Genomic DNA, 71,235 nt, shown 5'->3' with positions numbered 1-71,235 from the left:
GGTTTTATATTCTTACTATTCTTTGTATAGCTGTGGTAAAGTGTCATTGGTGTCTCATTCTTCATGTTGCCCTTTCACCTGCTGCCTTCACCCTTCCCCTTCCAAGCCTGCATCCCAGCACCACGCTCACCCAGAACTGTTGCAGGCAGCCAGCAGTAACTGCTTTCTCCCAAGTTTGGAAACTCCTATAGTAGCCCAATAGACTGCAGTGCTGCTGTGTCACAAACATGGTGGCTCTCCAAAGTTCAAACACTTTTAAAAAGTTGTTTATTAAAGGGAATGACTCGGGCCCGGCGCGGTGGCGCAAGTGGTTAAAGGTCCTCGCCTTGCACGCCCGGGATCCCATATGGGCGCCGGTTCTAATCCCAGCAGCCCCGCTTCCCTTCCAGCTCCCTGCCTGTGGCCTGGGAAAGCAGTCGAGGACGGCCCAAAGCTTTGGGAACCTGCACCCGCGTGGGAGACCCGGAAGAGGCTCCTGGCTTCGGATCGGCATAGCATCGGCCCGTTGCGCTCACTTGGGGAGTGAACCATCGGATGGAAGATCTTCCTCTCTGTCTTTCCTCTCTGTATATCTGCCTTTCCAATGAAAAAATAATAAAAATAAATCTTTAAAGGGAATGACTCTAAAAGCTTCTAAACTCTCCTCTTTTGTTGTTTTTAATATAAAGTCATGTTTCAGAAAATGATTTTTTTGTCATAGTGCTCTAATTGACAATCTTTTTCTCGAGTATGTTCTCTCTTCACAGTACTATTATTACCGGTACGGGTTAGATTTCCGGTGCCTGAGGTATCCTGGCATCATTTCGGCAGATTCCCAACCTGGAGGGGGCACAACTGGTAAGTGTAGCTTTTCTGATTCTTTTGTGCATTCTTACTGCTAACAGAAGTCTCTGCGGGGAGTGAAGCTGCCAGTGGAGTCCTACACGCCCTCCATATGTGTATCTGAAAAACACTCTGAACCCTGTTGACAAACAATCACGGGCAGCACTCATCAGCCCTTTGTCAGTGCTGGAATAAGACACAAGGTTGCCCAGCAAATCCTTTACTCCTGGGACAGAAGGGTCTCTCGCCTCCCCTAAGCAGCAGCAATATGTTCTTAGAATATCCTTTTGGTAACCTTTGGTTTTTAATTGGAAAGGAAGGGAGAGAAAGAGACAGATCCCTCATCTCCTGGCTTATCGCCCACGATGGCCAGGACTGGGCTGGGCCAAACCAGGGACGCAGGATCTCAGTCTGGGTCTCCCTGTGAGTGGCAGAGACCGAAGTGCTTGGTGCATCACCTGTCTCCTGCCAGGGCCTGCATTCAGTGGAAGCTAGAACCAGGAGCAGAGCTGGAAGGTGTAGGGTCTCAGCCAGTGGCTTAACCACCAGGCCTAACGTCCACCCCGAGGCTTTGCTTCTTAACAGGAGGAAGAGGTGACTTAAGGCGCACTCCACAAGTGCTCATTACATATTTAAATGGAACCCAACTTACGATTTGGGGCTTCAACATGCATTACATTCAGTAAGTCCCACATTAAGGATTTTTCTCCTCTCAGAAATCCTGAGACACAAGATGTTCAATAAGATCTGAGGATGTTTTGGAGAGGGCTTTGGCTTTTCCTTTCTAAAAGCTCTGGCCTTAATAAGATGCTTCCTCAAACGTGGCCTGGGGACGCCTGGGCATCCTGAAGACCCTTGCAAGGGGTCCCGGAGGTTAAAACCATTTTCATGTCAGTATTGAGCTGCTGTTTGCCTGTTCCCTCCTGCATTTACGAGGGGCTGAGCGCAGACGGGAGGCTCCAGCTGTCTTCTATTCAGCCAGGCGCTAGAGTGTCTCAAAATGCAAAATCAGCCCTTCTCAGTAAAAAGTTTTTTTGTTTGGGAAACAGATTCCTTCCCACATAAGACATCATATATATTAATATGCAATACAGAGGTTTACTGTTCTTTTAAAATGTAGTATTTCAAAGGCAGTGCTGTGGCTTAGCGGGTTAAGCTGCTGTCTACAGTACTATCATCCTATATGAGTGCTGGTTCAAGACCAGGCTGCTCTGCTTTCGATCCAGCTTCCTGCTAATGTGCCTGGGAAAGCAGCAAAGCATGGCTCAAGTGCTTGAGCCCCTGCGCTCATGTGGGAGACCCAGAGGAAGTTCCTGGCTCTTGGTTTTGGATCAGCTCAATTCAGAGCCATTGAGACCCTTTGGGGAGTGAATCAGTGTATGGAAGATATCTATCCTTATCCCCTGTCTTTATAACTGCCTTTCAAAGCAACAAAATAAATCTGAAAAAAAATAAATATTTCAAAATGATGCTCAGTGACCACTATGTAACACAGTATTACTACAAACACCATAGTCACTTTGGCTTAAGAAACTTCCATGTATAGGAGTCTAAAGAGGTTTTGAGTTGAACACACATGGGAACCATTGGCTCCACCTGAAAGGCTCACTCACCACTCTAGGAAAGCCCACAGACACCAGGGTTCTTTTCCAGACTATGCTGTGCAGATTTTCCATGATGCCACCAAGAACGGCAAGTTCGAGTGCAACCTGAAAGCCAGCACACGGCTGCCCATGATGTATATTGATGACTGCCTGCGGGCCACGCTGGAGGTCATGGAGGCGCCCGCAGAGTCGCTTTCCATGAGGACCTACAACGTCAATGCCATGAGCTTCACCCCAGAGGAGCTGGCCCAGGAGCTCCTCAAGCATGTGCCAGAATTCCAGATCACCTACAACGTGGATCCAGTTCGCCAGGCCATAGGTCAGTGCACATCCCGGCCAGCATTTTCAAAGCAAAAATGCAGCTTCTGCCAGCACTGTGAGGTCAGGAGGGCACATACCTTGGAAGGGATGACGAGAGCACAGCTTACTTCCAAGGGTCCTGGGAGAAGCCAGTGTTGCGTCAGAACCAGCACGTGCTTTGATTTGGGGAATGGATGCCATTCCATTCCAGGCAAACAGCCTGCCAGCATCTCACTGCTCGGATAGTTTACCCAGAAGGCCAGGAGCAGTGGAGACAAGTTGATAGAGTATCCGGAGGTTTTTAGATACCATACTGGTGCCACTTGGTAGCCCAGAGCCTGGTTTTGAGTGTAAGATTCTGTCCTTACAAAATTATGGTATTTTAATATGTAAAATTCACAGTGCCTGAAGGTAGAGGTGCGGAATAAACCGTCTGGAGCAGGTGACTGTGTGTGCGTACCTAGCTGTTCCTGCAAGACTTAGACAAAACGTCCTATTTTGTATATGATAGACCTTCTAGAAAATGCTGTAGACCTTTTTGGCCAATTGGAGCTCAGCTAACTTGAGTTGCTCTTGCATTTCTTGTCCTAGCGGATAGTTGGCCAATGAACTTCGACGATAGCAATGCGCGGAAGGACTGGGGCTGGAAGCACGATTTCGACCTCCCGGAGCTGGTGACTACAATGTTAAACTTCCATGGTGCTGACAGCAGACTTGCCCACGCCAACTGATGGGAAACCAGTGGGAGGAGCTGCTGGGCATCCCGGATCCCAAGGAACCCGTGTTATCTGCACTTGAAGGACTAATTGCACTCAGTCTGGCAGCTCATATTGAACTGCCACATGGAGTTAGCTTGAAACATTTTCGAAGTGTTACAGCTTTGTGGTTAGGACTTCTTAGTCATTGCTCTTTGCTTAAACTTGTCCAAACACTTGGAATGAAGAATGGAGTGGTGACAGCTTCTATTTCATTCATGAATATGAAGTAAATATATTTAAGAACACGGAAGTGTGTGTGATTTCTATTTAATTAAATACAATTTAAATATCATTCCTAAGACTGTTATTCTGTTGATTAGAGACCAAAGATTACTTTGCACTTTACTGGGCCTGATGTGATAGCGTAGTGGTTAAAGTCCTCACCTTGCATGCCCAGGATCCCAATGGTCGCCGGTTCTATTCCTGGCAGCCCTGTTTCCCATCCAGCTCCCTGCTTGTGGCCTGGGAAAGCAGAGAAGGACAGCCCAAGGCTGTGGGACCTTGCACCCACATGGGAGACCCAGAAGCTCCTGGATCCTGGCTATGAACCGGCTCAGCTCCAGTCGTTGCAGTCATTTGGGGAGTGACCCATCAGATGGAAGAGCTTCCTCTCTGTCTCTCCTCCTCTCTGTATATCTCACTTCCCAATTAAAAAAAAAAAAAGTGAAAAAATGCACCTTACTATTGGATCAAAAAGCTCCTGGTTTCTGGAGGCAGGTTGGTTCAGCTCCGGCCATTGTGGCCATTTGGCCATTTGAGAAGTGAACCAGTGAATGGGAAATATTTCTGTCTCTCCTCTCTATGTAAAAACTGCCTTTCAATTACAAATCTTAAAAAAAAAAAAACAATTTGGCCTGCTTGGAAGACTTACAAATAACAGAATTAATGAGTCTATTAATAGCTTTTCACCCATTTAATGTAGTGAAGCTTACATTTGCAATCTTTGATTTTATTTTCTAAAGCCAAACAGCTAGTAACGAATTATTTTGTCTTTACAGCTTTGAGATGTAGTTTACTGATCATAAAATTCAACCATTTAGTCTTTCACACATGAAGGAAACCTCACAGAAGCCCTCTCTACCCCAGGCAGCTACCAGTCAACTTTCTGTCTCCTAAATGCAATGTGGTCCTTTGTGAGTGGCTTCTGGAAGCAGTCTTCGCCTACAGTATGTGTTGGATAATCCCAGGAATCAATGCTGTTGGCCTTTTTCCTACCAGCCCCCAATGGATGTTAGCACTGCATATGGCTGTTTGACGCTAGTGCTTCCATAAAAGTCATTTTCGAGTTACTGGCAATATTTAGGACTCTACAGAATTGTATCTCAAATGCGATGTTCGTATAAAGAATACTTAGGTGACAAATACTGCTTTAGATCAAGTGTAAATGCAATATTTTCTGTGGGTACATTTATTTGAAGCCCCTATAAGTTTTTTCCTCTTGAGCTTTTAAAAGATAACTTTAAAGTTATTTTTTCAAGCTCTTCCTTTATACTTTATTTTTTTCTTATTTTTTTATTATTTATACTTTAAATCTTCATTTTTTAAAACATTTTTTATTGGAAACTCAGATATACAGAGAAGGAGAGAAAGAGAGGAAGATCTGTTCACTGAATCACTCCCCACGTGGCCTTAAATGGCCAGAGCTGCACCAATCAGGAGCCAGGAGCCTCCTGATCTCCCACGTGGGTGCAGGGTTCCAAGGCTTTGGGCCATCCTCTAGTGCTTTCTGGATGGGTAGTGGGGCCGCCAGGACACAAACTGGTATCTATATGGGATCCCAGCATGTGTACGGCGAGGACTTTAGCCACTAGGCTATTGTGCAGGGCCCAAAATCTTTTTCATTTTTAAGATTAGCTATTTTTATTTATTTGAAGGGCACATGTGAAAGAAAGATCTTCCATCACTTGGTTCATTCCTCTATGTACTTAACAGCCAGGACTGGCCAGATCAAAGGCAGAAGCTCAAAGGAACTCCTCTGGGTTTCCCACTTCAGTGGCAATTGCCCAAGCACTTGAGTCATCACTAACTACATTCCAGGATACATTCACAGGAACCAGGGTGAGAGGTGGAGTAGCCAGGATTCAAACCAGGCATTTGAGTATGGGATGCCGGCAAATTAACCCTTGAACCTGTCCCTAGATTAAAATAAATTTTTTAAATTTTGTATTTAATATTGTGTACCTAGTTGAGAGGGATAGACTCCCATGTGAGCCTCCAATTAGGGCGGAGAGAGTTGAGGAATGAAGGAAGATGGGCAGGACTAATTAAGTTCTTTTTATTCTGCTGCTTTCTTTGGTGGGGAAGGGAGAACTATTCCTTGCTGTCAAATTACATCAGCACCCTTGGCTGGGGGAGGTTATTTGATGACACTTTAGAGACTCCAATGTGGTGAAGAGTGTTCCAAGGATGTTACTTGAGTAGACTGATACTGCTGAGGCATCACTGGCCTTGTTGTACCAGGGTTGAGAGAAGTCTGTCCAAGGTCAAGATCAACCTCAGTGTGTATCCATAGACACTGTCTTGTATCCCACCTGGCTCTCGTGCATACCCATAGGTGCAAAGGCTTATCTCAGCCTGACCCACCCCCAGACTGAGTCCACATGCACGCCATGGGTACTGCTCTCTTGCCCAGCCTGGTTTATCCTCAGTCCTGGATCTCCTCACCAGTAGGGGCTGCAGCCCAGCAGAAGAGTGCCTATAGTTCTTCTACAAGGCCTGCTGCCAGCCCTGGATCTTGAACCTACTTGTGATCCACCCTAACATGACTTGTACCCAGTCCACGCACTTGCCAGTAGTGCTGCAGCCTAGCCCAGGGCGCCCACACCTATTTTAACTCATTTGGGCCAGCAGGTATGGCAGCCTAACCCTGCCTGTCCCATCTCCAGACCCAGCTCAAATGCCAGCTAATGGATGCTGCATTCCTGCTCTAACTGGCCTGCCCCCAGTTCTAGCTCTCATGCTCACCAGTAAAAGCAATGACCCAGTAGGGCACTCCCTGAGATTCCCCCACCAGGCCTGCCCTCGGCCCAGTAGGAGATGGCCTGCCCCTAGTCTCAGTATTTGCCAACAGGTGCTGCAGCCTGGTTCAGCCCAGCCCCCTGCAGTCCTAGCTCTTGCTGGCAGGTACAACAGCCAAGCGCAGTCTGACCTACACCCAGATCTAGTCCTCATGTGAACTTGTGGGTGTTGCAGTCCACCCCAGCTTGGCCTGCACCCCATCCTGGCTCCTGCTTATGCCAGTGTGTGCTGTTGGGCTGGTCTCACCTGGCCTGCTCCCAAACCCAGCCCACATGTATGCTGATGTGTGCTACAGCCAAGCCTGGCTTGTCACTATGTTTTTTTTTTTTTAATGGAGAAGTAATTTATTTAATCACCCTACTATGTAATATAATCTCAGAACTTATTATTCCTATTTAACTGTAACAGTATGCATTAATCAACATTTGCCCTTTCTCTAAATGCCCTTCCCTCCCAGGCTCCTGGTAACTGCCATTACACTTTTCAATTCTATGAGATCACCTTTTTGAAAAATACTCTACACGTGAGCAAAAATGTGAAAGAGAAGTATCTCTTTCTGAGCTTAGCTTATTGTGTGTAACACAATGCTTGCTGGTTCCATTCATGCCATTGAGAATGACAAGATTCTTTGTCATGGATGAGTGTATGAGAATCACATTTTGATCAGTGGACAGACACTCAGGTTGTTTCCATTTTCTGGCTGTTGGAAATAGTGCTGCAATACACATGGCAGTAAGATGTCTCTTCCATGGACTGATGTCATTTCCCTTGGATAAGTATCCAGGAATGGGATTGCTGGATCATCTGATAGCTCTAGTTTTAGTATTTTGGGATACCTCCATACTGTTCCCTCATGATGGGAACTAATCTACATTACCACCAATAGTGTATCGTGGTTTCCTTCTTTCCACTTCCTCACCAATACTCTTTTTTTTTTTAAGATGTATTTTCATTTGAAAGAGTTATAGATAGGGAGAGATACCCAGAAAGAGATATCTTTCAATCTGTTGGTTGAATCCCTAAATGGCCAGAGACGAACCTGTATGTAGTCAGTAGCTTCTTACAAGTCTCCCATGTGGGTGTATGGGCCCGAGGACTTGGACCTTCTTCCGCTGCCTCCCCAAGCAGGAAGCTGGACTAGACATGGAGCAGCCTGGATCCGAACTGGCTCCCACATGGAATGCCTGTGCTGCAGGTGGAGGCTTAGCATGCTGTGCCATGACACTGGCTTCCCTCACCAATACTTGTTATCATTTGTGTTTTTGATAATAGCTAATTAAACTAAAGTGAGATGATATCTCCTTGTAGTTTTGATTTGCATTTCTCTGATCATTAGCAATGTTGAGTATTTTTTCAAAAACTAGTAGAGCATTTGTATGTTTTCCCTTAAGAAATGTCTATTTGGATATACTGCCCACTTTTTAATTAGATTGCTATTGTTATTATTTTGGTACTGAGATGTGTGAATTCTTTGTATATTTTGGTTGACAATCACTTGTCAGATGTATAGTTCACAATATCTCTTCCCATTCTGCAGGCTGTCTCTTCCCTCTGTTGTTTCCTTTGCTTGTTTCTTTAATTTGACAAGATCCCATTTGTATATTCTGATTTCTGTTTCCTGTACTTTGGGGATCTAATTTAAAAATCCCTTCCCATTTAAATGTCTCACTAAGAAATTATTGGATTTTTTAATTATTGGCAAAGTTGTGGTGCATAAAATCAGCACACAAAAGTCAATGGCATTTGTATACACAAACAAGGTCATGGCAGAGAAGGAATTTGTAAGCTCAGTCCCATTAATAAGTCACAAAATAATTTAAGTATCTTGGGATAAATTTGGCCAAGGATTTTCATGAAAGGTTTTTATAATAAAAACTATGAATTATTAAAGAAAGAAATTGAAGTCAAAAAATGGAAAAAGAATCCATGTTCATGAATTGGAAGAATTAATATAATCAAGGTGTCCATACTACCCAAAGCAATTTATAGAGTCAAGGTTATCCCAGTCAAAATACCAAAGACATTCTCAGATTTAGAAAAAAAAAAAGACCCTAAAATTCATATGGAATCACAAGAGAATCTTAACATCTAAAGCAATTTTAACAAAAATAAAGGTAGAGCCATCACAATACCAAATTTCAGGACATATTACGGGGCAGTTTTAGTCACAGCCTGATATTGCCACAAGAATAGACGTGTGGTCCAATGAAACAGATTAGAGACCCTAGAAATTAACCCATGTGTTTACAATCAACTAATCTTTGACAACCAAGCTAAAATCAACCCCTGCAGAAAGGACAGCCTCTTCAACAAATGGTGTTGGAAAACTGGGTCTCTGCACGAATAAATTTCAAACAAAACCTCTGCCTCACACCATATAAAAAAAACCAATTCACAGTGTATCAAGGATCTAAATCTAAAATTTGCAACCATCAATTACTAGAAGAAAACACAGGCAAACACCAAAAAATATTGGCCTAGGCACAGACTTCTTGGATAGGAACTTAGAAACATGGGCAATAAGGGCAAATGTAAACAAATGAGATTACATCAGCCAAGAAGCTTCCATACAACACAGAATACAACATAAAGAAGCAACTGCCAGAGTGGGAGGAAATACTTGTAAACTCTACATCTGAAAAAGGCTTAATGTTCACAATATATAAGGAACTCAAGAAACTCAACAACAACAAACCGATATATTAATCCTGTTAGTACACGGGTGAAGGAAGAGCAGTGCTATGCGACAGTAAGTTCCACACCACCTGCAGTTGAGGGATTCCCATGTGTGCCAGTGCGAGTCCCTGCTTCTCCACTCACTGACCATCGTGGTCATCTGGGGAGTAAACCAGAAGATGATCTGTCTTTCCCTTTCAAGTAATTCTGTCTTTCAAATAAAACACAATTGAAATGGGCTAAGGAGATAAACTTATATTTTCAAAGAATGAAATACAAACAGCTAACAGATGCATTGAAAAATGATCAGAATCACTTGCCATTTGTGAAATACTTTCACCATATCTTGATTAGAATAGCTAACATTCAAAAATCAAAAACTAACACATGTTGGTAAACATCTGGGGGGCCGGTGGGAAAGATCCTGACTCCACTGCTGGTGAGAATGTAAATTAGCATAACATTATGGAAGACAGCACGGAGATTCCTCAGAAATTTAAAAATAGATTTATCACATGACCCAGCCATTCACTCCCAAGAATTTACTTAAGGAAATGAAATCAGTATATGAAGTGGTTATTGTGCCCCCATGTTTAGAGCAGCTCAAACTCACAGTATTTAAGATATGGAATTAACCCAGATGTCCACTGGATAAAATAGTTGTGATATACACACACACACACACATATATATATATACACACATATGTATGTACATTATACATACATATATCACAACTATTTTATAAATTAGATCGTATACTATTTTTTATATATTAGATCATATACAATGAAATACTACTTAGCCATAAAAATGAATGAAATCCTGTCTTTCACAACAAAATGAATGCAACTGGAGACTAGTAGCAAAATAAGCCAGTCCTCAAAGGCAAATATTATGTTTTCCCTGGTTTGTAGTAAGTAGAAAAACCATTGTTGCTCAAGAAAATCAACAAGAGATATAAACAGTAATTAGACCTCAAAATGTCAACTTCACTCATATATATTACGTTTTTTGTACTCTGCTTATTACCATGAATGGGAGCAAGAATGGGAAGGCAGGTAGATTGGGAAGTGTCATTATGCTTTTCAAACTGTATATATGGAATCTATAAAATACGTTCCCTTATATAAATTAAAAATGCTTGAAAATAAAGAATATATTTTAAATATAGACAAATGGGTTAAATACAAATGGATTGACACACACAAAATAAACTTAGAACTAAAAATGAAATTCAGCAAAGTTTCAGGACACAAGATTTATATAAAGAACTCAATTTTTGAATACTAGCAATAAATAATTCAAAACTGAAATTTACATTTGCAAAATCATTTCAACAGATGATGAGAAGGCATTTGACAAAATTCAACAACCTGTCTTTATTAAAAAAAAAAAAAACCTTCAATACTTTAATAAGAGAGAGGAGCCCCCTTGAACAAACACCAGCTAACATCACACTCAGTGGTGAAACACTGACTCTTCCTTCCCCAAATGGAAAACAAGACAAGGATACCCACTCGTGGCTACTATTCCCTTTCCCTGGAGGCTCTACCTAGTGAAGTCCTGTGAGATAAGGAGAAGGAGAGTTTCTATTGCCTTTATTACTAGACACTCTGATTGACTGCGTAGAAATTATATAGAATGTACAAAAGCAGCCACAGGATTAGCTACTGATTTTACACAAGAACCACTGAATGGCTTTGTTGATGACTCTGCTCCTAAGTTTCCCTTTTTAAATAAATGCTTAGCACAAAACAGCCTGGTAAGTCTGGTTTCTCTCTGAAACACCGCATACGTTTTAAGGTCCCCATTTTAAAGATTTATTTTTATTATTTTTTCATTGGAAAGGCGGATATACAGAGAGGAGAGACAGAGAGGAAGATCTTCCGTCCGATGATTCACTCCCCAAGTGAGCGCAACGGGCCGATACTATGCCGATCCGAAGCCAGGAGCCTCTTCCGGGTCTCCCACGCGGGTGCAGGCTCCCAAAGCTTTGGGCTGTCCTCGACTGCTTTCCCAGGCCACAGGCAGGGAGCTGGAAGGGAAGCGGGGCTGCCGGGAAGGTCCCCATTTTAAATGCCCCACATTTCCTTTCCGATCTAGGATCCTGCCCCATTTCTTCCCACATGCTCCCTCATGTGATGTTGCAGTACATATGTTGCCAAAGCGAGCATTGTATTGTGTGGAAATCATGCTGACCAATTTGCGCTTCCCCACACTGTGCCTGCTGTTTTGCTTCAGAACTTCTTTGTTCTCTCCTTTTCCTTATTAAGCATTTTTAAAATTTCTCTCACTCTTTCTTTTGAAATGCAAAGAGGGAGAGAAACAGAATAAATCTTTAGTTTACTGGTTCATTTCTCAAGTGCTGCAACAACTGGGGCTGGGCCAGCCAAATCTAGGAGCCTAGAACTCACTCTGGCTCTTCCACGTGGGTGGCAGCATCTAAGTACTTGAGCCATCACCTGCTGACTGTCATTAGCAGGAAGCTGGATTAGAGTAGAGCTGGAATTTGAACCCCGGCACCTTGGCTTGGGGTGGGGCTTCTTAACCACTATGCCAATGGGGGCGCCTCTCTCTCTTCCCCCAAATGCCTTTTTTTTTTCATTGCCATTCCTATTTCTATGAGTCTCCATGTGGCCTTTCATAAATGCTTCATTGGCTTGCCAAATAATTAATTTATCCACTTACTTTTTTATTCATGCCTGTGGGTGGACACAGCTCATTCCATCTTTCCAATCTGCTTCTCCTGCTTCCATGTTATCACACGACTGGGATGTCGGGATGGGATTACCAAGACCTTGATCTAATTCTCAGGTGGATCTCAGAATGGGAAAAGAGCGTGGTCGCAACTTTCTCCTTTGCTCATTTGGCAAGCATCTCTTCTGAGTGCTGGGGATCTGGTCTGATAAAGGATAGTGCTTCCCCCGAGAGACTAAGAGTCCAGAGGGCAGACATAGAAAAACTTTAAAAGGCTGTTACAATGTACTGTGATGGGTGCTTTAAAAAATTATATTTGCAGATATCTCCAACTTGGCTTGCCCCAAATGAATGACAGGAAGATTTGCGAAAGAAACTCAAAGGAAAAAGGATAATCAGCATATACTTTCAGATTATCTGTGACTGTCACAGTCTTGTTTTTGAGCTAGTTTACAATTCTGTGGGTTGACTAAAAATTACGCAGATAATTTCCATCCATAGAAATGCACATAGATTTTGGTTGGCGGAGATACAGTCAATTCTCTCCTACCAAAAGACAGTTTTACATCTGTCAGCAAATTTATTTTGGCATTCCTCATTGCATATGTGCGTGGGTGATCTTTTAATTCATTTAAAGGCAATTATAACACCTTACTGATTCTCTCACTAACTCAGGAGTTAAATAGAGCCTTTCTTTATATGTATTAAAGTTACAATATTAAATATATTTTTATTGGTTTTGGAGGTCACGGCCTGAAATGCCGAGTGTTTTCACAGGACAGGGTGAACTTGTACCAGTCAGAACAATCAGCCCAACCTGGCTTTTCCCTGATCTAGCTCACATGAGGCCCACAGGTGTTATAACGCTGCCTGATTCTGTCTGCCCCATCCCAACCTAAAAATAGGCTTTAAACCTATTTTTATTACATGAGAAATGATGACCTTTCTGTTTTGTTTTTGGTGTCCATTTTTAGTTTAACTCAATGAATTCTGTGTCTTGCTCTTTAGCTTTTTATATAAGTCAAGGTCAACTCATGACTCTGGCATTTCTGCAATTCTCCATTTTTTTTACCTCTAGCTAAAGTTGCAGGAGCAAAACCATGAGCCCCTCAAGTGTGCTACTGCCCGAGGGGCTGTGTGTCTAGGGACAGTGTTGATGTTGCTGCTTTTGAACCTGAGGCTGATGTTACTTAATTAGTGCATAATGCCTAGATACCTACACATCTAAGTATTATGAGATGCAGCAACATTGGTTACTAGACCTAGTCTTGAGTTTGTACGGTGTTGCTTCTTAGTTGTGTACTCAGGCTACCCATTGGGCTCGTATGAATTACTGTGTTTGTTTTTGCACCTTCAGAATGCCTAAAGATGATTTGTGAACACAGAATACTGAGTCAGGAACTTGCCATTCTGCTAAAGGGATTGTCTAAGACATCCAAGTTCACTTAGCAGAGACATTTGGGTTAAAGTTATGAAAATGAGTACATTTGTTATACTATACAATAAGCATCAGTGGGGCTGGTTAGCCCCATGCTAATGGCCTGGGAAAGCAGCAGAAGATGTCCCTTGCACGTCGATCCCTACAGCCATGTGGGAGGCCCGGATAATGCTCCTGGATCCTGGCTTTGGCCTGGCTCAGCTTTGGCTGTTACAGCCATTTGGGAAATGAAGATTGATCTCTCTCTGTAACTTTTCCTTTTAAGCAAATATACATAAACAAATATTTAAAAGAAAGAAGCAATAATGATCGAGAAATAAATCACCCTCTGGACTGTAAGCTCTTCTGCTGGCTGAGTGTGTTCAGCTCTGCTTGAAACACATGCTCATGATAGAACAAAGTGCCAGGAGAAGCAACCTGTCACATGAATAGTGTTTAGAATGCTGTTTATTGGGTCCAGTATAATAGCTCAACTTGCTAATCCTCTACGTCCAAGCACTAGAATTCCATATGGGCACTAGTTCAGGTCCCAGGTATTCCACTTCTCATCCAGCTCCTCGCTTCTGGCCTGGGAAAGCAACAGAGCATGGCCCAAAGCCTGGGGAATCCTGCACCCACCCAGAAGACCCAGAAGCAGCTCCTGGTTCCTGGTTCTTGGCTTTGGATCAGCTCATTTCCAGCCATTGCAGCCACCTGGGGACTGAACCAGCAGACTGTCTCTCCTTCTCTCTGTAAATCTAACTTTTCATTAATAAATAAATATACCCTTTTTTTAAAAAAAAAATCCTGTATGTTTTAGTGGATTGTTGTGAGAAAAGCAGTGTGTGTTGGTAAAACCACTGCACTGCGCCTGGAGCAAAACAGATACATTTGACTATGAACACATTCGAAATCTGAATGGCTGGGCTGGCTCCCAGACCTCCCCAGAGAGCCAGGATCCAAGACCTACCTTTCATTCTTGCCTCTCAAGCAATCTGATACAGCCAGGATGAAATCCACTTGGGGCCCAGGAGGGCTAGCTCTGTCTTGGGCCAGGTGCCATAGAGACTGTGGGCATTTTGTTCTATCCCACCTTGGTAACAGGTTGCTTGGCTCCCATCCCTGCAGCCATCAGCCCTGTGGAATCAAGTTGATAGGGTTACTAGCTCACCAAGGGCTTTGATCTTTGGCAATGTACAGATACTCTGTCCACTGCCTGCAGCTGCTGACTTGTACTTAAGGCTACAGGAACCATGATATCAGGATCCTTCAGGGAGCCTGGAAAAGCCTGTTCCAACCTCCTATAGCAACCAGTATGCTGCAGGACCTGGGCTAAAGATGTGAGGTGGGAGGTGGGGAGGGGGGACGGATCTGATGCATAGGGAAGGGTGGGACTTAGGAACACCTGTCTCATCTCCATCCAGGGTGTGTGAACTGGGAGTAGCTAGGACAGGGAGAGTCTCCAGAGTGAGCCAGAGAATGAGATAAACTCTCACATAGCTAACCTAACCAAGGGATAGCATTCCATCACCTTTGTCATATTCTTTAACTGAGAGGTAAGTTTTTATCTATATGCAAGGGGAAAGAATTCTATGAGAAAGAAGCAACAGGGAGCAGAGAGTTAAGGTCTGTCCAACACAACAGCCAAGTCTGACAGCTGTCCAAACCCACAAGGTCACACACAACTTATCACATCTTTTAAAAAAATCACTTACTAAAGGGCAGGCATGTAGTACAGTGGGATAATCTGCTGCCCAGGGTGCTCACATCCACACTGAGGAGCCTAGAACTGAGTCTGTCCTTGTTTCTACTCAACCTTCTTGCTAACATCTTTCCTGTCTGGCAACAGATGATGATGGCTCAATTATTTGGGTCCCTGCTACTCACATAGGAAACCCTGAAGGATTTCTTGGCTCCTGGCTTGGGACTGGCTTGGGCCAGTCCCGGCTGTTGAGTCACTTGGAGATAGAACAAGCAGATGGAAGATCTCCATCTCTCACTATCTGTCCCTCTGCCTTTCAGATAAATAAACATTAAAAATTATTTACTAAGACTCACAGAGAAAAGGGAGTGAGGAGAGACTTCCATGTCACCCCTAAAGCCTTTCTGGAATGACTGTGGCTTCTTTCTGGAAACTTCTCTGGCCAGGTGATAGTCAAAATCAGAAAATGCTTAGCTTATGCCTGCCTCCACTGTTTGGGAATCTTACATTCTTTCTTCATTCCATTAGCTACCTCTGAGGTCATGCTGCCTATCTCTCCTCTGTTTTCCTGCAGCTAACACTTTTTCCAGTGCCTACTTCCCTTCCTCCAGGGAGTTACTCATGCCACCCTCCAAGTATTTTTTCCAACCTCTTTAAGAGTTACTTATTTATTTAAGAAACAGACTGACATCAAGAAACAGAGAGAGAAAGAGATCTTCCTTCTGCTGGGTCACTCCCCAAATGGCCCCAACAGCTGGGACTGTGTTAGGCCAAAACCGGGAGCCTGAAACTCCACCTGGACCTCTGACAAGGGCCTAAGCATTTGGGCCATCTTCTACTGCTTTCCTTGGCACATTAGCAAGCAGCTGGATCAGACACAGAGCAGCCAGGACCTGAACCAGAGCTCCGATATAGGATGTTAGTGTCATAGGCCAGGTTTCACCTGTCACATCACGGTGCTCGCCCCACCTTTCCTGACTTCTTATCCCATCTGTTCATCACTCAGGTCTCAGAGAGATCCAAAACCCTCACATCTCTGCATACTAGTTATCACATTTTTTAAAGAAGAAAAGGTGTCCTGTCCATTTCTCGTTGCTCTAACAGAACACCTAAGATTAGGTGAGTTTTTGAGGTTGACATGCGGGTTTCCTAACTCCACAGAACTCGAGTCAAGATGGCTGAGCCCAAAGTCACATCCTGGAAGTTGGAGAGTGCAACAGCCTTTGGAAGCAAATGCCAGAGGTTCAACCTTAGGGGTCCAAGCGTGCCACCCAGCCATCTTGCTCCCACCTTCTGCATGGGCCTGAGAGCCAGGCAGTTCTCTCCAGGCCCAGCTCTGTTTGTGCCAGAGAAAAACAAGACAGGTGTGTGCTGCACTGGAGCAGTTCCAGGCCTCTCTTAGCTTATCAGTTGCTCTGTCCTTGGGCTGGGCTCAGGTCTTGGGAGCTCACAGGGTGCTGGAGTCAACCTGGACTCAGTCCTGTGAAGCTAGGACAGTAAACACTGGTTATCACCAAGGTGGACAAGTGACAGGCCCCTTGGCCTTTGCTTCCCTTACCTTCTCTCCCCATAAGGACCTGTAATGGTTATTTGGGACCATGGGTCCAAGGGCAAAAATCGCTCCCCAGCCTCCAGCTCTCCGAGATCTGTTAGGACCCACTGTTCTTTAAAGCTGGGTCCCATGGGCTTCTCTTCTCACCACTGTCCAGGCTCCTGTGTTCCTGAAAACCATAGACACACGTGGGATCGCTCCCCGTTGGGGAGGCAGCTTTGGACAAACAGCCCTGGGCTGTGGCAGAGCCTGGTTGCCGTGGTGGAGGAGGCAGGGATGAGCATTTGCAGGGTGTAGGTTGCACAGAAATCACAAGAGGCTCCCAGCCTTTGGAAAGGGCTTGAAGACAGGGAGCACGGCCAAGAGGACACAGCCTCGGCCGCTGGGAACATGCCAGAGGCACCAGTCCTGAGTTGCTGCGGCACTCCAAGCTGGAGAGGGAGCTCTGGAAAACACTTCATGCTGTGTGGGCAACGTAGCATGCTGGGATTTGCGGCAAAACCGTACCTGTAAGACTTGCAGACTTGGAAGACTTCTCCTACCTTCGCATTCTTTCTGAAGCAAATTTCTTAAGAGCCGGAGAAGGAGGTCGCCTAGATTGTTCGTGGTGAAACAGCCCAAATAACTAGGCTACAATGAGTGGCACCTGCTCAACCTGGGTAAAGGCAGGTGCTGTACATGTGACCCAGCTTCTCAGAGTCAGATCTCCATAGGCAGAGTCCCCAGGAGAGAGGCAAGCAGGTCCCCACCCTCTGGTCTGTAAGTGACCCCCTCCCTGTCCAGTCTGCTGCTCTAATAACTCAGTACACACACGTGCTAGTAAACAGAATTCGTGAAAAGGTACTCCCTGCCCCGCAGCAGCTGCAGCCCTGGCCCAGGTGTGGCACATGGAAAGAAAGAAGGTAGAGGGGCTTCCTCTATCACCTCTTTACATCTCCAGGAAAGTCTTAGGGCCTCAAGCCCCAGGGATGGCAGGATGGGGGCAGCACCCACAGGCAAAGGGCCCTCCAGGAAGGCAGCGGTGGGGAATATGGCAGTCAGGTGGCCCTCCTTCCTCAATCAGAGGAGCCTGTGAACAGCTGATTCACATCTATATGCTCCCTGAGCCTTCCCTTGCTGGGCTGCCCAACGTGGGGTCCCTGGTTGGCAACACTGGCCTTGGGCTTGCGGGCCATGCAGCCTCTCAGACCCTGCTTGGGACTGGCTGGCTCAGAATTAGCCAGATGCCCCGGCGATGTGTGGTACACATAGAACTCAGACAAACACTACCCTACCAGACCCTGTGGGTGATATTTAGAAAAAGCAGTCTTGTAGGAGAGAGGTGGCCTCGAGAGCCATGTGGGCCTGGTCTCAGAGTCTGACCCCACCACTCCCCCTCAGTGACCCCAGTCAGCCTCACCGAGCCTCAGTTTTCTCACCTGCAAAATGAGGACCACTAGGGTACTGGCGTAATAGGGTTGGGGAAGAAGTAAACGGGTAGATGTGGCAAGTGGTTGATGAGATGTCTTCTGGAGCCTCCTGCCTCTAACATTCTGCTCCAGGGTGCTGCTGAGGAACAGCTGTTTCTCGATGCCTCCAGGTAGCTGTAATGCAGGCTCAGGTGATGCTGCTTCCTCTCCATCATCCAGCTTGCTGCCTGGGACGAGACTAGCTTTTCTGCTCAGGGGCTGGCTCAGCCACGGACAGGACCAGACCGGATGGGATGGGATGGGATGGGACAAGATGGGAAAGGAAAGACTAAACTAGCAAGTATCCAGCCCCTGACATCCTCTCCTACAAGTTTGATGATTTTCAGATTCTTCTAAGGAAATCGTGTTGTGTGCCATACACATAGCAAATGCCTAAAATAAAAACACACCAGTTGTCAAGGAATGATGAGACACAATCCTGGGAAGCTACCAGCTCACTCCAGAACCGCAACCTGTCAGCTCCCCTAAGCGTCTGTGGAGCACCCATCCACTCCTCTCAGGGAGGCAGTGTGCATGTTTCACTTGCTTGAACGTTGACCCCTGTATACAAAGGAGACACAGCAGGTTCTTGAGCCCTTCCAGGGTCACGGGGCAGGTGAGCAGGAGGGGAGAATGCTGTCATGCAGAGCTGTCTGGGCAGGGCAACGCTGAGTGGGGAGGACTGGCGGGCCAGGCCCCAGGATGGTAAGCAAGGAACCAGGGACCACACCCTCAGGAACTCTGCTGAGTAGGGAAGGATGGGGAGAGATGCAGAGTAATCACTCTGCGTGGAGAGGGAGTGTCCCCCAGGTGTGCCTCCCTGCCTCTCCCGGAGCTCACTGAGTGGCCAGAGGCCCAGCTAAGGCTCAGAAGAGGGTGCTGTTGCCTCCTCTTGTTGGACCATGAGATTTGCAGACAGAGCAAATCTGAGAGTTCCCAGGGTTAGAGGGCCCAATGAAAGAGCACTCCAAAAGGCATGGATGGTCCAGGGGAGGACAGAACCAGCTCCAGGTGGGGCAAGGCTCCAACCTAAGCAGGTTTGCAAAAACAGATCCCTGGTCAATGACAGGTCAAGGTAACTGCAGGTAGAAAGAGGAGGTCACTGGGCCCGGCGGCGTGGCCTAGCAGCCCGGGATCCCATATGGGCGCCAGTTCTAATCCAGGCAGCTCCACTTCCCATCCAGCTCCCTGCTTGTGGCCTGGGAAAGCAGTCCAGGATGACCCAAAGCTTTGGGACCCTGCACCCGTGTGGGAGACCTGGAAGAAATTTCTGGTTCCTGGCTTCGGATCGGCATAGTATCAGCCGTTGCACTCACTTGGGGAGTGAATCATCGTATGGAAGATCTTCCTCTCTATCTTTCTCCTCTCTGTATATCTGACTTTCCAATAAATAAATAAATCTAAAAAAAAAAAAAAGAAGAGGAGGTCACGGGATCGCGACCCTTTCCATTAGCAGCTGGGTCCTTGGGAGACCTGTTTACACCGAAATAATAAAGGTCATGGTAACAAGTGTTACATCCGCCCTCCACCTGCCCTGTTCCCACCTCCCTGGGTAAACTTATAGTTTCTTACGCATGTCTCCACGGCTTTAAAAATACATCTCTAAGCAAATACCAGGTTCATGCTCCCCTCTCTGCTTTCACACAATAACTTGCTGTCCACATGGTTTTGCACTGTTGTTTTTTTGGTCCCCATTTTTAAATTGTCATAAAATACAGGTAACATTTACCATTGTAACCATGCTTAAGTGCACTCTTGAGTTGTACATTCATGTCATTGTACAACCACCACTGTGTCCATCTACAGAGCTGTTTATCATATGAAAGTGAAGCTCATTAACAACCAGTAACAATTCAGGATGCCTTCCTTCCCCAGCTCCCGGGCTACATTCTGTCTTTAGGAATTTGACTATCCCAGATGCCACATGTAAGTGTGGCAGACAGTATTTGTCTTTGTGTGACTGGTCTGTTTCACTTAGCATGACGTCCTTATGGTTCATCCACATTGTAGCATCCTTCCTTTTTAAGGCTGAATCATGTTCCATTGTATGTATAGACCAAATTTTCCTCACCTGGTTATACATCTCTGGACAAGTGGGTCGTTACCACGATACAACTATTGGGAACAATGGTACTGTTGTGTGTGTGTGTGTGTGTGTGTGAGAGAGAGACAGAGACAGAGACAGAGACAGGGTGGAGAAAAAGAGAAGGAAAGAGAGAAAGAAAAGGAGAGAGCAACTGAGCACGCACTTGCCAGCCAACTCTTTGGGGGAACATATGCATCTTGCTTTGTTAACTTAACCAATATATCTTGGAGATCTTTCCAGTCAAGAAGTAGACTAATTTCATACATGAAAAAACTGGATCCCAGAGAGGGAAAGGGACTTGTCTATGTTCCGTACTTGCTAGCACCAGAATTGCGCCTCTGGACAGGTGTCTTACTCCCAGGCTAGCAAGACTACCAAGACAAAACTACTTTTTCCCAGCATTCTTTCATTCTTACTAAACTTAATACTAGCTCTCAAAGGGACTAAAATGGGAATTCTAAGAATAAACGAGGGGCCAGCATGGTGGCTTATCAGGCTAATCCTCCTCCCGTAGCACCAGCATCCCATATGAATGCCAGTTCAAGTTCCAGCTGCTCCACTTCTGATCCAGCTTCCTGCATCTGGCTTGGAAAAACAGCAGAGAATGGCTCAAGTCCTTGGGTCCCTGCACCCACATGGGATACCTGGAAGAAGCTCTAGGCTCTTGGCATTGGATTAGCTCAGTTCTGGCCACTGCAGCCATTCTGGAAGTGAAGCAGCAGATGGAATCTCTCTCCTCTCTCTAAATCTGCCTTCTCAGATAAAAATAAATCTTTTTTAAAAAGAATAAATGAGAAGGATGAAACTTTATGGCTCACACTGTTGTTATGCTAGATGTACATGCCTAGAAATTCACATGTCATGAGCTGAATAATCTTGGTCATTTGGGTGTGAATATCACACACATTTGTGAATATCAGATTACACCACGGATAGCACGGCTCTCCTTACCTTGGTGCAGAGGGAGGTTGGTTCAATAAATCCTGCTACTGAATGTGCTAATCAACATTTTTGTGACTGTCATACCATCTCTTCCTTCAAGAAAGTTTCTTTTTCGGCTCAGGAGAGATTGTTCTCATACTTCCTTCTGTGCTGCCACGTGACCAATCCAAGTGACCAATCCCCTGGTCACATGATATCCACGGTGGTCTAGACAAAGGTGAATGCAGCTTGCTATGGGTTGAACTGTATCTCCTGCAGGTACACTGATATCCCAACCTTTAGGGCCACAGATTGTAGTCATATTGGGAGGTAGGGTATAGACCGACATTTCTAAGGCAAAGTAGGGTCCCCAGGGTGGGCTCTGATCTAATATGGCTAATGTCCTTGTGAAAGGAGAATATCTGGACAGAGGCAGACATGAAAAAGAAGAAAACAGTATGAGCACGCAGGATGGAGATGGCCATCTACACTCAGGGAGGCCTCCCAAGGAACTGACCCCCAGGACGCCTCAATCGGGACCTGCTGTCTGCAGAGCTGTGAGCATACAAATGTGCTGCTACTTGATGACAGCAGTCCTGGGAATCCAGTGTGGGGTCCTCCTGGGAAAGACATTCTCATCAGAGTTACTAAGCTGGGAGAGTGAGAAACGGAGTCTCTTCCCATCACATGGGATGAGAAATTGCTCTCTCAGAATGAGGAGATGGACAGAGGGGACCAAGTCTTGAAGCCCTACTGCCTGTCCCCAAGCCCAAGCCTTTCCTTTAATCCTATGGGCTCTAGGATCTTTCCCAGCCAACTTTGAGTTGGCCAGAGTTAATAAGTAAGGGAGAACAATATCTTTTCCCAACCATATACAAAGTCCATGGCTGAACCCACCTCTATAGCAAAAGAGATCAACAAGAAAAAAGCCTGACAAGTGTATTTAACCATGTACACAGCACAGCAGTCTTCACATATAGACTCAAAGACCTAGGGAAAGCTGTAGATTTTAATGCCAAGTCTAGTGAAAAGAGTGCAGAGTTGTAGAGAAACGTGAGTGGTGAGAAAGGAATATGAGACTATGGTAAATAACCTGGAAGTGAGGTCAGCACTGTGGCATACAGACAACTAATTTTCTGTCTGCGATGCTGGCATTGTGAATGAATGCTGGCTCCAGTCCTGGCTGCTCCAGTTATGATTCTGCTTGTGACCTAGAAAGGCAACAGAGGATGGCTGAAGTCCTTGGGTCCTTGCACCCCGTAGGAGATGCAAAAAGAAGCTCCTGGCTTTGGATCAGCTCAGCTCTGGCCGTTGTGGCCATCTGGGGAGCAAAGTGGTTGGAATCTTTTTCTCTGTCTCTCCTCTCTCTGCCAAATCTACCTTTCAAATGAAAAAAAGATAAAATTCTTTTAAAAAAACAGACAAACAACACACCAAGAAACAACATATGGGACAGATTACATGGAAGCCTTCTGGAAGGAAGTCGGAGTGAAGCTTGCAGGTCTTACAGGAATTGTAGTTCATGACTCACGTGGGAGGAGCAGCACAGGTAGGAGACAACTGCAGGGGCGGAGGCCAGAGAGACTTTTTATCTCCTTGAGCTACAGGACCCTGGGCATGCCAAGGTACCACAACTCAGATCTCCTGTCCTGAGCCTGCCCACCCACTCTGAGGGTACGGGCACTGGGTTGGTGGATTGTCTTGTAGATCACTGGGGCAGTTTCTAGTTCCTGAGAATAGCTTAGTTCTGTTCAAACAGTCAACAGCTGTCTGGGCTTCTATAGGGTACACGCAATCAGGCATTTCTACAGGGGAAAAAAAGATAAAAACAAAGGCTAATGGCAGAAGAAACTGTCAACTTCATTTTTGAGTGCAGAGGGAAGCCATGTGAGGAAATACCTCGATTCTGGGCGGCAGGCACTTTCAGCTGAAGGGAGGGCAGGCAATGTCTACTGCGCAGATTCCGCTCTTTGCTGCTGCTTTGGAGCAGTCTCTGCAGCAGCAGGCCTGAGGCTGGTCCACACAAGCTGCCCTGGGGATCTCTCTGAAGGCAGCTCCGGTTTCAGCAGGCATGACTTCAGGGAGAAAAAAAAGCAGTTTTACTTCTCTCTCACCTTTCAACAAGAAAGATGGGAGAAAGGTTAGAAATTTTAACTTGAATAACTGAGGCCACATATTGGGAGGAAAATAGAGGAATTTTAGATCCACTCCAGGTCGTAGATAAAGAGCAAAGGCTCAAAATCATTGTACTATGATCTAACAATAGATGGCCTAGATTTCTTCTGCAATACATTTTTTTTTTTGGTCGTAGGATTTATTTATTTTTATTTGAAAGGCAGGGTTACAGAGAGAAGAGGAAAGACAGAGCGGGAGATTTTTCATCTGCTCTTCACTCCCCAAATGGATGCAATGGCTAAGCCTGGGCTAGGTACTAGGAACCTGGAGCCTCTTCAAAGTCTCCCACTTGGTGCAGGGGCCCAAGGACTTAGGCCAACTTCAGCTGCTTTCCCAAGTACATTAGCAGGGAGCTGGATCAAAAGTGGAAGAGCTGGGACTGTAACTGGCACTCATATGGGATGCTATTGCTGCAGACAGAGCCCATAGTGCTGAGCCCAAGAAATTGAATTTTTCTATCTTTAGTAACTCCAATTTTTATCAAAGATAATTCAAAGTGAGACTAATTAAGACTAATTAATTTACAGAATAAATCTAGTCCTATTAAAGTTGGCCTGGTTATTTAAACGCAACAAGAAGCATGACTAGCAATGTAGGCTCTGCCAACATTTGTTTTGCTGGAACTTTTTGATAAGGAATCTTGGTTTGAATTTTCACAACCTCTTGAGGTTGGGAGGTTAGCCGGGAACTTACCATTCATATCTATTTATTTGGGTGAAATCTTCTCAAGGTTCCTAAAATAACCAGACATTTCTGGGACCTGCCAGGAAATGACATTCCTTGTTTACTTGTGAAGCTTGGAGCCCTTCTGGAGCCAGACCACTTATTCCAAGGAGATCCTCATTGGTTTGATAAAGTTGATTCCTTAAAACAGGGCATATCCAAAAATACAGCATTCCAGGCAAAGCATTTCCAACTGTGTACTTATACAAAGAGAACAGAAAACTTTATCACCATGAAAATAAGAATACTCAGAAATAGCTTCTGAATTCTAGAAGGATTAGATGAGGGGAAAAAAAAAATCCAAGTTTCCATTTTTTTTTGTTCCCAAATATGCTTTATCAAATTATTGTAAACTGTAGACAAATTAAAAGGAAAAAAAATGTTTCCTTATATCTGGGACATAAAACACTTAAAGAACCAGTAATATTTCAAACTAATGCCATGAAAGTGATCCTCACCGGTTCATTAGTCCCACACAGTGAGCCCCTGTGCTGCTTGCTCAGCAGTTGGGTGAGCCCGTCGGTGTCTAGCCTGGAGTTCTGGAAGTTCTCACCCAGGCCAGCGGTGTGATCTCACAGACAGCAGCAGCTGCACAGCAGAGCGTTGCTCCACGTCCTTTGCATGGAGCTCCTTGAAGGAGCAGCAGTTGTAGACTTGCTCATGTAAGTGCTTTCAGGAGTCAGAGTAAAGAGACATCTTTCTGTGGATGATGAAAGATTTAAGATTGTTGGATACTTAAACTGGCCCTGATTAAAGATCTGAGTGTTCATTATAATAAATGATATCATTGATAAGGAAATTGGTTAGTTCTTAGGTATTCCACATTTTACACATAATAATAAATTATGACTGATAACATACGGATACATGCCAGATTTCTAGAAATTTCATGTATCTTCTGGTACACTCAAAGCAATAACATAGCCGTCAATATAACTTGAAGGTTTACCATCACCTATTGTTTTATGCGTCTTGTAAAATTTGTCATATCCAATCAGCCTACTTAGTTTAAGGTCTCTCCTTTACAAGCTGAGACACAAGTCCTTGGAGGCCTGCTAGGAGACTTCTGGAACATCCTGAAGTTAATCTGAAGTCAAAAGATTTAATCCATGGGCCTGTGTAGGCTGTGATGCTGGTCTCCCATAAGGGAGCTGGTTGGTGACTCAGCTGCTGGTCTAATTCTGAATCCAGCTCCCTGGTAATGGCTAGGAAAAGCAGCAAAGGATGATCCAAGTGCTCCTACACGCACAGGGGAGACTCAAGTAGCTCTCCTGGCTCTCAGATTCCAATTGGCCCAACCCTGACATTGCAGTCATCTAGGGAGTGAACCAATGACTGGAAGATCTCTTTCATTTATTTATTTTTCATTTTTAATTAGAAAGGCATATATACAGAGAGGAGGAGAGACAGAGAGGAAGATCTTCCATCTGATGGTTCAGTCCCCAAGTGGCTGCAATGGCCTGAGCTGAGCCAATCCAAAGCCAGGAGCCTCTTCCAGGTCTCCCATGTGGGTGCAGGGTTCCAAAGCTCTGGACCATCCTCCTCTGCTTTCCCAGGCCACAAGCAAGGAAGTAGATGGGAAGTAGAGCTGCCAGGATTAGAACTGGCACCCATATGAGATCCTGGTGCCTTCAAGGCGAGGACTTTAGCTGCTATACTATTACATCTTTCTCTCTCTCTCTCTCTCTTTTTCTCTCTCTCTCCCTCCCCCTCTCTGTAGCTCTTTCACATAATTAGACACAATTTAGAAAAAAAAATTTAAACTAATTAAGGATTTGATTTTGGAAAGCTGTCAAAAATATCAAAAAAGTAGGGCCAGTGCTGTAGCATGGTAGGTAAAACCGCCACCTGCAGAGCCAGGGGATTTCCATTCAAGAGAGGCTGCTCCACTTGCGATCCAGCTCCTTGCTAATGTGCCTGGGAAAGCAGTGGAGGATGGTCGGGGTGATTGGGAGCCCAGGAGGAAGCTCTGGGCTTCTGGCTTTCGCCTGGCCCGGCCAAGCCACTGCAGTTAGCTGGGGAATGAATAGGTAGATGGAAGCGTGCTCTTTAACACTGCCTTTCAGATAAACCAATACATTTAAAAAACAAAACAAAACAAAAGGTTTGGTATACTTGGTTTAAAATAATCACAGACCATTGTAAAAATAATACCAAAAATGACAAAAACCAGAAAGGCAAATATAGAAAGTTAAAAAGAACTTAGCTCTTTTTATTGAGAAGACCTACGTCTCACGCACTAAGAGGAGACAGCATGAAGCATGAGAAGTCAGTCACTCTGACAAACACAAACTCCTTGTTGCTTAGACCAGTCAATAAAGGATGAAGAAACGCTTTACAATCTCAAAGTTCAAGAGAACTTTGTTGTGTTATCCGAGAAGATCAAATTCTCCTTTCGCATCAATGAATTATTCATTACTAAAGCCAATTTAAAGAAAACCTTAGGAACAAACGCACCTGGAATCAGCCAGTGACAACCGTGTGAGATTTTGCCGAGATTCTTTTACCATAGCCTTTGAAGGCTTCTATCATTTCGTCCTTTCTCTTTCCTCTCTCTCATTCTGGAACAATTCCTTCAACAGAAAGGACATCTGTACGCCTTTCAGCTCTCCATCCGCACCACACTCAGTACTTTCCTTGTGTCTGTTGCACACAGACTCGATTCCTTTCTTATTTCTAGTAGTTTCAATGACATGTTTAACACTTGGCATTCAGGATCTGTCATGTACCAGCTGTTACACTCTGAAAGTTCCCAACAAAGTTTGGGTTGGAATTTAACTGCCATCCTTATAGCACTGGAGAGTGGGGCCCCCAAGAGGTGGCTAGCCCACGAGGCCCAGGCCTTGTGCATGGTTTGACACCAATAGGGCAGGACTAAACTCCTCCTTTCTCCTCCCTCCTGCCCTCTCTCTCCCTCTGCCTAAGGTAGCAAGATAAGGCAGCCCTGGCCAGAGCTGGCCCTGCAGCCCTGAATTTCTCAGCTTGTAGAACCATCAAATAGAAATATCAATTGTTTATAATTCACTCAGTCTGGGCTTCATAATTTCTGGAATCATGTGATTCCTCACATGTTTCATAAACCCAAACATTGAACTTCTCTATACCATATAAGAAAACAAGGTGCCAAAGTATATAAACTTAAACTTACAGCACTTGATAAGTGATACTAGGGCACTTAAGCCCCAGGCATTGAGTAAATAACCAGTATTTCCTTTAGAATGACATTAAGGTTTCAAGTTACCAAAATTTTTTTTTGAAACTAAATTTAAGTATGCATGTTTTATAAAATAGGTATAAAATATTTTATAATTATAATTGAAAAACTCATTTATCAAGCACAGACTAATTTAAAGTTTAATACATTTGACGTCAAACAGTTGGACAAAATGCTGCCACCAGCAGCCGCCCTGGTGCTGGTGGCCCAGACCATGAGGCCAAGATGACAATGGCACCTCCGTGGGCCACACAGCGGCAATGCACCTGGAAGGGCAGGCTGTGTGAGGGCACTGGGGTTATGGTTTGCATGTCGCCCTTTCTGCTTCCCTATATATCCATGTAAGCCAACTGCTATGCAATTCATTTATTTTCTATATTATAACACATGTCAAAAAAAGTTCATAGGAGTTCCATTTTTCAGTTCCATGTGTGATGTGGTAACAGAGAATAAACACAATTCTTACAAAGGATTGAGATATACAAAACCAAGATGTCCTTTCTGCTTCCCTTGATTCCTTCGGTATCCTTCTAGAAAGCAGGAATCATGCTCTCTGTTGCCATCTCATTCCCTCAACAGCCTGAGAGTAATGGCTACTACAGCAACAATGCGCAAGGCTAACACACCTCCGTATACCGCCTCCCTTCCCATAGAAAGGTTTGCCACTTAAGGTGATCGGTGCAAAAGAGGGTTTTAAAATCTGTAGTGGGAGCCCCAGGGAGCCCTTGCATAGAATAGCCCTAAGCAAGAAAAAGAGTATTGAGTACCAACTTTAAAATTGCCGAGAGGCTAGGATCATGCGTTACTTGTTTCTGCACACCCAGCTCCTCTCAGAGAATGGACAGAGGATATTTGTTGAACTGAAGCACCAGTGAGGAAGCATGAATACCACATGCCAAATTACGCACTGTTCAGAACGTCATGCAGACTGGAGGGAGCAGCAGTGAATGCTGCACCACAGTTCTGCATCATGACCATTCTAGTTAATTACATATGAATTAAGTCACTGACTAGCACCCCAGAGTAACAGGCTAAGCCTCTGCCTGTGGCACTGGCACCCTACATGAGTGCCAGTTTAAATCTTGGCAGCTCCACATCCAATCCACTTCCCTATTGATGTGCCTGGGAGAGCAGGGCAGCATGGCCCAAGTGCTTAGGCCCCTGCGCCCATGTGGGAGACCTGGAAGAAGCTCCTGGCTGCTGATCCACTGGGACACCTGGAGGAAGCTCCTGGCTGCTGGACCACTGGGACACCTGGAGGAAGCTCCTGGCTGCTGGACCACTGGGACACCTGGAGGAAGCTCCTGGCTGCTTGCTTTGAACCAGTCCAACTCTGGCTATTACAGCCATCTGGGGAATGCACCAGTTGATAGATCTCTCTGTCTCTTCTCTCTATAATTCTGTCCCCCAAATCAATCAATCAATCTTATTAATTCATTATTTTTCCCCCAGGAGGAGAGAACAGGGGAGGTGAGAGAACTGGGAAAGCGAAGTGTTTTGGCCTGTGAAATTGTCAGGTTTTCTTTGGTGTGTGATCTCGAAAAACTCTCTGCTTTCTCTGACCAAACACTTCCCCCTCCATATAGAACCAACGTAGAAAGAAAACACCCACACCAGAGTCCACTGGGCTTTGGATGCAGATTGCCTTACACTGCCAGCTGTGCAGGTTCACAGGGAGATGAAGTTTTCCAATCCATGACAACATGGGTCTCCATCAGTTTTAAACCTCTCCAGCTTCTCTCGACAGCGTTTAGTGTTTCTTACACAAATCTTGCTAAATGTATGCAGTTTTTTCATGTTTCATATACTATTTTAAGAAACATTTCGCTGTCCACCTTGCAGCCTGAGTGGTGCTCCCTCACTCACTAGTTCTGATGTCTCTTTCAGCAGATCCCGTGGGACTCATCACCCACACGGTCATGGCGTAGTTTGCAATGGAGTTACTTTACTCTCCAATGTTCCTGTTTCTTGCCTGATTGCATTGTTGAAGAGAGACCATGAGTATGTAAGTATTTACTTCATTCCTAAGCAAGGGGTGAAAGCATTATCTTTTATTATTAAACTCATTCTAGATTTTTCATACCTTTACCAATTTGAAGGAGATATGAATCAAGTCTTTGCAAGAATTTTTAACATCAGCAGAAATAGAATCTTTTTCAGTCTACATGTTAACTGAGATTTATCCTGGGACATACTAATTGATTTTCAAATATTAACCAACCTTGAGTATCTAGGATGCATTCCATATTGTAGATGTTATTAAAGTAAAAATATTTCTAGTTTTTTAAAAAGGGAAGATACTGCTCTCTATTTTTCTGTCTCTAAATGGTTTGCTGTTCGCATAAAGAATGTCTCCTTGAAAGTCAGGAAGCAACCCTCCTATATTTTCTGAGAGGGTTTGCAGAGAATTGATCATCTTTTTCTAAGAATAACTCACCGATGAGACCGGCTAGACCTGAAGGGGGGGGGGGGTTTAATTAGAAATCTAATTTCTGAAAGAGCTGTGTGGTTAGATTTCTTTCCTTTTTCATTCGTCAGTTTCAGTTTATGTCCTTCAGATTTTCAAGTTGTCAATTCAGTGCTTATATTTTCCATAATATTCCATAATGTTCCTACTCCTTTTTCATTATTAACCTAGCTAGAGAAATATCAATTGCACTACGCTTTTCGATTAAAAGTCCAATTTGTAGAATCATTGGTTTTTTATTGCTATTTTCCATGATAGTTTTGTAGTTATGAGGATTCCTCCTCCCCTTCCCCGTTTTCCTTCCCTATTTAGTTGATTTTTTTTTGTGCTACTTCTTACTGTTTTCCTCCCTCAACTTACTTCAGGCTTAATTTGTTCTTTTTTTTTCCTCTAAATTCTTTAGGTAGAAATTCCGTGTTAGACCTTTCTAGTGTAAACATTTACAGAAAGTGTTCCTTTTGTCACTATCTTATCTATAATATAAATTTTGATATAGCATGTACCCACTGGAAATATATTCTGATTTCCTCCTTTGCTGCTTCTTTGACTCAGAGGTTATTTAATCATAGAATGCTTAGCTTCCAGTTGTGGGAGGAGTTCCCTATTAGATCCAGAGAAGGGATGTGTTCAGTTTGCTGCTCATGCTTTGGTCTCTATCCAGGAAGTGTAATGTCACGAATTTCATTTCCAACTGTTATTCCTAATGTTTCATAAGAGCCAAATCTTCCTCCCAAGAACACTTCTGAGGTTGACTGCACCTTTGAGGAATCAAGTCTGGATTTGCAGGCGACATGCCTCCATTATGAACAATTACGGTGAGCACCAGCAGAGGGCGCCAGCGACTCAGACCAGAGGCGGTCACTGCCCAGGTCTAGAATGTCCACTTGGGACAGAGCTCTCGCACAACCATGCAACTGTACTGTTCTCCTCCCGAAACGCAAACAGCCACTTATTATAAGCCCTTGAGAGAGAGACTCTTGAAGCAAACCTGAGTCATTTGTCTTCCTTGACTGAGGTTTGGCCTGTGTGGAATACTGGACTATGCGTTGGGAGTTAGAGAGTCAGCTTCTGTGGAGTTGAACTACATGTGGGAAAAGAGAACCAGTTCTTATTCAAAGGGGTGAGGGCAGGGAAGAGAGAGCGAGTGTGCAAATGTGAGCAAGCACTGGACCTGCTGCCCAGGGCTTCTCCCTGACTTGTTTGGCCTAGGACTTTGGCATAGAGCATCCATCTGATCTCTCTGTATAGGTGTGAGTTTATAGCCTTGACCTTGACAATCAGTGAGATCCTGCTGGTGTGGGTTACTGTACAATTTAGTCACTCCACCCCAGGCACGGTAATGCGGGGTGTGGGCCTCTTACCTAGCGACCACACACTCACCCTGGAACCTTTTCAAGCATTTTGTGTTGAAGAGCGCAGACTGTCACAGCAACTTGCCACAGTGACTCGACTTACCTGAGTCGCCTGTATCTGGCAAGGGGCCAGAGAGAATGCAGGTGCGGATCCACCTGCTGTGGTGACAGGTGGCTCGCTTGAGGAAGTGCAGCATCTTGTAAAAGTGGGGACCAAGCAGACCAGACCATGAAGAGCAAACAGGGAGAGTGCATGCTACGGACACTCGGTGGAAGGCTCAAGTGGGCTTGTGTTTCTGATTCAAGGGAAGAAAAGCTGAGGCAGGGGTGGGCTGTGGGGAGGTGGCGGCAAAGCCCTGAGTTAGAGTCTGAGAGTTTTATCTCCCAGAGACGAAGTGGCCTTTTAGCTATGGGCTGCTAAAGACGGGCTTAGAACATTGAAACTGGCTGGCACCGGCACGGGACAATCCAGAGAAGTAGTAGAGATTTCAAACAAGAGGAAGCGACAGGAAGATGTGAGAACTGATTTTTCCAAGGAAATGGGGAAAATGGCTGTCTCAATTAGGTACTGTTGCGTTTTTTGAATGATTTATTTTTATTGTAAAGTCAGATTTACAGAGAGGAGGACAGAGAGGAAGCTCTTCCGTCCGATGATTCACTCCACAAGTGAAGGCAACAGCCAGAGCTGAGTCGATCCGAAGCCAGGAGCCAGGAGCTTTTTCCAGGTCTCCCGCGCGGGTGCAGGGTCCCAAGGCTTTGGGCCGTCCTCGACTGCTTTCCCAGGCCACAAGCAGGGAGCTGGATGGGAAGTGGGGCTGCTGGGATTAGAACCAGTGATCATATGGGATCCCGGCGCATGCAAGGTGAGGACTTTAGCCGCTAGGCCACTGTGCCAGGCCCACGTACTGTTGTTTTCAAAGGTTAGTTTGCAGACTTGAAAATGTATCATGTATTCAGGCTAACAATGGCTGTTTTCTTTACAAAGGGTTCCAGAGCGGAGAGGGATTGTGAATGGCAGATGATCGTGGTGAAGATGCTCGGTGTTCTTGCTTCCCAGAGCTGGCAGGCAGTGGATATGAGAGACTGCTGTAGCTGTGAAGACACCACTGGGACGCCCGCGTCCCACGCGCAGACTGGCTGGGCTCAAGTCCCAGCTCTATCCTTAACTTCAGCGTCCTGAGAGGCAGCAGGTTAGAGTTTAAGTACTTGGGTGTCTGCTGCGCCTGTAGGAGACTGAGTTCCTGGCTCCTGCCTTTAGCATAGCGCAGTTCTGGATGGTACAGACATTTGGGGAGTGAACCAGCACAGGAGATGTCTCTCTGTCTGCCTGTCTGTCTCTCTCCCTCTTTGCCTTTAAAATAAAACTAGCGGATAAAAATAAGATTAAAAGGGCATGGTGCGATAGCCTAGTGGCTAAATCCTTGCCTTGCAACCTCTGGGATCCCATACGGGTACTGGTTCATATCCTGGCTGCCCTGCTTCCCATCCAGCTCCCTTTTCCCAGGACACATCCTGGGAAAGCAGTTGAGGACGGCCCAAAGCCTTGGGACCCTGCACCCACATGGGAGACCTGGAGGAAGTTCCTGGCTCCTAGCTTTGAATTGGCTCAGCACTGGCTATTGTTGCCACCTGGGGAGTGAATCAACAGATGGGTTTTCCTCTCTGTCTCTCCTCCTCTCTTATTCTTTTTAAAAAGACTAAAAATGGGGCCTAATATGATAGCCTAGTGGCTAATGTCCTTGCCTTGCATATACTGGGATTCCATATGGGCATCAAGCAGTCGAGGATGGCCCAAAGCCTTGGGATCCTGCACTCATGTAGGAGACCCAGAAGAGGCTCCTGGCTCCTGGCTTCGATTCAGCTCAGCTCCAGCTATTGTGGCCACTTGGGGAGTGAATCATCAGGTGGAAGATCTTCCTCTCTGTCTCTCCTCTCTGTTTATCTTTCCAATAAAAATAAATCTTTTTTAAAAGATTAAAATAGGAAACTTTTTAAAAGTACACGAAAAAATGAAATTAAAATGCAGAGCTGCTGTTGTGGGTTAAGCCACTGTATAGGATGGTTCATCCCAAGCCCAAGGGCATGGGCTTGCATCTCGCCTTCAGTTTCTGTCCTCCCGGGAGGCAGCAGGTAATGGTTGACGTAGTTGGGTCCTGCCATCCACGAGGGAGACCAGACTGATACCTGGCCTTTGATAGATGTGTCAGTTTTTTCATCATTTGCAATTTCTGTGCACTTTTGAAAGATCCATTGTATTTGGGCCTGGCATGAAGGCTCGATCGGCTGATCCTCGTCTTGCAAGTTGCTGGTATGCTATATTGCACTGGTTCATGTCCTGGCTGCTCCACTTCCCACCAGCTCCCTGCTTGTGGCCTGGGAAAACAGTAGAGAATGACCCAAAACCTACACCCATGTGGGAGACCTGGAAGAAGTTCCTAGCTCCTGGCTCAGCTATGGCTGTTGCATCCATTTGGGGAGTCAACCAGTAGATGGACGATCTCTCTCTCCTTCTCTACAAATCTTCCTTTTCAATAAAAATCTTTAAAAATAAGTAAAATAGATACTTTGTAGAGGTTAACTGTGACATAGTGCTCCCAATGGAGTTTTAGGCTTTGAGGCAGCGGAAGGCAGCGTGTGAACTTTGAATATCCAGCAAACGCCAATAAGTATTGCTATTGCTCAACCGGCACGGGTGTAAGCCGGTTCCACAGTTCCACGGTCCCTCCAGCAGGGGGCGCACAGGGACTTCCTTAACGACACGTGTCAGCGTCGGTGGGGAGGAACGCACAGAATTGTTCTCCAAGGCTCTGGCTGCTTAGTGCTGGCCTGGGGAACGTGCAGGTGGAAGCCACGGAGATAGGAGGATGCTTGGCCACCCTCAGGAGGAAGAAGCCTCCTCCTCCTTGTACCTCTCTGGGCACAGCCTGCAGCCACAGTAATGCCATCTGCCAACCTCTGTGAGCAGCTGCCGTCCCTCAGGAGGGTCTGTGCTATTCCCTGGAGAGATGAAGTGTGTTACTGCACAGAGATGATTTGAGGGAAGAAGGGAGAGGCACAAGATACTTTGAGGAGTGGTCATCATTTCACAGATCTGCTTATTTGTTGGGGGCGGGATGAAAGAGAGAGAGAGAATCTTCCTTCTGTTGGCTCTCTCCCCAAATGCCCCCAACAGCCAGGGCACGGCTAGCATGAAGCCAGGAGCTCCATCCAGGTCTCTCTGCAACAGGCAGAGCCATGCACAGAGAGCCACATGTGCACCGCCTGCCACCTGTGGTAGCGAGGGAACCCCACCTCACTGGCTCCCGCTGCCTGATTTGTCTGTGGTTCTCCAGCCTCAGCTCCCAACAGCAAGTCCTCCCCTCGCGTGCAAGACTGAGCATGGTTCTATCTCCCAGCCCATGCCCCGGGCAGCAGGGACATGGTAGGGAAGCTTCTGTACTCCCCGCAAGCCCCGCACACCTTCCCAGTGAGGCTGCTAGCATAGCAGGTGTGGGGCACAGAGGGCAGCTCCCCGAGGACCCCACCTTCAGGGCCTGGGCTGGGCTTACCTGGCAAGCGCACCTGCTGGAGGGGAGATTTCCCTCTGGGGCCTGGAGCATCTCTGGCAGGTGTCTTTCCTGGGTGGCCCTGCAAGGAGGAGGGGTAGGAGGAGGAACCCCAGGACACTAACATAGCCCCTAGGCCACCCCGTTGCTGTCTCTGCTGAGTGGCTGGGAGCAGACCTCTCAGAGTAAGCATGGGTGACCACTTCCAAGACCTTCACTTTTGAGGTTTCTCCTCCGGAATCAATTTCCTTCTGGGACAGCCTAGTTGTCTCCATATCGGTTTTGAGCCCACAGAGTGGGTGTTTAAAAATAGCTGTGTGGGCAAGCTCTGCCTTGGAGTAGCAACTGTCACATAGGGCCTGGGACGGGCAGGCCTGTCCATGTGGCAGGGCCTGTTTGCGGGTCTCTTGCTGCCTCAGCAGCTGCTGCAGCCTCCGGCCCCAGGCTCCAGGTCTGGCCTGTGACTTGGAGAACAAGCAAGGGGGACACTTCTGCCTCCTGAGGAACCACAAGGCAGTGCAGGGAAGAACTCAAGGTCCCTGCTGCAGCTAACACTGCTGGGTCTTCAGTGGATTCTGGAAGCTGCAGGATTAAAAAAAAAATCCTTTACTTAGGGGCCTGATGCAGTAGCCTAGTGGTTAAATCCTCACCTTGCATGTGCTGGGATCCCATATGGTCATTGGTATGTGTCCTGGCTGCTCCACTTTGCATCCAGATCCCTGTTTGTGGCCTGGAAAAGCAGTAGTAGAGGATGGGAGCCTGTGCCTTCATGGAAGACCCAGAAGGCAGCTCCTGGCTCCTGGCTTTGGATCCACTCAGCTCTGGCAGTTGCGGCCACTTGGAGAGTGAACCAGCAGATGGAAGATCTGTAAATCTGACTTTCCAATAATAACAATTAAAAAAATAAGTAAATCTCCCCCTGGTCCTCCCAAAAGCATTTGTATCTGAAATACAGAGGTCATCTGCTGGTTCATCCCAAATGCCTCAACAGTGGCACGGGGCCAGATGGAAGCGGGGAGCCTGCAGCCCAGCCTGCATGTCCCATGTGGGGAACACGGCCCAGATGCCCCAGCCATCACCTGCTGCTTGCCCATCAGCAGGAAGCCGGGGGCAAGGAGGCACGAGAAAGGAACAGCATACCTTCCTACCATACCTTCCTCCGACTGCCACGCACCCGTCCAGCCACGCATCTGTTCACCTATCCACCCAGGCATCTCTGCCCACGCATCCGCCATCCGTCCTTTCTTACAGGAAGTGCTGTGCATATTGTAAGACACGAGCCAAGAAGGAGTGAATTTCCCTGTGCGTGGATATCTTTGGAGATCATTTTACTTCACTTTTTCTAACAGCGATATAGAAACAAATCATCATAAAAAAATAACGTTATAAATCATCTATTGATTAGGTAATAGCACTTGGTATTGCTACAGGGGACAGGTCTTGGCCTAGGCCAGGACAGGGTCAGGCCTGCCCACGCCCTTCAGGCCTCTGTGGTTGCTACAGAGACCATGAAGGCATCAGATACCCTCCTCTTCCCACCCCCCCCCCACACAGTGTTAAGAGACACTCCTTGTCGGACACTTGGGGATCCTTGGGGGAAAGTGGACAAATGGACAAGCAGTAAGACTGCGCACACATGGCAGCCAGAGAGCTGGCAGTGGGGGAGTGGCCAATGCTGCCACTGACCTCAGCCCTTCCCAGACGCAAGGCTGGCTGACTGGGCAGCCAGGTTCACCGTGGACGGGGGAGGACCGTCCACCGGAAAGCAAAGGAAAACATTCGTCTGTCCCCTCCTCTTTCCCACCTTCCCCTAAAGTGGACAATCCTTTTAGGAGGCGAGGCAGCTGAGACATCCAACCCACCTGAAAAAAACATATGGTCTTCATTTCCTCCCAGAGCCCAAGGAGAGGGTATCTCAGGTCACCTGAGCACCTCTAACCCACTCACTCTGAACACGCTAGCACTCAGCTTTCTGTGAATTTTTTGTGTCATTGTAATGACTTTTTTTTTAAATGACTGATCTTTTATAAGGAAAACTTGGCTTCCTGTACGCACCCTGCAGGATGTGTGTACTTGCTGTAGCCTGAGCAGGTGTGTGTGTTGCCAAGGAGAGGAGCGAGCCTGGCAGGGACATGGTGGTACCATGCACAGCCATGGAGGAGGCACGGCAGGGAGGAGGCACAGCCATGCTGTGTCCCAGCCATGCTGCTCTACCATCTTGGAAGGCAGCCTCAGCTCTCCGGCTCTTGGAGACCCCCAGGAGGAGACCAAGTTCCTTTGTCTACCACTGGCCATTCATTTTTGCCTCCCATGCTGCCCACACAGGGAGAGTGGCCCTTCCCTTAGGTGGGTCTTGGACTGGACCCTGCAGCCATTACACAGGGAGGAGAAACAGGCTCCATTACAGCCATAGCACATGTGGACCAGGGCATGTGATTAGGGATACACACCCCATGGGACCAATGCCACGGCACCATAATCCTCCCACTCCAGCAGGTGCAGGTGGGAACAAAGTGAGATGCAGAGAGGCACTGGCAATCTGAGTTCAAGTAGATTGGCCTCTGACCCGACTGGGCATTGTTAGAAATTCCACACATCAAAATACTCTACACCCACTAAACAGCCATGTAGAAAAGACGTGGTCCCTTCTCTGGCATTTTACTCTGCTCCTTTGTTAAGGAGAGGGCTTAGCCAAAAAACAGCAACACACAGAGCTCTCTGCCCTCCGAGCCACTGCACCAGCTCTTCACTTGCTGATCTTGGAGAACAATGTTTAAAATCAGACCCTAAGCTCGGTACTTGACCTGATCAAACTGCTTCCCCATTTGCACAAACACCCAACGGCTAATAGCAAGTTAGCTACACGTAACAGTCATATTCAATGAAAAGGAGTTGCTTAGGTCAGGCATGGGAGATCTTGAGGAAAGCTCAGGCCCAATTTCTGGGCATTTTGAGGGGCAGGAATCAAGTGATGCAGGCGACCCCTTCAGAGTCCACTGGGAGGCCTCTGCTGTGTTCTCTTGGAGAAAACTAAGTTATAGAACTCCACTGCCTGCCTGGTGTGCTTCCTGGGGTCTTCTTGGGTGCTCCTATAAGGATTGTGGGGTGGTGGCAAGGGGGCTCTGTGGACTTTTTTAACTAGTGGCCATGGCAGGCAAAAGAAGGCTGCCTGTGCTTGCCCTACCCATGCCACATCAGCAAGCCTCTACACCTGCATGGCGTGCCGAAGCTGCAGCCACCACAGCCCTGGCCATGTGCTCCTCAGTGTCCTGGGAGCTGCCTTACCATCTGAGTCACATTCCCTCTGTCCTGCCCAGAGGGCATCACACTTTTGAGCTTCCATTCTCCTGTCATTCCTTTAGGGTCTTCTTTTCTGGCAGGCTCAACAGGATGCCAAATCACACCATGAGCATGACTACAGGCTGGTACTCAGAGGACGGTCATGGCACATGGGATGGGCCCTCCTAATACAGCTGATTTTCCCAGTGGGTGATCCCCCCAGACCCACACTTTGGGAACCCCAATTTAAAGCACCAGTGATTGCAGGGGACCGGAATGTGGGCCACATGGAGAGGGACTGAGTTGGATTACCCTGGGACGCCATCTGTTAGCGAACAGTGGCTTGGGAAGGCCCTCCTTCAGAGCAGAAACAAAAGCCAGTTATGGCTCCCTGGAGGAGTGGGGAGAAGCACCTTCTTGCAGGCCTAAGGGGCCTCTGGGGAGACCCTCTGGGTGCCTCAGCATCAGCGCCCTCCCAAGCGCTATGTCCTGGCTCCTCCAGTGCCTTCCGGGGCCTCTCAACATAGGGAGAACCTCCGGGAGTTGATGTTCATCTTGGTGACCCCGATGAGCTTGAGCGGGGTGGAGAGACTGAAGGAGGAGGCCAGGGGTGAGTCGCAGAAGAGGTCGGCCAGCTCATCCCGCTCCTCCAGCTCGTAAGTGGCGTCGTTAAGCATCCTGCGGTGGAGACGGCAGGTCTGCTCAATCTTCAGCTTGTTGATGTCCCCGCGTAGGCGCATGAGCTGCCTGGCCAGCTGCTGGTCCTGCAGGCGCATCTCTGTCTGGAAGAGAGGAAAGGACAGAGGTGGTGGGGGAAGGAACCAGATGTGAAGACAGGGGTTGGGGGAAGCAGGGAAAACTGTACAGACCCCAACAAGTGCAGACCCACTCAGAGGAGTCCTAATTAATGTCCTGGCCATCAGTTGGCCCACCTGGAAACCCGAGCACTTTCCCAGTTCTGGGAGATGAAAATAGAATAGTGGGGGTGACAGATGAAAGTGATCTGGGTTAGCCATGGACACAAATCCTCCTGAAAGGGGTGCATGTCTCTGCTGTACTTAAGATATTTCCAGTTCTGAACCCTGCATTGTGGCATAACAGGTCATACCAGCATCCCCTATGGGTACCAGGTCAACTCCCAGCTGTCTCACTTCCAATCCAGCTGCTTACTAATCTGCCACTCTCATGGGAGGCCCTGGACAGAGTTCCTGGGTCCTGGCTTCAAGTTGGTGCAGCCATTTGGGAAGCAAACCAGTGAATGGAAGATATTCTTTCTTTCTCTCTCTCTCTCTCTAACTCTAACTCTTACCTTTAACTTTCCGTTTCAAACAACCAAATCCTTGAAAAGATCATTCTCCTTGTTCAGAAGGAGCAAGGGTATGAAGCAATGCATGGAACGTCTAACGCCAAGTTCAACACTGTGATGCCCTCTGGGTGGAGTGGAGGGAGTATGACTCAGATGGCAATATCTATACTGGATGCTGGGGGTATGCTGTCATATATCTAAACATTTTTGAACACCTGGACGTTGTCCTAATATATTTTTTCAAGGATCCAAGCATAAAGATAGACTACTTACTAAGTTTGACTAGGAGCCAGATACGGTTTTCAGCTCCATGGTATATGAATGTGAGACAGTTCATCCTCAGTACAACTTGTAACATGAAGGAGCCACCATTATGCACCACCATCCACATCTACAGATGAGGACTCAGGGCACAGCAAACTCACACTACCTCTGTCAGCTCATGGCGTTCATCAGTGGAGGAGCTAGGGTGAGGAACCCAAAAAATCAGACTCTAGAACCCACGTCACAGACAACTTAGGTTTTTCTGTACATTAAGACAGGGCTGGAACACGGGGTATGGAGCCAGCTGCATGTTCAGTAACTTTCTACAAGGTTCCTAATGTTCTTAGCACCTGGTTCCTGATCAAGGAGGAATGTTAACAACTTGCCAGGTCTCATGTTTGGCAGTTTGTAAAGGTCAGGTACATACTTACCCTTGCTGGGAGCACCAGCAGGGTAGTACAGGTCAGGAGGTGACATGGCAGGGAGGGGGTGGCGTCAGCAAGGAGCCTTTCCCTCAAAAACATTGTGCCACTGAAGTCCCCAGCTACTGCTCCAGGTCCTTCTCACTGGCCACTCTACCTTCACTTGCAAATGGTGCCATTTTCATATTTATGTGTTCTCATACTCAACTGTGCCATTTACCTGGAGCATGGAGCAAAGCTGATTTAGAAAAACAGGGCCACGACAGTCCAGAGGACCCCTCCCTGTGACTGCACACACTGATGATGCTCTCCCTTTCTCCATTCAAGTGCGTTGCAAAGAGGGAAACTCAGGGACTTCCCCAGTGAGCACTTCCATGTGGGTTTTTCTTTCCCTTCTGTTTCATTAAACTCTCCCATGGCTCTCTTTTACTTCACAGGTGAGAAAAATAGTAAGTATTGCTTGGAGAACAGGCAGATATTTGACAATAAAATTAAGATCTATACTCATAGTCCTGATCCACTAGTTTACATTTCATTCCTTGGCCACTGGAACTCAAAGTACTGGCCAATCAGTTCTATTGATCCAGCGAATCACCAGACTATTGATGGCAGTCTGACATAGGGGATGGTCATTCACCCATTTGTTATAGAGCCCCTAACTGTGTCCATAACGGAGCCAAATGCTGCCCAGAGTCTTTCTTCTGAAGTAGATGAAGCCAAACCTGTCTGAAAGATGGGGCTGAATCCAACACATGACCCTGCTTGATCTAGTCCTCAGGAGCTCAGCCCAATCACCACTCTTTGCAGGACTGTGTAACTTGGAAAAGCTAGAAACCCAATGGTTTAGATTTGAACTTGGCCCTCAGAAATCGGAGGTCAACTCTTGCTTAAAAAAAGATGCTCAAGAGTTGAAAAATGTCAGGTCTGACCAGGTATCTGAGAGGTACAGCTTGTGGTGGGCTCATGAGAAAGGGGAGACTTTTCTATGGGGATTGATCCTTCCAAAGGTCAGAAAATCCAGACATTAAATTTCTTTAAGAAAAGCTGCATGGCCCAGCAGCTGAGATGCTGGTTTCCATGCCAATGTTGGGGTGCCTGAGTTTGGTACTCAACTCCAGCTTCCTGCTGAGACAGACCCTGGGAAACAGCGGCAAATGGCTCAAGCAATTGGGTTCCTGCCATCCATATGCAAGATCCAGATTGAGCTCCTGGTTTCTGACTTTGCTCTGGTCCAGTTCCAGCTTTCATGGGCATGTGGGGAGTGACCAGCAGATAGGAGAGTGTCCTGCCCCCTCCTCCACCTCACTAACAATAAACAAAACTAACAAAACTTCTCAAAGTTTTGTTTATCTTATTGGAGTCAACTAGGAGGAGGGATGGTTGGAGAGCATGAGTGTATCTGCCTTTGACCTGGCACCTCTGCTCCTGTGTGTCATCACTGCACATCCAACAGCTTCAATGCATTCAGCTGTGCAGGAAGGAAAGAAGAACGATAAGACCCTAGTTTCCATAGGACCGGGAGCTCCGGCCAATCTGTCCCACCTGGAAGGGACCAAGTGGAGGGGGCTGAACTAGGTTGATTCCCCAGCAGGTGCTGAGAGGCCAAGGGTATCCCCAGAACACCCACAGGCCCTGCTCTTCGGAATTTGAGAGGTAGTAAGTACTGCATTGTGTGATGACCCCTGAATGTGAACCAGCACCTGCCTCCACCTCCCACTTACGTCAGAGTTGCTCCCAGGCTATGAGGGACCACTCTCACCCACTCAGAGGCTTCACAATGACTTACCAAGTGACTTCCTGCCTTAAACATGACTTTAGCCCTGGGTTAACTGCTGTCAAGCCAGCCAAACCCATGCAGGGAAACCCAAGTAAAACATACAGGGCTAAGAGGCTTCATTCTCCAGAATTAAAAATGGAAACTGGTAGGAGACACACTGCATCAAGGTTGCTGTCTCTGTCATTTTTCAAGTGCATATTCCACAGCCTTGACTGCACATTCTGCTGGCATCTGTCTCCAGAACTTGTCCTCTCTCCAGACTGACACCCAAGAGACACTGGCTCTGGATTTCCCTGCCCCAAGCACACACCATCTGACTTTCTGTGAAGCCAACTGCATCAGCAACCCCACAATGTGTGCAATCTTACAGTATCATCTTGCTGTGATCAGCTTGTCCTGCTTAGTAGCACCTGTGGCACAAGGCTGGTCAGAGCCCAGTACAGGGTGGTCTGTCTAGCTCTCGTCCACCCAGAGAAGAGCTGAGCCTCAGGGGTAGCAGAGACAGGAAGCTCACAGCAATAAAAGTTAGACTATAGGTTCAAGTGAAGCCTCTCTCCTCACCGGCTAGGTGGCTTTGGACTAGGTAATGCTCCTTGAAATTTTTTCCTACTCCCCTACAGACACCCCTTCCAAGGATGTCAAACAGCAAACAGCACGCTATGAAGAGGAGCATGCTGGTGGGGCACAGAGAGCACCTTGCAAGCTGCATGCAATAAGGGACCTCCCAGCTTGTAGCTAATAGCTGGAAGCCCAAGAGGCTGCTCTGAGGGCCAGCCCTGCATCCTCAAATCCCGGGCTGGGTTTTAAACTGACCCTGGCAAAGACTCAACTGTAAGCAATGCCAATTTCCTGTCGCCCCCTTCCTGGATGGCCTGAGGCTCCTCTACATTGACAGAGGTATTTGCTGGTGCTCAGAGTTGCAGCCTGTTATTCCAGCAAATTCCTTAATTAGGGCATAGAGCTCAGGGGAGTGTGGGCACATTGCAGTGCCAGGGCCAATGTTAGGGGGAATGTGCCCAGAGAAAGGGAGGGAAAGGGAGGGAACAGCCATGCTTGTGGGCACCATCTGCTGGGGCAAACTGAGGTTAGGCTCTTTGGGGCAGACAGGAAGGCCTCTTCCTGGAGCCACTGTTTCTCTGTAGAAGACAAAGCCCAAAGGGCAGGATTAAGGTACTGAAGATGGTAATTAAAAGGCTCCACAAGAGGAGGAAAGAGCTTTCCAGGGCTTTGCTAGGTGAAGTGTAGCAAGGGGCTGCACGAGAGAAGGCAAGGAGCTCTGGGGGAAGGGACCAGAGAGGAAAGCCTGGGCACATGGGGAAGGGGAAAAGGGTGCTGTTGCCATCTGAGATGCCAGCATCCCATAAAGGGTGCAGGTTCAAGCATCATCTCTGCTCCAAGCTCCCTGCCAATGCACCCGGGAAGGCAGCAGCAGATGGCCCAAGCACATGGGCTCAAGCCACCCATGTGGGAGACCCAGATGGAATTTCTGATTCCTGGCTTCCATCTAGCCCAGTTCCAGCCACTGCAGCTGTCTGGGGAATGAACCAATGGATGGGAGATTCCCCCACCTGTCCTTCCCTGTGTGTGTATGAGTGAGTATCCCTCTTGAATAAATAGAGTATTTAAATAAAGGGAAGGAAAGGAAAGCCCAGGAAGGACAACCAAGGAGCAGAAAGACCTCAGAAGAGTGTGTCTGTGGCTTGCTCAGAGGTCTTTCCCATCTGGTGCTATACAGGAGTTGGAAGAGGCGCTGACAAGCCATGGAGTTGGCTACAAAAAAACAGTGGGTTCTCAAAAATTGACCCTGCACTGTCATCTCACCCAGCCATTCTACTTGCTGGCCTGCAACAGAAGGCCAGGATTGATATCTGCACACTCACGTTCACAGAAGCTAAATGATGGCAGCCAAATGATGGCAGCAATCCAGAGTCCATCAGCAGGTGAATGAGTGTGCATGGCATGGACCATCCAGATGGATGAAAAGCACTCAACTTTGAAGGGAGGAGATCCTGGCCCATGGAAATCCTGGCACCTTGATGATGTAATGTAGCCAGTCACAAAGGGCAAACGATGTGTGATTCTAGTTCTACACAGTACTAGAGTCGCCAGGCTCTCAGGGACGGAAAGTAGCATGGGGATGGCAAGGGACTGGGAGAGGGAGAGTGAGGGCTAGTGTTTGCCAGGCAGCATTCCAGCTGGGGAAGAGGAGCTGGTTCAGGAGTGGGTGCTGGCAACAGTTGTGCAACGAGGTGAATGCACTTGATGCACACAAAAATAGCACCTGGTCTATGATGTATGTGTTCCCATTACAACAAGCCCACAGATACTGGATGACTAGCTCAGCCTGCTTGGCTAAGAACTGGTTTTGGCATCAAGAACCCCACACAGTGGAAACCTCCTGAATCCCAAACAGGGAAGGATTGGCCATCCTGTCGGTCACAGCATGGGTGCAGGTACTGGTGACTGAGGGCCCTGGTGGGGACCGCAGAAGGCCTCTCTGTGGTGCCTGTGCTAATTAGAGTGACAGTGGGCACTTGCGGGATTCTCTGTGATAGCATGCTGGGGGGCTCTGTAACGTGGGTTGGAGAAGGTGGCCACAGAGGCCAGATTCTGATTTTCTCTTTGCCAAAGGCTCCTGAGGCGTCTGGAGATTGTGTGTCCCTCCCCAGGGTGCCCTGCCTGCTTGCAAGGCATTTACTTTTTGGTAGAAGACTCTGAATGATTTCACATTCAAGGGCAGCAAATGCCTTCACTGGCAGGTGACAGCCAGACTTTCTAGGGACCAAGGACCTGTTGTCTACAAGCCTAAAACAGATCAAAGACTTCAAGAATTTGCACAAAGGGGGCCATATTAACACCCGACTGCAGGAACACAAGGAGCAATGCCAGGAAGGCACTTCCATCTCCATCTGGAGATGCCAAGTGAGTGTGTCTTGTCCCAGGTCAGGCCAGTCTGCAGACAGAGGCAAGATCAGCTGAGGGCTGTGCCTGCACATGCCCGAGATGGTTAACTGGCAGGTGCAGCCAGGTCTGCAGGCCTCCTGTCAGGCAGACACTCCAAGATGAAAACTTGTCGGTTTTCTTTTCCCTTTTCCTGACAACTTCAATGCTTTCTGGGCTTAGCTGTGGAGATCAAACAGGAAAAGACCTGACTGTGGGCTCCAGGGCTTCTCACAGACAACCCGTTAGAAGCTGGAATGTTGTTATTGTTTTGGCACCACCCGGCCAAGTGGAAGACTTTCCCATCCCTATTCTTCATCCATCAGGGTGACAAGGGGACTTCTCCACTCTGCTGCAGAGGGAGGTCAGACAGAGCAGCCCTTTCTTCCAGTGCCGGATGCTCAAGGCCCAAGGCATGAGGCTGGCTCCAGGACCAAAGCCCAGCCAGAGGCATTCATTGGCACAATGTTCTAGGGACAGAAGCCTGCAGCATGGGGGTCTTGTCCTTCTCAGCTCATCCTTCCCCAAGGCATTGCCTGCACCCTGGTCACTTGGCTACCAACCTAGGGAGGCCCGGAAAAGAGGTGGGATAGCTGGTGGCTGTGACTCAAGAGCATGTTGGAATCAGCAGGGCTCACTGGACCCTGACTCCATGTCCCAGGGACAACAACTCTAGGAAAGTCAGGTGGTTCAAAGCCACCCAGTGCATGGGCAGAGTCCTGTTTGCCACAGCCAGGTGGCAACATCTTGGAAGCACGTGGGCAGATTCTAGCTAGAGGAGACATACTGCCAGGCTTTGGGGAAGGTGTCTCCCCTTCTCCTGAGTGGCCAGTGCTTTAGGTTAAAGTAAAACTTCATCCACTCACAGGTCCCTGGGGGCATCAGCAGCTACCATTGATTTCTTCACAGCACAAACCGAAAGGGAAAGTCTGAGGGAGCTTCAGGAGCTTGGAAAGAAGACAAGTTCAGGCTGTTCCTCTTAGCTTGCCTTGTAGGAGACATGGACAGACACAATCACCACCCACGTACACATTCAGCTACATTGAGAATGACCCCCCTTGCTGCACAAATGGGTCCCGAGAGACCCACTAGTTGGCCTGCTGCGTTGGAAACCATAACTGACTTCAAAATTTCCACCAAGCTGGGTGTTTGGCCCCATGCAGGGGAAACACCTGCAGGACACACTGAATCGCAGACTCTGGGTCTTTTTTCCTGGGCCACCTAAGGACAGAGCCAAAGCACATGAACTTGACAAATCAGCAGCTCCCTGCTTACAACCTGAGCAAGCAGTGGAGGGTGGCTCAAAACCTTGAGCCCCTGCGCCTACATGGGAGACCAGGAAGAAGTCTTTGGCAACTGAATTAGTATCCACAATTATTGTCTTGCTTGCCTGCATGGACCACCTCCCTGGATCTCAGCCTCACCCATACATCACAAGCTCGTGGGAGCTTTCAAAACCACAGGTGCCTGGGATTCACCCCTCAATACACACACTCACAGTCATTTGATCTTGAACGTGGCCTGGAGACACCCTTCTCAGGTGGGTCTCGAGCAGCTTCTACCTGTAGGATGACTGGGAGAAGCTTTGGCAAGTCCCACCTGCATCCTCTAGTCACTGCCCCAGAGGGATGCCCACAAAGAGCACTAACTTATTTAGAAAGCAAACTGCCTCCGCTTCCAGAAGCAGTAAAATCCCTAATGAACTCCAAATCAACACCCAGTCTCCTTAATGAATGGGAATCTTTCTTTTGTTCCTCTTTATAAAAACAAATCAAAGCCGTGTAGCCTCAGGGATCCAAGGACCAGCTTCCAGGGTCCACCTTAGGATGCAGCATGTCTATCTCCCTGATGAGCACCCAGCATTAGTGCTAGAACCCATAGCACTGTCTGTACAAAGACCAGCAGCAGCACACACACACTGGTTGTAAAGACGGACACAGCTGGATGGCAGATCAGAGATGCATTTCCAGACTCAGAAATGAAAACCAACTGAGGCTTCCAATTCATCAGAGACACCAGAGGCCCTGATCTGCCGCATGCCCTGAGTTCGTTCCACTGTTACAGCTCATGTGGAATTCCAGGCCCCCAGCAGAACTGGGTTTTGAGGATTCTGAAAACCATCGAGTTAAGGCTGGCTTGGGAAGGCAGTGAGCTGCCAAAGGGCCTGACCTGGCATGTGTTACCTGGGCCAGGGTATGGGGGTATGAGCATGGGAGAGGGTGAGCTTCAAATCTGGCTGTGCCAAGAAGCTGCCAGCCATCACACCAGGGACCAGCGGTTCCTCCCTCCTGCCTTCGCTGCCACCCGCAATGCCCCACAGGGAGGGACAGACCACGCATCTCCCAGCCCCACCACCACGCTCCAGCAGGGACTCACTGTGAGTGGGGAACTGTTCTGAAGGAAATCTGCGTTGCCTGTGGCTAAGAGAAAGGATGGAAGCTGCTGCTTCTCCCAGCCCAGACACAACCTACCCCTAGTCACACCCATCTCATCTGCAAAGCCCGGCTCCAGGCACAATTTCTGGGCCTCGTCCTGCACTCCTGCAGGCCTCCACACCCCAGCTCTGCCACCGCTCTTCACTTAGAGAGCCTCAGCATGCATGACCAGCCCTGAGCCACTTCACTCCAGAACGAGCACCATTCCTGTCCCAATGTCACCCAAGGGAGCCCCAGTCGGGGACCAAGGAGCCACAGGCAGGGGCTTCGGCTGAAAAGGGGTAAGGGGACAACAGCTGAGCCACAGAAGATCCCAGAAGCTCCGGGTGAGAGTATAAGAGTCTGAGGCCAGGAGAGGTATCAGGAGGTTGGGACAGGGGACACACCTGAGCAGCTTCTCAAGTTCTCAAGGCAACACCTGCCTCCTCCATCCGTGCCTGCCATCAGGGGCTGCCTCTTACCTGGGTCCCCTGGACCCACATGGCAAAGACTGATCTTTGACTAACAGATCACAGGTCTGCAGTTGGGGATGTAGGCAAAAGTAGGGTAGGGAGGCAACAGAGAGGAGCGTGGTCTTTTCTCTTGGGGGTGGGGATTGGGGGCAGCCACTCACCAGCTCCTTCCTGAGCCAGGCTAAGGCTTCATCAATACTTTGAAAACCTTCCAGCTTGCTAGTGGCCAGGGGCGCATCTCCAGCCTGTCCCGCACCCTCAGAGGAGGTGGGCTGCTGCCTGGACTCCGCCTGTGGGGACAGGCGCTCGTCCCGGGCCAGCTCCCCCTGCTCCAAGCTGGTCTCCTGCTCCGCAGACGGTCTGGGGAAAGGCCACGCGTGTTCCTCCAGCTTGGCCTGCCACTCCTGGTAGGACGGCCTGCGCGTCTCCAGCTTCAGCTTCTCTGTGAGGGCCTTCAGGCTCCGGAGGTGGTCGTCAGGGGGTGCAGCTGGTCCTGTTGGCCCCTCCTTGCCACCCACTTCTTCCACTTGGATTTGGGGCACAGACATCCTACCACCTGCCTGGGCAGCCAGCCCTGGGGAGTGGCCGGGGGCTTGCTGGGGGGCACGGGTGAGTCCTGCTCTCCAGGGGCCTCATTCAGCTGGGGCCCAGGCAGCGTCCAAGGACGTCTTCAGGATGAGAGTAGGTCTTGGAGGTGAGGCAGCACCGGGAGCCTGTGACTTGTCCTGTAACCCCACCGTGGGCGTCACGGCTCCCAGTAGGCAGACACGCGAGAGCAGGAAGCTTCGGAGGCAGGCTTTCCTGAGATCCGTCTGTCCTGGAGGTGCTCCGAGATGGGTGGGGAAGCAGCTGGGCTCTCTCCTGTGGGGAAAGGGCAGGTGTAAGGCCCTGCAGGGACCAGGCTAGTTCTAATCCCTTCCCAGCCCTGAGGCTGAAAGTGGCTGGACAAGGCCTGGATGTGAGGGAATTGCATCCTGGCAGACCCATACACCAGGCAGCATTCTACCCTTTAGAAAGCAACTGCACTTCTAACATATCACCCTGGTTCAGAGTCCCTGGTGCTGATGCCCATCTTAAAACACAAGTCTCCGAGACTCACCGAGTTCTCCCAACAAACAACTGGCAGAGCAAGCCCAGGGCATCTGACTCCCAGCAGTTGCAGCCTGAGGGTCCTGGAAACTGCCAGGCAGAGGGTGAAGCCCCTTGCTGACCCAGGTGCACCATGGAGAGGCATTGCCCCCTCCCACCCCTGCTCCTCAGGTGCACCTTGCCTCATCACCTCACCCTGCCTTCCCAGAGCAGGATGCACATCATGCTGTGGCTGGTGACTCACCAGCTGACCCACCATGCCCACACAGCAGCACCTGCCTGGCAAGGACACAAGCCTTGGGCTCAGATGTGGCTTTCCCCTCCAGGGAGGAGGGGGAAGCCAAGACTTGTCTCCTTTTGAAAGGCAGAGTGGCACAAGAAAAGATCTTCCATTTGCTTGTCACTCCTCAGAGCTGGGCTACACAGGGGCCAGGAGCTTTACCCAGGTCTCCCATATGTGTGGCAGGGTCCCAGACATTTGGGTCATCTTCCACTGCTTTTCTCAAAACATTAATAGAGATGCTAGAATGGAAATGGAACAGCTGGGACTTGAATCACACTACATGGGAAGCTGGCATTGCAGCTAGCTGCTCCATTTGCTATGCCACAATGCTGGTAACTGCCTTTTACCTTGGGGTTAAGAGCTAGTCCTGTATCCCTGCCTCCAAAAGAGAGCAGGCAGATGGGGATGTTTGGCTTGGGGCCAAGAAGAAGAGTCCTGGGCTTTTAGAAGGGAGATTTAAAATCAGTGCTGAAAGAGTACATCTGTAAGAGTGAATGGATATGGACCAAGGTTCAAGATGAAACTTAAAGGACACACACAGGAGGCTCAGCAGCAAAGAGAGTATGCTAAAGGGAAGAAAAGAAAGGTGGGTTTTTACTGACTTGCAGATACTCAAAAAAGGAAATTATACTGGCAGTTGCGATGGGTTGGGATGGCTGGGAAATGAATAGATGGGAGATGAGGCCAGCCACCCCATGAAGTGTGGGCTTTCTTTCCTGCTGACCGTGGAGGTGCCTCCTGAAAAAGCAAGGCTGCCTGACCCAGCCATGTCCATAATGGTAGCTTGCAATGGAGGTCTGACCAAGGCAGGGCTGAGAGCCAGCCCTTGCCATGGGCATCCCTGGGCATCCCTGGGCAATGAGAAGCAATGTTTCACAGTAATGGATTGCGAAGAAACCAGACCAGACTGGGTAAGTTAGAACCCACCCCCCTGCACCACCACCCAGACTTTTTTTTTCTGAGAAAGCATTTTTTTAAATTCTTATTTTCCATTATACCTTGGCCCCACGTTCCATCCCCAGGAGAGGCTGCACAAACCAGGACATTGTGGGACCCACTGGATCCCTGCAGCCAAGCTCTGCAACACCCCAAGTACCTGTGCCTTCTCTGCATCTGATCCAGGTCTTTCCTGGAGGCTGGCAGTGTGGGGGTGAGTGGGCACAGAGCCTGGGAAGCTGGAAAGTGAGGATTTTGTGATCCCCACTGGCCCAGGCAGGCTCCTGGCGGCAGCAAGGACAGGCGTGGGAGTGCCAAGCAGCCATGGGCTGGTGCCCAGAACCCACACTGCACCACAGGCCTACTGTCCCAACACGTTCTCTGGCTGCCTAGAAGGAGGCTTTACAGCCTGGAGCTAATTCCTGTGGCTACTGCAGGAGCCAGGTGGCACAGCTCTGTCACGCGGCCAACACCTGGTCTCATCATGACCTCACCTGTGCACCTGCAATGCCTCCACATGCCCTTCCTGGCTGGGCTCCCTGCACAGGGAAGGCTGCAGGAGCTGCTCACCAGCCCTCTCCTATCCCTCCATGGACCTGCTTCCACCCAAGCTTGGGAGTCTTCACTAAGACTCCAATTTCCTCTCTATAACATACCATCCTCCCAGCTCCTGCCTGCTGAATGCCACACTTGCTGGCTCTGCTTCCATTGTTCTGCTCTTGCTGCTCCTTCCCTTCTTAGTCTCAGTTCTCAGGGATCTTGCTCCTGCAGGAAGCCTTCCTGGATTCGCCCTGGCTGGATTGTGTGTAAGCATTCAGCAAAGAGATCATGAGGGAGAAACAATTATGTCATCATGACAAGGCGAACAACACTTACTCAGAGCACCTGCGCAGGTGTTGTCATAAAAGTTATCCATGTTTAATCCTCACATGGCACCGTGAGTCACCATCCTTGCTTCATACACCAAGAGGCACAAGCAAGGACAGGAAGTGGCGAGGCCGGAATTTGAACCCCTGCAGTTCAGCTCCAGGCCTACTGCCCCTCCTAAGCCATTGCACTCCCTGTTCTTTACCGGAAAGAACCAGGCCCCTTGGCCTGGAACCTCCAGCATACAGTGTGATGCTGCTCCTGCTACATTTGACAGACTGAACAGGGAACAGATCAAAGTCTGCCTGGATGAGCTCAGGCAGCAGTGGGAGGAAGGAGGACTCTGAGCCCAGCCCTGGGAATTCTGGATGCAAGGTGCAAGCTCCTGGCCTGGGGTGGGACAAAGACAGGCGCATTCTCGGCTTAGCACCAGATCCTGGGACTTTGCATTGGACCCAGAGAGGACCCCCTCCCAGAAAGCAAAGTTGCCTTCCCTGTGGGGTGTCCACCTCTGGGGCATCTTAGGGGCAGTCACCTGCCTCCTGCTGGTGCACCAAACCCTGAGAAGCTAGCCTTGCTTGCATCTCCCCACTCCCCATATGGGCAGGGTCCAGCCTGCCCACCCAGCCCAGCAGAGCCAAGGGTCTAAGGCCCATCACCAGGCTTGTGGGAAGCTACCTCACTTTTCCCTCCCTTCTCCAACTTCAGCTACTCTGAGCCGGGCTTCAGTCCTTTCTGACTCAGCCAGCAGGTATATGTAATACAGAATGCCTCACACGGATAAGGGTGGACGTTAGCTGGCACGGTGCTACTGTTAGTCTGGATGCCACCCCACTCTGTGTCCTGTGACTAGGGCTGTCCCCGCTTCCTGTGGGACAGCAGGCAAGCTGGGCAGCTTTTCTGTCCTCTACAACACCAGGTCTTCCCTGTTTCTTGGCCAGGCCTTGGCAACTGGGTGAGAGCGTGGACTTGAGCTTGGGTCGGTCACAGGCTCAAGCTTTGAATGTGACTTTGGTGTGTGAGAGGCCCACATGCAGAGGCAGTGAGGCCTCCTGTGTGCCTAAACCAAGGGTTGGCACCAGCCCTGGAGGCAGATGTGAAGTGCAGAGGTATTAGCCACATCCTGGTATGAACACTGTGTTAAAGGGCTGTCACTGGACCTCCTGAAGCTGCCCTATTTGTATCTGCTTTCTCCCCTGGGTCTTTGCCTCCCACCAATGCTTTGAGTGCCAAGGAGTCTTGCAAGTTTGCCTCTTGCTGTTGCTTGCAGGCAGGGATCCTGAGTGAAATAAGGGAGACAAACATACAACTCATTCAGGGTGGCAAAATGCAGAACAAAGAGCTGAGTGGCATCAGGCAATGGGACAACCAAAGGTGGCTCTGGCCCTCCTGTCTCTTGGTATCCCTATGAGGAGGTGGTGCCACCTCACATTGAGAGGCACAGATCAGGTGAATACTGTCCCCTCACTGTGATCTCACAGAGCCCGCCCACATTCATGGTTGATACATTTTCCCATGCACACTCAATGGCAGGTAATACAGGATGGCAGAACCATTGCCTGCTGATCATGTTCATTACTGTGGCCCTGTTTGTGGCTCACACGCCACCCAAGGGCCTGGACACAAGTGGACATGCCTTGGGGCTCATGGTCCTGCAAGCTGGGCTCTAGCTGAGTCTCCAGGAATCAGAATGTGCAGCTTAGGGGCTCCCTGGCCTGATCATGTGCCCCTCTTTTGGGGAGGGGTGACTCCTGGCCTGTCTCGGGAGCGTGGTGGCCCCTGAAGCAGTGGGCTAAGCCCACTGAATACAGAAGCGGCTGCTCTGTTCCCCATGGAATCATCCTGGCTCTTGCAGCTCACCTCCACCTTGGCCTTACAAAATTAACCCCAAGCCCAGGGTTCCCTTGTGTCTGTGCAGCAGTGACATTGCAGAATCCCCACTTTACAAGGGGAGGAAGCAGAGGCTCTGGCTCCTATGAACAGCAGGGCTGGAGCCGGGGTCCTAGCCCAGGAGCAGGGTGCCTCATTTAGCAGGTGCAAATGCAGGGGGAAAGTGGTAGTCATGACACCTTACAGTTCACATGCATTTTTGCCTCACCCCTTCTCATTTCACACAGCATGCCCCTGGGGCCAGAGGAACAGTCACTCACCAGTGTGGGGCTGCTGTAGGAGAACTGGGGTCCTCTGCATTCTCTCCATTGTCTCTTCACCTCTCACAGCTGCTCACCCCAGACTCCTGTGCCCCAGCCCTCAGCATGACCCTGAGGACATGTTGCTATTCCCAGATGCCTTACTTGGAACCCTCTGGTCTTACCCGCCTCTGTCATGATGCCATTCACCTTTCTAAAAATGCAGCTCAGGTCTTGTCCTGCTTCCCAACAATGCTGCTACCAAATAATAGGTTGCAAGCACTCATTGGGCACTTAATGTGAGGGTAATTCAAAATGTTTATGAAAAGTAGAATGAACAGGTAAATATATTTTGGTGCCAAAAATAAGAAATCTGGTTGAGATGCTATAAAAACACATGAGGACCTTGTGAAGTATGTCCTGTGATCAGCCTAGTGTATAGCTGCAAAGACTAAGGATCAGAGACACGAAGGAACTGGCCTAAAAGTACCTGTACCTGGCTGAACAGAGCCTAGAAGCAGCTGCACAACTGCCTGTAGGGTGGAGGGGAGGACAGGCTTGGGAAAGGCTGGGGCTTAGTGCCCCTCTCCCAGCTCTGTTTGCATGTAACCAGTCACAAGCAGCCCTGGGAACCAAGCAGCCCCCTGGAGACAGCCAGCTCCACTGTGACACTGCACACCTCTCTGTGAGAGCCACCTGTGCTAAGCTTGTGGCTGACACTCCCACTGCAAGCAAGGTCATGCACATCTGCCCATCCCACCGTGCAGCTGGGCAAACTGAGGATGAGAGCCTGGGTGATGGCCCAGGTCCCCAGCACTCCAGAGCCAGTTGCCCACCCTCCTCATGGCTTCCATACCTGTCCTCCCTCAGCACAGGACATGGTTGGCGACCACAAGCCCCGGCCATCCCCATGTGGGGAGCTCTCCGTCTGCGGTCTCTGGCATGGAGAAGTGGCCACACCCGGGCTTGGGCCCTTGCAGGTGCTGGATCTCCTCAGCAAGGTAGGCCTGGGGGCAGGGGCAGTGCGGGGGACATTCTGCCCTGATATTACCTGCTGGAGCTGGGGCAAGCCTAGACAGTGGCCAGAGGTGCACAGCGTGTGCACAGGAGTCTGTGCTCCTGGGTCAAGTGCACTGTGTTGTGCCCCCAAGTCTAAGCCCCCTTATCTGAGAGAATCACTGACTGGCTCTGGGAAGTGGTGTCTAATTCTCCCCGGCACATGTGGGAGTGGAGAAGGTAGGAGAGGGAGAGAGGCATCCATTTGCCTCTCTGATGTCCCAGTGCCAGCTGGGCCCCAAAGGAAGAGTTTTAAGATGGCAGAGATCAGGGCACTAAGTGGGAACAGGGACCCTGGCAGGAGCCCAAGCCCACTCCTGCCTTACCCTGCCTGGTTTAGGCTCCCCAGGATTTTCTGTCTGGGCTGAATCACAAACATGCTGCCCATCTGATATGAAGAATCCCCTGGGGTCGTGGTAGGATGTTGGGGCTGCCCCTGGGCTGTACCCAACTTGGAGGTGGAGGCTATGACACAACAGTCTGCCTCATCTCACCAGCCGGTGGCTCAGAGGAGGGACTGCAGCCCTGCACCCAACAGCCATGGCTGACAGCAGCTGGGAACTGCCCAGAGTGCCTTCTTCCCTCCATTCCTCAGGAGTTGCCATGGTGACCAAAGCAGGAGGGACACTGTTGGTCTGGCCTACGCCAATCATCTCTTCCCTTCCCAGGCCTGTGTTTATTCCAAGTCTTGGTCAGAACCAATGTCGGGAGTCCCTGAGAGGGGTGAATGGCATTCTGCAAAGATGAAACCCTTGTCCCTTCGTGTGTGTGTGTGTGTGTGTGTGTGTGTGTGTGTGTGTGTGTGTGTATGCGTGTGAGCATTGTGGCTGAAGTGGTGGCTCGCTGGGTGTGTCTGCTGGCAGTGGGTACTGCTGCTAGTGAGGAATAGGGGTGGTTCCTTGAGGGACACCCTCAACTGTACACAGGGTCTGTGCTGCAGCAGGTGCAACCTCATCTGGGGTGCATGCTACCCACCCAACCCCGGGGTCCCCACGTCTTCTGCAGGAGGCACAGGTGTGCCCCATACTCTCATACACACCTGCTGCTCTCTTGTGTCTTCACTGAGCTACTGCTGAGACGGTGTCCTGCTTCAACCTTTTGCCTCCCTCTCACCTGCTTCATGCTGATGCCTTGCTGACTGTGCACCTCATCCTCTGGGACAGGAGCTCAGGGGGCAGGAGCGGGGGTGGGGTGGGCTGTGGCTCTCTGGTTCCCCCACCAGGACCTCAGCCTTCAGAACAGCACCTGGCACAGTCAATGCTTAGCAAACATGCCCAGTGATTGAATGAGTATATAAGTGATGAAGGAAGGAATGAGTAAGAGAAGGATGACTTTCCAAGCAGACTGCTTTGTCCCTCAATGTCCCTCTATCCCCATCCACAGGCTGGGAATCTCTGATCTTCCTGGAGTAGTCACATCCTGATCTGCTTTATGCCTGCAGAAAGCTCACTTTCTCTCCGAAGCCTTCTAGAATTCCTATTTTCCAGGGCACTTTTTCTGAATCCTCCCAGAACTGGCTTCTCTCATGCTCCCTGCTTGCTGCTTGCAATGACCTTGAACTGTGAGAGTCCTGTCCTGCCCAGATACCCAGCTCGTTTACAGGGAAAGGCACTGCTGATCTCTTGAACCACAAGACACAGTGTGGAGTCTTACGGCACTGAGAAACTCTTGTGATTTGACTCTCATTTTTGACTCACTTCTCGTAGGCATGTGTTGCTACAACCTGCTCAACTTCACTACACATTCACTGTATAAATAAAAGGAACATATGAGCAACCAACTTCCTATCTGAACACAGCAAGACGAAAATTCTTAGAAGCAGAGGTACGGGGAAGAGAATCATTCCCTCGGGTAACTTGGTAGCAGGGCGCACGCAAGGGTAGTTCAATCCTTGACCCTCTCAGACTCCACGAGTGCTACTGCTACTGCAGGCAAGGCAAAACCCCTTGGCAAGAGGCTCAAAGCCAGGTGCAGCTCACCGAAGGAACCATCACTTCAGCCTGAAACCAAGTTCCCAAAAGACTTCTTACATAAAAATGTAACAGGAACATGTGTCTTTTTATTATTTCCATGTTTTAACAATCCACATTCTGAGACACCCCAGGGGCAAGTAAAATTTCAATATTCTCACAGTGGTGTCTTGCTTCTGAGGAGGAAGAGCTGCAAACACCTAGGACGCAGGTGCCTGCCACATGCAAGAGCAAGGGTCTGCTTCCCAGAATGGAGCCATCACCCACAGGCAAGACCTCACTCACGGCTAGGAAATCCAGCCCAGGCAAACTTATGCCACGACACCCTGCACACACCATGGGACTCTGGACTCCTAATTCACTTATCCAGTGTGATTCTGGCTCCTGGGGCCAGCCTGGGTATCTAGACCCCACAGAGAGTGGACTCAGATCCTAGGTAGTTGGGGTAGGACCCAATACAGAACCCTGGGGAAGGCCAAGGAGCCACAATGGGGTGCCTTGTTTATTTGTCACTTTCCTGCTTGGGCAGCACCTCAGGGTGCCTGTTAGTGAGGTCGAAGGACTGCTGCTGGGAGACAGGAATGAGAACTGACTTGAACCCGTTCAGCCCAGGGTGAGAAAAAAGAATCTCATGGCCTGGGAGTCAGTCCGCAGGTCCTGTCCCACCCTGAGGGACCGTGGCAACCAACTTCTACTCTGAGAGCTTCTGCTGCTCTGTGGGTAGGTATGCGGCTGGAGTGTCACAATGCCTACTTCCGCCCTCCTCACCCCCACCGTGGCCTGGGTGAAGAGGCCTTTCCCAGAGTCATGTCACAGAAACCCTGCAAACCAGAAGTCACAGAATCTGTCAGTGTCACCTGGTGCTGGGCATTAGGCTGTGTAGGCCTTCTAACTTGAGCCTTCTCTCCAACTTTGGCCTTACTTTGTCATCTAGAAAGTGGAAGAGAGAATCCTTCTGCTCTCTAGGATATCATGAGAGAAGGATCAGATCTTTGCCAGTTCAAAAATGCAAAGTCCATGTTGAACAACTGATGGGCCCCGACTGCAGACTCCTAGAGAGTTAGTGAGTGAGTGAATGGGTGGGCTGGGTACAGAAACCTTTCCTTTCACCATGCCTGATGAAAGGAAATCGCTGAGAAAACACAAGACAAAGTTGTGCTTCCCTGTTGGTGCTGACAGGCTCTGACTCTGGGGAGCCATAGACCTACTTTACGGCTCCCCTGAAAGGAGAGCTGATGGAATTAGGGGCCAGTGCAGGGGCACAGGGACTGCTAGGATACCCTGTGCCACTGTCACACTCCTCCGAGGGCTGTTCTGAATTGCCATTGACAGGGCTGGGCTGGGAACCGGCCATGGGAAATGTGTTGGACAAAGCCCTGCTGCCCAGGAGGGTGCTAAGGCAGATTGCCATCAATCACTACAGCTAACCACTGCACGTGATCATAACTGCTGGACTCTTCTGGCTAAAGGCCATAGCAGCAGCAGGAACAAGGGCCCAGACAGCAGATGCCACTAGGCAAAGAGGAAAGGGGATCACTGCCTGGGTGGGTGAGGGTCCTGGCTCCATCAGCAGGAAGGGGTGCATTTCAGGTCTCATTTCATGGCTAAGGGCACCAGGACACCTATACTCTGCCAGCCTTACCTTCATCTCAGCTCCTAGAGGAAGCAGATTTAGGACAGGATAGGGATGGCAACTTTACATAAGCAGAGTCAATGAACTACAGCTCACCTGGGCACTTGGCCTGCCATTGCATTTTCCCTGCCAGAGTTTTTGCGAGGTTTTACAGTGGTATCGCAAGGACTTCCCAAGAGGCTCAAAGTCACCCCACATTTGGTTGGAAGGGCTGCCTCTTAGGGGCTGTAGGGTCATTAGAAAATCCCTCCTGGGGGCCAGCAGGGCTGGTCCCAGGGGTGTTACAGGGTTGTAGTCCAGCCTCAGCAGGAGGCTGCACTGGGCCCACAATGGGGCTTGGAGGGGAGGTTGGGCTGGAGCTGGACATAAAGTGGGATTGAGCCCCTGCTCCCTTCCTTATGCATTCATACTCCATTGAGGGAGGGAGAAAGAGAGAGCTGGGTGTTGGAAAACCCCTCCCTCCCCATACACATCTGGTTCTGTGGCCTTGGTCACTTATCCCCTTGCTGGGCCCCAGGTTCCACAAAAATACAGTGGGATCATAGTGCAAATGACCTCACAGCTTTGGAAAGTTTGAATAAGGCAAAGTGTATAGGAACTATTAGCTTCACTTCCTCTATGGCTGTGACCCCCTGCCTGTGACTGCACAGCCAGCCCTTCTCCTTGGGAAGCAATGGGGAATGATTCTGAAGCATCTCTGTACTCCAAGCCATGCATACAGGACATCCTTGACTGTCAGCTCTGTAACCTGGGCAGCACTAACTGCCCTTGCACCTCAGCAGCCCAGACTGGGCTCCACGCTCCTTGAAAACAGGGCCCTGCTCTGAAGCGGACTTGGCTGGGTGACTGTCCTTGATTCTAAAATCCTTCAGGAACAGGAAAGTGTTCTTTGTGTTTTCATGAAGCTGGTGGCAACCAAGACACATTCAATCCCAGTGCATTCAAATTCAGACACCCTTGTTCTCCTCCTCCTCAATACTCAGTCCCCCCAGGCACACTCAGTTTTTCCATCTGGAGTCAGCAACAGGCATTTAGTAATTAGCACCAACAATGCTAGAAGTGCATTCTCATTTGGTGAAGGCAAAGGTATTCAAGCTATGTACACTGTTAAAATGGATTTTGAGATGCTCTACTCTGGAAAGAGCAGGTAGAAGAACCCAGTGAGTTCTCTTAGGGAGATGTGTCAGGGCAGCCAGAGAGCCAGACTGCCACGGGACAAGCTCTCTGACCTGGGCTAGACCTGCTTACAAATATGTGTTCAAAAATGCCAGAATCTGATCTGAGGCTTACCTTCCCTTTCTCCCAGGTTTTGAGTGATGGTCGTCAAACAATACAATGCACTTAAACCTGATAGCTATGCCTGTCTGACCCAATGGGCTTAGGTCAGTTCCCATCTAGCACGGTGGCCCCAGGGCACAGCAGGTGCAAATGCTCACAGCACTGAATAGGCAGTGTCACCCTTGACTTCATGATTGACAGTGGGGGGTCAGGTCCCTAAATGACAACCTACCAGGGACCCTCATCCGCGAGTATGCTGGGAGCTCATCACCCCGAGGGTCTCCCCGCCTGCTGCTGTCCCTACTCCAAGCTTACACGCACACACAGGCTCAACTGATTTCCTGGAATGAGGAAGTGCTGTCCAACTTTTAAGATGCCCTGGCACACTGTGGCCACACCACAGAGGCCACTGCCTGGCTCATTCCAAGCCTGCCCTTCTACATGGCCAACAGACTCTGACCTGGCCCACTCTTCTAGGTCCCAGGGGACAAGCCTGTGAAGGAGAGTTGCCGGATCCCACACTTGGGCACCCCTGAAAGGAATCCCTGGCCACATCGCAGCAACCATCCTGAAGAAATGGGAACCACAGCTCCTTGTTAATGGCCCGTAAAAGCAACAAAAGACAGCCCAAGTGCTTGGGCCCCTACACCCCTGATAAGACCTGGAAGAAACTCCTGGCTTCAACTTGGCCCAGGCCTGGCTTCTCTCTCCCTTTCTCTGCCTTTCAAAACAGTAACTAAATTAAAGAGAGAGAGAGAGAGAGAGAGAGAGAGAGAGAGAGAGAGAGAGAAGGAGAAAAGAAGGAATTAATTTACACCTACAGGAAGAGAAGCCAAATCTTTATTTCCTCCCAGGTCCCTGTAAACACTGCAAGGAAGGAAGCTCCACTGAATGGCACAAGACAAGGCTACCTCTCCCCCAGGAGAGATGACCCACTGGAGGGCAGCTACTGCATGCCAGGGGATGTGCACAGCACCCCCAGTGAGAAGAGGGCACCCCTGCTGCCCAGAGGCACCGGGGCTATGACGCAGCGTGTTCCTTGCTGTTGAGGAGCACAGACAGAAGAGCTTTGTTGCTAGAGTTGGGTGGGGTGGTGGTCAGGCAGTGCTCAGGAGGGACAGGGATGGGACTGGGGATGTAGGAACTCACATTTCTGCTAGAAGTGCGGAGGGGAGAAGAGGTGCCGTGAGGGGTCTGTTGAGGAAGGAAGTGGGTTTTCACGGTCAGGGCCACTGCTCTAGCCAGGGAGAATCTGGGACCTGCAACTGCGCAAGCTCATTCTGCTAACTTGAGTCAACTCTGGAGAAGCTCTGAACTGACAGGTACCTGCCAGATGAACAAGGCTCACCTGTCACCTCCCCACACCAGCCCACCCATATGTGCCCCCTGCCCTCTATTTAGGCCCTTCCTCACCTCTGTTACACCCCCTGCTTCCAAAGGAGTCTTGTCCCCTTTCTCCTCACCCCAATCCAAATCCCAGGGTGCCTTGGCATATTAAGACCCAGTGTATATGGAAAACCCCAAGGAATTTCCAAATGGTGGTGGGTGAGGACTGTCTGAAACCGGGCTATAAACCAGACAGCCAACAGTTCACATTGTCATTGATCTTATACCTGTATAAGCAACTCAACCACCCACTGAGCCATTGTGGAGACTTGGGGGCTGAGCAGGGGGTGGGGAGATTGCTCAGCTCCCAGAGGGCTCTGGGAATTCCAGACACTCCTGGTGGACCAAGGCAATTTTCCAACCAGCCAGTTTTACCTTGAGACACAGCCAGCAGAGTGTGTGCAGAGCCTAACAAGTAGTTTCTTGCCCACTGGCCTGGGGTGCCGTGGATCTCACACAGCCAACAGGCATTCACTGCCTTAATGCACTTCAGCTCCCTCCTGAAGGGAGGCCAAGCTGGGAGCTGTGGGAGAAGGCTTGGATAATTTAGGGAAAACCACGCAGGTCACTGGGAGGCCCAGGAACAAGCACACATGGAGGCGGAGGTCTCCGGGTCTAAGAAGGGAAGAAGCAGGTGTGTTCTGCCTCTCTGCTTCCAGAAAAGAAAGCGTGAGCTTGGTCAGGCCCAACAGGCAAGCTGCTCAGGCTCCTGGCATGAGAATTGGCATTCCTGCCCTCATTAGCCCCTGGTTTCTTCTCCTTCCCCAGGCCTCATGCCCCTTGGTTTTCCCCAAAGAAGCTTCCCTCCCCAGCTCCTGGAGTTGAGCCCCTGAGATGGAACCTCCATGTAAACACCACCAAAGTTACTGAGTAATTTTCCCCTCACATGGTGGTGGTACAGATCAAGTGCTTCATGGATGCCAAAGCTCCCAGCAGGGCACAATGGGGACACAGGAGCTGTCATCTGCATCCACTTTAAGGCTGGCTGGTGCCACTCTGCCAAGCCCCCCCTCCCTCCCCAACCACTCCCAAACACACTGGCAGAAACCCCTGGCCCACGACACGGTTGTCGGACCACTGGCACCACAGCTACCTCCATTCTACTCGGACGTGGCCAACACACTCCCCTCTCCCTCCTGGATCTGCTGAGGTGGCATCCAAGGGAAGCCACTTGGGAACCTCTTCTCCCTTGGACTCACTGGACATGGCCTCACCCCCTGGGGCTCTCCAGCACGGACTCGGGAGAAACTTGCTGCGGGAGAACCTGCGGTTGGTGTGGGTGCTGTACTAGAGCCCACCCACCCACCTATCCCCCACTGCGCAGGTCTTCCAAGAAGGGTGTCCCACAGTGGCTGCCTCCCCACACCATGAGGAATCAGATGCTGCTGCAGGGCTTCCCCCACACCCATCCCTGTCTCCTCCCAGCAAATGCCACCTAGGGGTCCTCTGTCCTGGTTCAGGGAGTGTGGGGCTGTCCCAGCTTCATGACTGATCTGCTCACTCCCGGAGAGCCCTCCTTCAGCTATGCAGGTCCTGCTTCCACAGGTCACCCTGGTTCCACCCTTGGGTCAAATGCTCCTAGTCACTTCTCCTGAGTTTAGCGAGAGCCTCCTTGGAAGGTAGAAATGTCCATTTTAAGGCACATGAGGCAGGCAGGGCAACCAGTATGGGCTGTCCCCCACCCCCATCCTGATCTGGGACATTTTGAGGGACTCTAAGTGGGGTCTTTCCTCCCTCTCACATGGCAGTACCCCCCACATCCCAATCTCCATGTAGAATTCTGACCCTAGCAGGGGCCAGCGAACACAGGGAAGATGGATTCCAGCAGTAGCTACCCACTGCCTGGGGAGGGGGCACTGAGCCCCCAGGAGCGGCCATGCAGAATCTCCTTCAGGGCGCGCGTCTACCCGGGCATCAGGCTGCTGCTCCCGCCACCGCCTGCGCCCTGGGAACCTGGCCAGACCACGTCGTCCCAGCCCCTCAGCCGCCTGGCGTGCACCCACCTCCTGGACGCGCAGAGGTGTCACCGCCGAGGTCCCCCGCCGCTGACCAGCTCCGTGTGCCTCGGAATTCTCCGCACTGTTCTTTTGCTAAGGGACTTTTTTTTTTTTCCCAGGTTGCGTCAGGACGGTTGCCTGGCGACGGCAGAGCTATTCCACCGCCAGCCTTTCCGCAGCAGCGAGTCCCGGCTTCTCATTCAAGCCCCAGCCCGCTCGGGCCTCTCCCGGGACAGCTGCCCGGGGTCCGAGCGCGCGGCGCCGGGTCCTAAAGCCCCCCGAGTTTGCCTATGCCACTGCCACTGCCACTGCCGGGGGTTGGGGTCGCCAAGCAACCCACCCTTCCAGGTCCTCGTGGTGGGAGGCGAATCGCACGCATCCGCCAAATCCCAGATGAAACCAAACCCAAACATTCATTTTTCTCATTAAACCGGAGACCCAGGCAAGTTTTCCCGCAAGCCTGGCAGTGTGGCTTTGCCGCTGTCAGCAGTTTGTGTGGAGGGGCCAGGAACGCCATGCCTGGATCCCAGTCCTCAACCCACCCAGGCTGGCTTGGTAGTGACCTTGCCTGAGGGTCCCGATGGCTGGCACCCTCATAGGCTCACAAAGGCCCAGATGGGCTAAGTTGAAATAAGGCGCAGAGCCTGGGGATTGTCTTGGGTAGCCTCGTGTTTCACCGTGCATCGCCCCGCTCCTGCTACAGGCGCCTTTGAAGACCCTGGCTGCATTCGAAAACACAGTACACAGTCAGGGTGCTCCAGTTTACACAGGCACTTCCCCACCTCCTGAGCGGAAGGGCTCTATGTGGAAAGCCACATGGGAAGCAGGCCGGACCTCTATCTCCCAGGGCAAGCACGTTCCCTGAGTGGGGGGTAGAAGGTCCAGGATGACCTTGCTTCTAGTACTGCAAGCGGGGATGTCCTACTTCCTTCTCTTCCCACCCCACCCCCCACCTAAGGAGGACTCTGTAAGGAGACTCCCAGCAGTGCAGCAACCTGTTGGTGAGCACAGGTTAATCATTCTAAGCTAGCAGGTGCATGTTAACAGCAGGCTTTCGGAGAGTCCCAGCATAGGCCCAGACCTCTGTGACCCTAGCTCTAAAACACAGCTCTAATCCTTTCCACTTCTCCCCAGCCCCAGCCAGCACCAGCTCTCCATCACCACCACTCCTGGAACTGCCAGCTTATACCCACTCTCCATGCCCTCCCAGCCAACCATTCCCTCCATACTCAACGCAGAGCCTGCAACATGGAACTCCCTTCCTGGCTTCTCCCTGCTGAAAACCCCTCAAAGTTCTCAGATGACCACAATCCAGCCTCCTCCCTAAGGGTCAGCTGCAGGTCTGTTTGGCTTTGAGGGGCCACTGGATGGCTGTCTTTCTCTCAAGGGATTGACTTTGGGAGGGGCAGGAAGCATGTGCTGTGAGCAGGAAGTTTGAACCAGCCTGGGGTCCACCGCAGACCCTGAATGCGGCTGTCCTGATCACAGCCCCTGACGCAGAATGTGGGGCTCAGCTCCACTGTTCACAGCAGTGTTCCTGGCCCCATACCTGGCCTTCCAGTGGAGCTGTCCAGTCCCAGGTGCAAACATTGCACCTCCTCCCCTATTTTACTGCTTCGTTTCTGAAAGTGCAGATGCTTTCAGATGGGGTAGCTTAGTCCACTCTGTGCTCCTGAACACAGCACCTGAGGCTGGGTTGTTGTGAAAGAATAGAGATTTACATTCTGGAGGCTGGGAAATCCCAGGTGCAGGAGCTTGCATTTGGTGCAGGCTTCCGAACTGCATTGTGCCATGGCAGAAGGCAGGAGACTGTGAGTGCATGTGCGCGTGTGCAGAAGGGAGCTCTACCCATATCTGAATCAAGAACCCACTCCTCCAATAACTAGCCCACTTCTGATATGATGGCAGTAACTCACTCATGAGGCCAGAACTTTCCTTAGTTACCGCTAAAGGTACCACTTTTCCACACTGTCACATTGGAGATGGAGGTTCCAAGACATGGATTTTGTAGGGGACGCTCAGACCACAGCATGTGAAAGCCGCTGTGCGTCTCAAATGGAGAGGGCAGTGTGTTCACTGGCATGTGCCTGTGTGCCATCAGGGATGGGGACAAGGAAGACAGGGGCCGAGAGGGAAGAGGAAAAGGAAAGACAAAAGCCTCTGGTGGAACAGCCCAGCTCTAACGTCAAGTCATGAAGCAGTTAAGTACAGGAGCTATAAAATGGTATGTGTGCACATTTTTAAAAAAGTTTGATGATAGGGCCCGGTGCCATGGCCTAGCAGCTAAAGTCCTCACCTTGAATGCGCCGGGATCCCAGCAGCCCCACTTCCCTTCCAGCTCCCTGCTTGTAGCCTGGGAAAGCAGTCGAGGACGGCCCAAAGCCTTGGGACCCTGCACCCACATGGGAGACCCAGAAGAGGATCTGGGCTCTTAACTTCGGATCGGCGCAGCACCAGCTGTTGTGTCCACTTGGGGAGTGAATCATCGGACAGCAGCTATTTTTCTGTCTGTCTCTCCTCCTCTCTGAATATGTCTGACTTTGCAATAAAAATAAATAAATCTTTCCAAAAAAAGTTTGATGATAATAGAAAATACTAATGATTTAGTGCTAAGTAAATAAGATGGGTACCAAATCCTGTATACGTAATGAAACCTTTCATTCAAATATCTATGGTATGTACAGGTAGATTCAAGATGGGAAGGAAGTGTGAAAATATTTGCTGTGATTGTGGTGGCAGGATAATAGAGTTTATTTTTTAAGGCATTTATTTAGTTATTGAGTTACTTAGTTACTTTAAGGAGAGCGAGTGAGAGCACACTTCCATCTGCTGGCTCGCTCCCCAAATGCCTGCAACATTCAGGGCTGGGTCCCCAAATGCCTGCAACATTCAGGGCTGGGTCAGACCAAAGTCAGAAACCTCAAATCCGGTCTGCATCTTCAACTTGAGTGCAGGGATCCAAGGACTTGGGCCATCTTCTACTGCCTTCCCAAGCACATTGGTAGAGAGCTGGATCAGAAGTGGAGTAGCTGGAACTGCTGTCTCCAGTTACGTGTGGGACACCCTTCTGTCTGAGGTATGCTGAAGCTGTGCCACAGCCCTGTCATGGGTGAGAGGATCGGGAGCCCCGGGGAGGAAGGGCCACTTTGGTGTGCCTCCTCTGCAGCTTCTTCTGGGGAGCCCACAGAAGCCCTGTGAACTAGAGGGGTCGGAAAATAACCTCCGCAACAGGTGTCTGGTGCGATGCCTAACACACCACTTAGGATACTCACCGCTCATAATGGAGTGCCTGGGTTTCAGTCCCATGTTTGCTTCTGATTCCAGTTTCCTGCAAATACATAGCCCCTGGGTAAGTGGCAGGCAAAGGCTCAAGGAATTGGCTTCTTGCCACCTATGTGGGAGATCAGGACGGGGTTCCAGGGCCCTGGCTGTTAAAGACATTTAGGAGAATGAACCAGTGGGCAGACTATTTCTCCCGCTGCCTTCCAAATAAACAGTTGTTTCTCTAAGAGGGCAACGAGAACACTGAATTGGAAAGGAGCAATTAGAAAGAAGGCAGGCAGGCAGGCAAGAGTCACTTGGACATTTTGAACACTGTGGTAAGGACTCGTGAATTTCACTTCAAACGGCTGGGAGAGTCACAGGAGGAAGCTGAGCAGAGAAGGTGCCACGATTGTCTGTGCTTTAGGGAAATGAACATTCATGGAAGAGACCAGGTCTTTGGCATAACACTGTGGGCCCCTGCTTTGGATACCTGCATCCCATCTCAGAGTGTCCACTTTGAGTCCTGGCTGCTCCAATCCCCAGGCACCCAGCTTCCTGGTAATGCCGACCCAGGGCAGCAGCAGGTGATGGCTGAAGGACATGTGTCCCTGCCAAACCAATGGGAAACCCAGATGGGGAGCCTGGTTCCTTGCTTCTGCCAGGCCCTGCCCTGACTGTTGCTCACATTTGTCAACTGGTGGAGAGAAGATCTCTCTCCATCTGTGAGTGTTTCTGTGTCTGTCTTTCAGGTAAAATGAAAATCAATACAGAAAGTTTTGAACTATGTATTTATAGATGGAAAGCAAAAAACCTAGGAGAATTGTTTGTTGCTGCATTCCGCCATCCCGCTGGCAGCGGTGAGGCCCCCAGGGTGAGTTTAGGGCATTTAGGGAGTTTGGCTGCATCAGAAATTCACCTCTGCCAACTCCTCTCATCTGTCATCTCACTGGTTACAGTGCAGATACTGGCAGAAGCACCATGAAGGGCTCCTCCCAGATGGGCTGGAAGCCGGGAAGCCCAAGGGGCAGGGCAGGGGGCAGCCAGCAGCACTCACTCTGCCATGGCATCTGATGATCAAATACCAAGCGGTCATTGAGGTGGCCCTGCTGTGGTTTGGGGTGACTAGGAGGTCCGTGTTTTGTAGGATCAGGTGCCTGGGATTCAGTTCCAGGGTCCATGGAGACCCCCACTGACTGTGTGGCTAGACATCCCCTGTCCCTAGACTCACACTGGCATAGCTGCAAGGAGCACCTCTTTCCCTCTCAGGCTGGGCAGCCATCAGCTGGCCTCTTGCACACCCCTCTCTCCACCCAGCCCTTTCTGGCTCTGGGTTGGTTCGCTCCATATGGGGGTTTATGAGCAGGGACAGCTGTGTGTGCAAATCATAAAGCAGTAAACCACTGACATTTGCACACATCAGCTGCCCCAGCACCCATCCCTTAGGTCACTGTGTGATGGTAGACAGGATGATCTCCTAAGACGCAATGTGGGTTGTTCCACTGACTAGAGGAAATGGCTCAGTATACTGTGTTCCAAACTTCAGAGGGAGTGTGTGTCCTGTGTGGAATGGCTGGAGGACAGAGGAGATACAGGGGTGCTGTTCTGAAACAAACAGGGAGTCACCATGCCTGCTTAACAGCAAAGGACTCTTCCTGCCCCTATGTCTTACAGGTATGAGTTCAACTGTGGAAGGGTGCTGGGGTCGACTCTCAGAGCAGGGGACTCTGTGCCACCCGGTGCTAGGCATGGCACACACAGTTTAGCTGTAGGAAGATGAGTAAGAAGCAGTTTTCATGCACCAGGATCCCTTAATTCTACAACTGGGGAGGTGACCATTGCCATCTGAGCCCAGGAGGGGTGGCTCTCTGCTAGAAAAGGCAGCAGGGGGAGTGTGTGTGTGTGTGTGTGTGTGTGTGTGTGTGTGTGTGTGTGTGTGTGTGTGTGTGTGTGTGTGTGTGTGTGTATGTCCTATCTGTGAGGCAGGGGGCAGCTGGCTGGCTGAGGTCAACAGCAGAGGGCAGGAGGGGTGACATAATTAGGAAAAGAGCTTGTTAACACTCCACATCTTAGAGAAGCCAAGTGCCTGATGAGATGAGGCTCGGAAGCCCCTGCATGGGTGGCTAGAAGCAAAGTTCCAGATGTTGAAGATGAGGACAGCAAGCACTAGAATACTTCCTCTTCCTGTGATTAGTATATGCCTGTGAGCAAGCACTGAAATTTTCTGATCTTTATTATATCATCAATAAAATGCAAATAATTCACAGGCAAGAGAACCTTGCCCTGTGTACGGATCTGCTCTGGGCTGTCTCCAGGAGACAGGTTCACTATAAGTCCACACCCTGCTGCTGCTCTGTGCTAAAACCCAAGGATTTTACATTTGGGCCTGGACAGCCTCTGCCTTGATCTGTGGGCTCTGGATGGAGGCTGGACTGTCAGGTTGGGGGTGTTCCCACACTCAAGTACAAGCCCCCAGGAGGTGAAGAAAGAGACCACAGGTGTGAGCTGGAGCCTTACTCTGCCTGCCCCCTCCATGCTCTGGGACTCCAGTGATGTGAGCCAGAGCCTGGCTCTTGAATTTGTTATAAAGGTCTGTTCGTCAAGGCTAGAGGAAAGCACAGACCTGCCTTTGCAGTTTATCATCCTGATTTATAACTTCAAATATTTAGACACGCAGCATGTGGCCTCCTTCGCTGCATTTGCTTTGGAAGTCTCAAATGTCAATGGTGGGCGTCACTGTGGCCCGTCTGCCTGGTTTGTTGCAGCAGCAGACAGAGCAGGGTGCACATGAGTATGAGTTATCGCTTCCCTCTCCTCTCTGTCATGGTGTCTGGGAGTGTGCAGTGAGCTCTCTTATCTTGTGCACACTTGAGAGCATTGTCGCTAAGAAAATGTTTCTGGATCAGGCACCTGCACACCTGAGACAAGTGGTTAGAAGGCTCTCAGTAGGTGCAGTATTTGAAGGAAATCAATGACATCATGACTGACAGCAGCAGTGGGTGTGCCAACCCTGATGGGCTAGGGTCAGCCTTTGAGAAATGGCTGTGAGCATCACCTCTCTTGAGGAGCCTTGCTCACCTGAGTTGTGGGAGGGGCTCTGAATAGGAATTGGGAGATCCGGGTTGTAGGCCCCACTTTGCTACTTTTTAGAAACCCCACTGCAAGGAGAGCAAGCTCTGGCATCTCTGACCCCCAACTCCACAGTACTCTGCACCTAACAGAATCTCTCAAGTTGGGCAGTGGCAGGAAGTAATTAAAAGGGCACAATAGGAGGATATGGAGGGACACTACACATCGGGGCCAACAGGAGGGTCCGGTCTAGTGTGGTGGAGGACACAGATTTGCCCCTACGGCCCTGGTGGGAACTGGCCACAAGATACCCATGATCAAGACGAGATTCCGTGCCCTGGAAGAGAGCCTGTTTGTCCTCTGTTTCAAATCCAGGCAAGAGGAGGAAGAGGAGGGCCTGAACTAGGGCCTTGCCTTTCAGCCTGGCTCAACAGCCCTCCTGGTGAAGATACTTCATAGTCAGCATTTCTACTCCAAAATAAAAGGAAGACTCCCAGCAAAACAGTGACCTATACCTTGCCAATATGATCCTCGATTTCTATTTTTGTCTATACCTATAACTTCATTATGTACTTAAATAGCAGAATGTTAACTATACTAGTGTAATAATATGGGGAAATGGTGGGAGGAGAAAATGGGAAGGGAGAAAGAAGAGGGAAAGGGGGAAACCCCTATATTCACAAAACTGTGTCATGGAAAAAAATAAAAACAATTTTTAAAAAGAACAGATGCGTCTTGGTTACAATAACCTTTTTAAATAAATTTTATGTCCAAAAAGAATCTGAAATACTTGCAAATTTGGGCAAACCAGTTAGTTTACTAACACTGGTTAAATGTAATTGATAACATGTTCAAAGTTTATTAATTTTATAATGTATAAACAAGTCCTCAATATGTTGTCATTTGAAATTGTTGTTTTTGCCTGTGAAGAAAACAAATGTGTCCACTAATAAAACCATCCTTTGACTTATAAAAATGAAGAGGGCACACATTTGCTTTCTCCAGCAGCCCAACCCTGAGCAGGGACAGGAGCCCGTGCTGCCTGCCCTGGCTCTGCCCATGCCAATGTGCTGCTTCTGGTCAAACCTTCCAGCTTTTTGAGCTTCAACTTTGTCTTCCCTGCATTTGGGATATAAAACAGTGCCTGAAGCAATGTCTGGTAGGGAACAGACACCCAACAAACCATATGTCCTATCCTGTCTGCACCCTTGAGAACCACTAAAAAAGGGATAGGCCTGTCACACCTTCTAGTTGACTGTCTACCTCCCAGCATGAGCAGACACCCACCCATCACACCAGCAGGGCTCTTGACCACCTCGGCTGCCTTGTCCATACCTGCTCCTAACTTGAGGGAGTCCTGTTTGGAATCTGACACCAGCCAAACAAGGACGGAGAACAGGAGACAAACTCCTTGTATGAGGCCACTCCAGCACCAGCACACTTAGCTGTGCCTGACTCACAGCTCACCATTCCTGGCTCAGAGAGCTAGTGAGAGCAGCAGGTAGAAAAGGGAGCACATGAGGACAGGGTTACAGGGTGTCTGGAGGCTGGGGAGCTGGGTGCAGCACACACACACACACACACACACCCACACACACATACACACACCCACACACCACACTTTACCCCTGCCTACTTCTCAGGGACCCGCTGCTCCTGGCTAAGTTTTCAGTTCTGACGGAAGCAAGCGGCAAACAGTCAGCACTCTCTGAGAATGACTGATTGGGGGTGATGCCACTGGCTTCTGAGAAGGCAAGGAGGGGCTTGTGACCACAGTGAGATGCATTCCTTTCCTGCCTGGTGCCCCAGTGCCAGGTGGCAGAATACTGTCAGGATGAACTAGCGCCCTGACCTGCTTCTGCTTCCCTCAGGAAGGCTCTGGATGAGCAGGCTGCGGCAGTCCAGCAGCTGCAGGAAGGAAGGCTGACTTCAGGCTGACTTCAGGCTGACTTCGACTGGAGCTGTGAGATATGCAGCCAGACCCAGGCAGGGGCACCCCAGCTCAGAACAGCCTCACTGTGTGCTCACTCTGCAAACGGGACTGGTCCTCTTTCCCCATTCTCCTTCAACCCACTTCCCCAGCCAGCCTCTTCTGCAGGCATCCTGCATCCGTGGGCGTGATATTGGTATGGCAGGTATTGGATTGTCTATGAGGTTTTCCAAGGAGGAAGACTGATCTGTTCAGAGTCAGCAGAGAACATCAGCACCTGGGCAGGGCTCCCTAAAATGTGCTTAACACCCTACACGGGCCATCTAACCCTGAACTCCAGCCAGGCAGACAACTGAGGCCTATGAGATCATTAAAAAAGAAAGAAAGAAAAAAGAAATCAGATGGGGACAGGAAGCAATCAGACAGCGACCAGGATTAAAATACAGCCAAGAACCACAATTCTCAACACCATACTGCTTCTGAACCTCCCTCCACAGGGACTTATTTTTTTTTAAGATTTTTTTTTTTTTTTACAAAGTCAGATGTACAGAGAGGAGGAGAGACAGAGAGAAAGATCTTCCATCCGATGATTCACTCCACAAGTGAGCTCAATGGCCGGTGTTGTGCTGATCCGGAGCCAGGAGCTAGGAACTTCCTCCAGGTCTCCCACGCAGGTGCAGGGTCCCAAAGCTTTGGGCCGTCCTCGACTGCTTTCCCAGGCCACAAGCAAGAAGCAGGATGGGAAGTGGAGCTGCCGGGATTAGAACCGGCATCCATATGGGACTCCGGCACAATCAAGACAAGGACTTTAGCTGCTAGGCCACACTGCTGGGCCCTGCAGGGACTTTTTGTTAGAAGATTTATCCTGTGTGCTGAACCACTACCCCTCTCCTCCCCCTCCTCCCAACCCCACACAAACACACAATACCACACCTCTACCACCAAGGCTGCTAATGTGCCTGGGAAAAGATGGCACAACCGCTTGGGCTTCTGCCA

The 71,235-nt window shown here is 49.3% G+C and overlaps 2 protein-coding genes across 2 annotated transcripts in view; one reads left to right on the top strand and one right to left on the bottom strand.

Moving 5' to 3' along the window:
* The window catches only part of LOC121146799 (L-threonine 3-dehydrogenase, mitochondrial), an 8,699-nt gene extending 4,965 nt beyond the window's left edge, over positions 1-3,734 (top strand). Inside the window, exons 6-8 of the mRNA XM_040966354.1 lie at positions 747-837; positions 2,476-2,745; positions 3,318-3,734. Of these exons, the coding sequence (XP_040822288.1) occupies positions 747-837; positions 2,476-2,745; positions 3,318-3,457 (501 nt within the window). The 3' untranslated portion in view covers positions 3,458-3,734. The remainder of the gene's footprint in view (positions 1-746; positions 838-2,475; positions 2,746-3,317) is intronic.
* A 34,483-nt stretch (positions 3,735-38,217) lies between these two features.
* FAM167A (family with sequence similarity 167 member A) lies at positions 38,218-47,903 on the bottom strand. Its single transcript, XM_040965735.1, has 2 exons — positions 47,517-47,903; positions 38,218-38,541 (listed from the first exon to the last, which is right to left on the bottom strand). The coding sequence occupies exons 1-2, from the start codon at positions 47,901-47,903 to the stop codon at positions 38,278-38,280; spliced, it is 651 nt and encodes a 216-aa protein (XP_040821669.1). The 3' UTR covers positions 38,218-38,277.
* Between the last annotated feature and the right edge of the window lie 23,332 nt (positions 47,904-71,235).

The sequence above is a fragment of the Ochotona curzoniae genome, unplaced genomic scaffold, assembly GCF_017591425.1.
Source record: "Ochotona curzoniae isolate NIBS_2020 unplaced genomic scaffold, NIBS_Ocur_1.0 scaffold_4505, whole genome shotgun sequence".
In the NCBI taxonomy this organism is placed as follows: Eukaryota; Metazoa; Chordata; class Mammalia; order Lagomorpha; family Ochotonidae; genus Ochotona; species Ochotona curzoniae.
The sequence above is the reverse complement of the archived record's forward strand: the minus strand, read 5'-3'. Positions and strand labels throughout refer to the sequence as shown.

Excerpts from the sequence above, each read along its gene's own strand:
- FAM167A (XM_040965735.1), bottom strand. The coding sequence starts at position 47,903 with ATGTCTGTGCCCCAAATCCAAGTGGAAGAAGTGGGTGGCAAGGAGGGG. Across the intron at positions 38,542-47,516 it reads CCTGGCTCAGGAAGGAGCTG|ACAGAGATGCGCCTGCAGGA; the intron begins GTGAGTGGCTGC and ends CCTCTCTTCCAG.